At 39.9% G+C, this 72,089-nt stretch overlaps 1 protein-coding gene, 2 non-coding genes and 1 pseudogene across 3 annotated transcripts; 3 read left to right on the plus strand and 1 right to left on the minus strand.

Moving 5' to 3' along the window:
* Window positions 1-10,557: 10,557 nt before the first annotated feature.
* RAD51C (RAD51 paralog C) lies at window positions 10,558-41,852 on the minus strand. The gene is made up of 9 exons (XM_040244205.1): window positions 41,559-41,852; window positions 39,330-39,588; window positions 38,052-38,218; window positions 35,772-35,905; window positions 28,174-28,305; window positions 22,413-22,479; window positions 21,638-21,698; window positions 12,792-12,852; window positions 10,558-12,183 (listed from the first exon to the last, which is right to left on the minus strand). Exons 1-9 carry the CDS (start codon window positions 41,674-41,676, stop codon window positions 12,067-12,069), a joined length of 1,116 nt encoding a protein of 371 aa, XP_040100139.1. The 5' UTR covers window positions 41,677-41,852; the 3' UTR covers window positions 10,558-12,066.
* Window positions 41,853-53,503: 11,651 nt separating this feature from the next.
* On the plus strand, window positions 53,504-53,666 carry LOC120867491. The gene has a single exon (XR_005721919.1). It is a non-coding gene; the product is annotated as a U1 spliceosomal RNA (small nuclear RNA).
* A 1,202-nt stretch (window positions 53,667-54,868) lies between these two features.
* Window positions 54,869-55,032, plus strand: LOC120867471. Its single transcript, XR_005721900.1, has one exon. It is a non-coding gene; the product is annotated as a U1 spliceosomal RNA (small nuclear RNA).
* Window positions 55,033-70,291: 15,259 nt separating this feature from the next.
* On the plus strand, window positions 70,292-70,469 carry LOC120867494 (annotated as a pseudogene).
* The last annotated feature ends 1,620 nt before the right edge of the window (window positions 70,470-72,089 follow it).

Raw genomic sequence — 72,089 nt, forward strand, 5'->3', positions numbered from 1 at the left:
AAAACATTATTAGAAACAACCCAAATGTCCATCAAACAGATGAACAGATAAGCTAAATACACTATATACATACATACAATGGGATATTATTCAGCCTCATAAAAATAACTGAAGTTCTTCTACATGCTCCAACATGGATGAACCAAGAAAACATTAAGCCAGAGACAAAAGGAAAAATATTGTAGGATTTCATTTATATGAAATACGTATGATAAGGAAATCACAGAAATGGAAAGTAGATTAAAGATTAAAAGGAGCTTGCTGCTGCTGCTGCTGTTGCTGCTGCTAAGTCGCTTTGGTAGTGTCCGACTCTGTGTGACCCCATAGACGGCAGCCCACCAGGCTCCTCCGTCCCTGGGATTACAAGGAGCTTAGGGGAGGAAATAATGAAGAGCTATTGCTTAATGGGTAATCTGTTAGGGGTGATGAAAAATGTTTTAAAAATAGTGGAGATGTTCCTACAATTATTAAAAATGCCACTGAATTGTACACTTAAAAATGGTTAAAATGGCAAAATTTTAAGTACTATCTATTTTATTCCAGTTTTTAAGAGTAAAAAAAAATTTAACAGATGACTATTACACATATTTATTTTATAATTAAAAAATATTTAGAAACACCATCCTATGTATGACCAAAGACTCTAAATCTTGTTTGAGGGACTTCCCTGCTGGTCCGGTGGCTAAGACCACACTCCCAGTGGCAGTGGCCCAGGTTTGATCCCTACTCAGAGAATTAGATCCCTGCATGCCACAACTAAGATATCGGGTGCTACAACTAAGATTTCAGGTGCTACAACTAAGATTTCAAGTGCTACAACTAAGTGCCACAAAGACCTTTGTTGTTGTTCAGTTGCTCAATCACGTCTGACTCTTGGCAACCCCATGCACTGCAGCACGCCAGGCTTCCCTGTCCACATCTCCTTGGAGTTTGCTCAGACTCACGTCTGTTGATGATGCCATCAACTATCTTATCCTCTGTTGCCCTCTTCTCCTCACACCCTTAATCTTTTCCAGCGTCAAGGTCTTTTCCAATGAGTCAGCTCTTTACATCAGGGGGCCAAAGTATTGGAGATTCAGCTTCAGCATCAGTCTAAGACCTGGCACACCCAAATAAATATTTTATTTGAAATATTTATTCATGCAACAAGTCATTGTGAAACATGTGTTATGCAATAAATGGATGGCTGGATTGATGGATGAAAGGAAAATAAGTACACAGGCCAGCTTATCACACCTACTTGGAGTTGACAAAAAGATCAAATTAAATGACGTAAGTGTTTCAAAAATCATAAGGCACTATATAAGTATGCTTTAAGTTATATATTGGGCCCCCAGTGTGGACGGCAGAGCCTGGCGGGCTGCTGTCTATGGGGTCGCACAGAGTCGGACACGACTGAAGTGACTTAGCAGCAGCAGCAGCAGTGGCTCAGTGGCAAAGAATCTGCCTGTCAGTGCAGGACATGCTGGAGATATGGTTTCAATCCGTAGGTTAGAAAGATCCGCTGGAGGAGGAAATGGCAGCCTGCTTTCTTACCTGGAAAATTCCATGGACAGTGAGGCCTGGTGGGCTATGTCCATGGGGTTGCAAAGAGTCAGACACCACTGAATAAGCACACGCACACAAGTTATAAATCTCCAAATTGAAGCTAAAAGTCATCAGTTCAGCTCAGTCACTCAGTCACGTCCGACTCCACGACCACATGAACCACAGTACGCCAGGCTTCTCTGTCCATCACCAACTCCCAGAATTTACCCAAACTGATGTGCATTGAGTCAGTGATGCCATCTAACCATCTCATCCTCTGTTGTCCCCTTCTTCTCCTGCCCTCAATCTTTCCCAGCATCAGGGTCTTTTCAAACAAGTCAACTCTTCGCATGAGGTGGCCAAAGCTGAAACTTTAGCATCATTCCCTCCAAAGAAATCCCAGGACTGATCTCCTTTAGGATGGACTGGTTGGATCTCCTCGCAGTCCAAGGGACTCTCAAGAATCTTCTCCAACACCACAGTTGAAAACGGTCAATTCTTCAGCACTCAGCTTTCTTTACAGTCCAACTCTCACATCCATACATGACCACTGATGAAACCATAGTCTTGACTAGATGGACCTTTGTTGACAAAGTAATGTCTCTGCTTTTTAATATGCTGTCTAGGTTGGTCAGAACTTTCCTTCCAAGGAGTAAGCATCTTTTAATTGCATGCCTGCAATCACCATCTGCAGTGATTTTGGAGCCCAAATAAATAAAGTCAGCCACTGTTTCCCCATCTATCTGCCATGAAGTGATAGGAACAGATGCCATGATCTTCGTTTTCTGAATGTTGAGCTTTAAGCCAACTTTTTCACTCTCCTCTTTCACTTTCATCAAGAGACTCTAGTTCTTCTTCACTTTCTGCCATAAGAGTGGTGTCATCTGCATATCTGAGGTTATTGATATTTCCACTGGCAATCTTGATTCCAGCTTGTGCTTCATCCAGCCCAGCGTTTCTCATGATGTACTCTGCATATAAGTTAAATAAGTGGGGTGACCATAAGCAGCCTTGATGTACTCCTTTTCCTACTTGGAACCAGTCTATTGTTCCATGTCCAGTTCTAACTGTTGCTTCCTGGCCTGCATACAGATTTCTCAAGGCTCAGGTCAGGTGCTCTGGTATTCCCAACTCTTCCAGAATTTCCACAGTTTATTGTGATCCACACAGTCAAAGGCTTTGGCATAGTCAATAAAGCAGAAATAGATGCTTTTCTGGAACTCTCTTGCTTTTTCCATGATCCAGCAGATGTTGGCCATTTGACCTCTGGTTCCTCTGCCTTTTCTAAGACCAGCTTGAAAATTTGGAAGTTCATGATTCACGTATTGCTGAAGCCTGGCTTGGAGAATTTTGAGCATTACTTTACTAGCGTGTGAGATGAGGGCAATTGTGCGGTAGTTTGAGCATTCTTTGGCATTGCCTTTCTTTGGAATTGGAATGAAAACTGACCTTTTCCAGTCCTGTGGCCACTGCTGAGTTTTCCAAATTTGCTGACATATTCAGTGCAGCACTTTCACAGCATCATCTTTTAGGATTTGAAATAGCTCAACTGGAATTCCATCACCTCTACTAGCTTTGTTCGTAGTGATACTTCCTAAGACCCACTTGACTTCACATTCCAAGATGTCTGGCTCTAGGTGAGTGATCACACCATCGTGATTATCTGGGTCGTGAAGATCTTTTTTGTACAGTTCTTCTGTGTACTCTTGCTACCTCTTTTACTATCTTCTGCTTCTGTTAGGTCCAGACCATTTCTGTCCTTTATCGAGCCCATCTTTGCATGAAACGTTCCCTTGGTATCTCTAATTTTCTTGAATAAATCTCTAGTCTTTCCCATTCTATTGTTTTCCTCTATTTCTTTGCACTGACTGCTGAGGAAGGCTTTCTTATCTCTACTTGCTATTCTTTGGAACTCTGCATTGAAATGGGTACATCTTTCCTTTTCTCCTTTGCTTTTCACTTCTCTTCTTTTCACAGCTATTTGTAAGGTCTCCCCAGACAGCCATTTTGCTTTTTTGCATTTCTTTTTCTTGGGGATGGTCTTGATCCCTGTCTCCTGTAGTGTCATGAACCTCCATCCATAGTTCATCAGGCACTCTGTCTATCAGATCTAGTCCCTTAAATCTATTTCTCACTTCCACTGTATATTCAAAAGGGATTTGATTTAGGTCATACCTGAATGGTCTAGTGGTTTTCCCTACTTTCTTCAATTTAAGTCTGAATTTGGCAATAAGGAGTTCATGATCTGAGCCACAATCAGCTCAGATAATATTCTGCAAAGCCATAATATTCTGCCAGAAAAAAAAATTTCAATAAAGGATGTTTGTAAAACCAAGAAAGAGTTACTTTTAAAAAGTGTTTGCATATTTGAACAATTACAGGCATATCTCATTTTATTTCATCTCAAAGATACTGTTTTTTCACAAACTGAAGGTTTGCAACAACCCTTCATTGAGCAAGTCTATTGCAACATTTTCCGAACAGCATTTGTTCACCTTCTATCTCTGTGCCACATTTTGGCAATTCTTATAATAGCTCAAACTTCCTTATTATTGTATTCGTTATGTTATGCTCAGTGATCTTTGTTAACTCTTGCGATATTATGACTTGCTCAAAGCTGAGTTTTTAGTAACACAGGTTTCTTTTAGCAATAAAGTATTTGTGTGTGTGTGTCTTTTTAAGGCATACATTTCCCATTTATTTTTGAGTTTTGAACATAATTGTTTTCCGAAATATTTTTTATGTCAGTTACAGAACTTCTCCACTTGAAGCCCCAGTTCCTGACCCTGAAGTGCTACTCTTTTCTGTGAGAATGAATGTGCCCCACAGGGACCCGGCGCATCATGCGCTTTTCACAAGTCTGTGCAAGCACGAATAAATCAGTCCTTGTGGGACGGGATATGCATTTGGAATGCACTTTAATTCTCAAGATATATATGAATACGCTTTCGACTCTGTCCTTTAATACTAAAGGAAAGAAGAAAACCTATACATGAGCACTAAAAAATCTGCTCTTCTCCAGAAATCAAAACAAGCAAGTTATCCTTCAGAACCAAATATGTGACTGTTAGCTGGTGATACTTTTTTTTTGTTTCTCATTCTTTCTTTTGAAAGTTAGTCACTCAGTCCAGTCTGACTCTTGCAATCCCATGGACTGTAGCCCACCAGACTCTCTGTCCATGGAATTTTCCCAACAAAAATATTGGAGTGGCTTGCCATTTCCTACTCCAAGCAATAAATTATTTTTAATTAAGGTATATACATTGTATTTTTAGACACATGCTTCCGCACACTTAATAAAGTGTAAAGAAAACTTTTTATGTACTGGGAAACTATAAAAATTTGTGTGATTTATTTGCTTTATTGCAGTGGTCTGGTACCAAATAGGAAAAGGAGTACGTCAAGGCTGTATATTGTCACTCTGCTTATTTAACTTATATGCAGAGTAAATCATGAGAAACGCTGGGCTGGATGAAGCACAAGCTGGAATCAAAGTTGCCAGGAGAAATATCAATAACCTCAGATATGCAAATAACACCACCCTTATGGCAGAAAGTGAAGAGGAACTCAAAAGCCTCTCGATGAAAGTGAAAGAGGAGAGTGAAAAAGTTGGCTTAAAGCTCAACATTCAGAAAACTAAGATCATGGCATCTGGTCCCATCACTTCATGGAAATAGATAGGGAAACAGTGGAAACAGGGTCAGACTTTATTTTGGGGAGCTCCCAAATCACTGCAGATGGTGGCTGCAGCCATGAAATTAAAAGACGCTTACTCCTTGGAAGGAGTTATGACCAACCTAGACAGCATATTAAAAAGCAGAGACATTACTTTGCCAACAAAGGTCCATCTAGTCAAGGCTATGGTTTTTCTAGTAGTCATGTATGGATGTGAGAGTTGGACTGTGAAGAAAGCTGAGCGTCAAAGAATTGATGCTTTTGAACTGTGGTGTTGGAGAAGACTCTTGAGAGTCCCTTGGACTGCAAGGAGATCCAACCAGTCCATTCTAAAGGAGATCAGTCCTGGGTGTTCTTTGGAAGGAGTGATGCTAAAGCTGAAACTTCAGTACTTTGGCCACCTCATGCAAAGAGTTGACTCATTGGAAAAGACTCTGATGCTGGGAGGGATTGGGGGCAGGAGGAGAAGGGGACGACAGAAGATGAGACGGCTGGATGGCATCACCGACTCAATGGATGTGAGTTTGAGTGAACTCCAGGAGTTGGTGATGGACAGGGAGGCTGGCATGCTGCAATTCATGGGGTTGCAAAGAGTCAGACACAACTGAGTGACTGAACTGAACTAGTACCAAACTGCACGTTTTTTGTTTTTTTTTTCTTCAAACTGCACTATTTTAGAAGTATGCCTGTACTACATATTTTACAATTAAGAAAAAGTAATACTCTTCAAAAAAAAAATAAATAAAGCTTTCAAAAACCTAAGAAAACATCCTCTCTTTTCTTTCAGTTTCATACATGGGAATAATCATCTGTGAAAAGTTAAGAAAAGAGTAAAATATCCCAGTGCTTTTGAAATATTATGCATTACCCAAGGATCATGATTTCCTGAATCATGTTGCCACATAATTTAAAAGGGCTGAATAGTGGCTTCCCCCAAAATGTTTACAATCTAATCCTTGAAATTTGTAAATGCTAATTTACATGCCAAAAGAGACTTTGCAGATGTGATTAAGGACCTGGAGATGGGGATATTATCCTGAATTATCTAACTGGGCCCTAAATTTAATCACAGGTGTCCTTTTAAGGGGGAGGCAGGAAGAGACAGTGTGAGAAAGACAATAGAAACCCAGAAATAGAGACTGGAAGATGCTATGCCGAAGTCTTTGAAGATGGACTATGAGTCAACGAATGCAGGCAGCTTCTAGAAGCTGGAAAAGGCAGGAAAACAGATTTTTCCATAGACCCTCCCATGGGAATGCAGGCCTGCTGACACCTTGATTTTAGCCCTTTGTGATGACCAACTTAGACAGTATATTAAAAAGCAGAGACATTACTTTGCCAACAAACATCCGTCTAGTCAAAGCTATGGTTTTTCCAGTAGTCATGTATGGATGTGAGAGTTGGACTATAAAGAAAGCTGAGTGCTGAAGAATTGATGCTTTTGAACTGTGGTGTTGGAGAAGACTCTTGAGAGTCCCTTAGACTGCAAGGAGATCCAACCAGTCCATCCTAAAGGAGATCAGTCCTGGGTGTTCATTGGAAGGACTGATGCTGAAGCTAAAACTCCAATACTTTGACCACCTGATGTGAAGAACTGACTCATTGGAAAATACTCTGACGCTGGGAAAGATTGAAGGCAGAAGGGGATGACAGAGGATGAAATGGTTGGATAGCATCACTGACTCAATGGACATGAGTTTGAGTAAACTCCAGGGGTTGAACAAATGATTTCAGACTCGTGTTCTTTTGAGCCACTAATCGACAGTAATTTATGACAGCAGAAAAAGGAAATTAATACAAATCATAATTTCAATTTCTTAAAAAAATTTTTTTCATCATGTTTATTTTGGCTGTGCTGGGTCTTTGTTGCTGTATAGGCTTTCTCTAATTGTGGTGCGTAGACTTCTGATTTCAGTGGCTTCTGTTGTTGCAGCCTCTGGAACAGAGCCTTAAAAGTTGTGGCACATGGGCTTATTTGCTACATGTGGGATCTTCCCAGCCCAGGGACTGAACCTGTGTCTCCTGCCTTGGCAAACAGATTCTTCACCACTGAGCCACCGGGGAAGCCCTAATTTCAATTTCTGTTAAAAGGAATATATATGCTTATTAGAAGTGTTGTTTATAACAGTAAAAATACAGTAATAACTAAAACTCCAAAAGAAAATTTAAAAGTACATGTGTTAGTTGCTCAGCTGTGTCTGACTCTTTGCGACCTTTCAGAGAGTAGCCCACCAGGCTCCTCAGTCCATGGAATTCTCCAGGCAAGAATATTGGAGTAGGTAGCCATTCCCTTAGGTACAACCATTGAGAAATATTATAGAAAAATTTAATTATGTGGAACATATGAGAATATATTAAGATTTACAAAAAAGCAGATTACAATACTATTTAAAAATATATTTATATATGTATTTTGTTTAGTACAGATTCAACTGTATCTCCCCCAAATTCTTGTTATTCTCTAACCTCCAATGTGACTATTTTTGGTGACAAGGTTTTTAGGAGGTAATTAAGGTTAACTGAGCTCTGGGATTCAGTTTGAACTGTGGTGTTGGAGAAGACTCTTGAGAGTCCCTTGGACTGCAAGGAGATCCAACCATTCCATTCTAAAGGAGATCAGTCCTAAATATTCATTGGAAGGACTGATGTTGAAGCTGAAACTCCAATGCTTTGGCCACCTGATGCAAAGAACTGACTCATTGGAAAAGACCCTGATGCTGGGGAAGATTGAAGGCAGGAGGAGAAGGGGACGACAGAGGATGAAATGGTTGGATGGAATCACTGACTCGATGATGAGTTTGAGCAAGCTCCAGGAGTTGGTGATGGACAGGGAAGCCTGGCATGCTGCAGTCCATGGGGTCTCAAAGAGTCAAGACACAACTGAGCAACTGAACTGAACTGAACTGAGGTCCTAAGGGGTCTTCCCTGGTGGCTCATTCCATGAAGAATTTGCCTGCAATGCAGGAGACCTGGTTGGGGCTTCCCAGGTGGCACTAGGGGTAAGGAACCCACCTGCCAATGCAGGAGACATAAGAGACACGGGTTCGCGGGTTGGGAAGATCCCCTGGAGGAGGCCATGGCAACCCACTCCAGTATTCTTGCCTGGAGAACGCCACAGACAGAAGAGCCTGGCAGGCTACAGTCCATAGGGTTGCAAAGAGTCAGACATGACTGAAGCGACTTAGCACGCACACACGAGGTCGTAAGAGCAATGTCCTCATGATAGGATTGGTACCCTTACAAGGACAACTGAAAGCTTGCTCATGTGTGCTCTCAACCTCTAACCATCACGTGAGAATGTAGTGAGAACAGGCAGTGGAAGAGATCTCTCACCACATCAGAAACAATGCAAGCCCCATGATCTGGGACTTCTAGCCTCTAGAACTGTGCGAAAATAAACTTGTTTTAAGCCACCCAATATATGGGGTTTTGCCATGGCAGCACAAACTATCACTACAGATTTTAGTATTGAGAAGCAGAGCCTAGCTTTAAGGAATACCTAAAATGGGCAAGAAGCTTTGGGAAGTAATGGAGGCTGGAAGAGTTTGGAGGTGGCAAGCTAGAAATATGGATATTAAAGGTGATTCTGGTAAGATTTCAAACAAAAATAAGGAATGTGTTATCAGGAACTGGAGAAAAGATGACCCTTGTTATAACATGGCAGGACACAGGCTTCATGGAATTTAGAACTTGCAGGTAATGAAACTGGCTGTTTAGCTGGGGAGTCTAAGCAAAGTACTGAAGAAGTGGCTTGATTCCTTACTTAATAATAAAACTCAAAATAATGATACACATGAATTGAAGAAGAAATTGCTAAGCAAAAAGGAACCAGAACCTAAAGATTTGGAAAATTCTCAGCCTATCCATATTGCAAAAAACTGGACATGTTCTGAAGAGGACATCGGGGTGTGGCTGGACCATCACTCCATAAAAAGCTTATGGGATTATAAGAGCACAAACATTGCTAGTTTGAACTGTCAGGGGCAAAGATAGGACAAAATGAAGGCTGACTTCTTGGATTTGACAGAACTTGAGAGCTGTTTCGCTGCAAACATCAGGTATTCTTTAAGAAGGAAAACTAAATGTGAGGGCCATTCAGAGGCCATGAAGACTAGTGCCTCATTTTCAACAGGTCAGATGGCCTCTGGCCAGAGTTCAGGGGCAAAGCTCCCACACAGCTGTGGGGTGATACTGCCATGCCAGCAGGGCTGGAAGGCAGAGTATCAAAGCAAAAAGGATTAATGTCGACCCTTAAGATCTAATGGAATTTACCTTGCTAGGCTTTGGACTTCCTTGGGACCCATCACTCTGCTTTTCCTCCTGTACTTCTCTCTTTAGAATGTCTATTCGATCATTGTCCTGTCACTGTATTTTGGAAACGTGTCAGGTTTCACATGTTCACAGCCGGAGAAGCATTTTGCCTCGTAAAGAATTATACCTGGGGACTTCCCTGGTGGTCCAGTGGTTAAGAATCTGCCTTGCAGTGCAGGAAACAGGGGTCGACCCCTGGTCAGGGAACTAAGATCCTACACGCTGCAGAGCTACTGAGCCTGCACGCTACAACTAGAGTTCATTCGCTCAGTGAAGATCCCACGTGCCACAACTAAGACCCAATGCAGCCAAATAAATAAATTTTTAAAATTGTACTTGGAATCTCACATATGTCTAATTTAGACGGTATCTTTTAAAATATTTATTTATTTAGCCATGCTGGGTCTTAGTTGCAACACATGGGCTTACTTGCTCCATGGCATGTGGTACCTTAGTTCCCCAACCAGGGACTGAACCCACATATACTGCATTGGAAGGCAGGTTCTTAACCAATGGACCACCAGGGAAGCCCCAAAAGGATATTTTAATGAGACTTTGTACTTTACAGTTGATGCTGGAATGAATTGGGGCTACTGGGATGACATGTATGTATTCTGTGTGAGAAAGACATGAATTTGGGGGGACCAGGGGCAGAATGCTATGGACTGATTGTGTCCTCTCAAAATTCATATGCTGAAGCCCTACCTCCAATCTATTTGAGGACAGGACTTTAGGAAGTAATTAATGTTAAATGAGGTTATAAGAGTGGATTTCTCATTAAGAATGGTGGCCATATAAGACAAGGAAGAGAGAATGATCTTTCTCCACACACATCCACCTAGGAAAATCTTTGTGAGCACACTCTATGAAGGCAGCTGTCTGCAAGCAAGGGAGACAGCCCTCACCAGAACCAAACCATGCTAGGACACCGTGAAAAACCATGAGAAAATTCTGTTGTGTAATTCAGTGGTATTTTGTTATTATACCCCAGGCAGACTGAGTTTATAACTAGAAAAATAAATATCTTTTAAGCAATAGCAACAATTTTGAAAAGCTATGATATGTAAATTTTATTTTAAAAGTTGCAAACAAAAGAAATACACTTCGCTTTGTCTATATTCAGAGTCCTACAGTTCTTTTAAAGTACAGTGTTATAATGCTTTATAAAATGAGCTCTTAACAGTATCTGATGCCTGGTAACACTGATATTTATCACTTAAAAACCCCCTTACTCTCCTAATGTTATGATTTGAGTAGACAGAATATAAAATGACAAGTAAATTTTTACAATGACTGCATTAATTATAATAAAAATATATGCCTTAAAGTGCTCAAAAATAAGATAGCTACACTTGGTTATCCTAAAGTAATCAATTGAAATTTGTCTTAGATAATTAGGATGCCCATAAACCTGATTTTCCTGGGATAGTCCTGATTTATGTCCTGGTATAATGGCTAGCAGTGCCTTCTTTTGCTTCTTAAAAAGTCTTTGCAAACTATAGTTAAGATTGTGTATAATCAATTACAGAATAATTACTTGTTTAAAATTTTATGAATTTAGTGTTCAGTCTGGGACAGGAAATACCAACTGTCACTAAAATCTGGAAAATATGGTTGTCACATTATATAATATTCAGTCACTTAAATAATTTTCTTCTCTAGGAGTCAAAGTAAATCTTGTAAATGAATTAAGAAGTACTAAGACGAACCAGGTACCAAAACATTTTTAGACTTTGAAATCACTCAAGAATTCAGATTTTTAATTTATTCAAGCAGTGTTAAGATTATTCAGAGGAAAATGTCAATACACCTAGAACTGGATCACATCATGTTTCAAAAATACAGAAATAAATGACTGTGAGCTTATCAACTTGAATATTCTGAAGATGTATGTTCCAGTCAATGTTCTAGATGGGATAACAACTTCTAAGTCTTTCCTTTAACATTATAAAATAACATTAAAAAATAAACCAATGACTTCAATTTTAGGATTGAGGTAACTAAAATCAGAGTGGTCATCTAAAATTTGTATCCTACCCATCAACTGAATGTAATAATATGCTGACTCATCGTGCTGGCTTTTCTTTATAATAGAAATAGGTCATTTTTAAGAGTTATCAAAGCTACATTTAAAGAGGAGAGCACAACGGTGATGTGAAAAAAAAAATCTTTTCTTCCTAGAAATGTCTAGGCAACTGGCAAAGAAACAAGGGAAAAAAAACAGTATGAATAATAAATTCAGATTAGCCACACAAGATCACCTTTCCACATTTGCAAAACACAATACCTGTAACATCTCTACTCATTGTTATTAACAAGGAAAACAGGGTCACATATAACTATAGAACAATGCTTAATTTAGAAGAACTCTTTCAGAGAATCATATTTGTTAAGTAGTTTCACTTAGTATAGACCTGATTTGTTCATTCACCATTCACTTAATATATAGACCTAATTCATTCACACCATAGCGTGTTTATACTCTAAAGTAAGAGTCTACTACTTGTAAACATTGCATTTCTCATAGCCTCAATACATCTGTATACTTTGAGACTACTCTTTGGATTCCTGTTCTTCCTCTGAGTCCCGCGATCGCTTCCGGGAATTCAATGAACCTTCTGTTTGCAATGAATATGCAGTAGCAACAACAGCATCTCTAAATCCCTGAGGCTGCAAGATGCAAAAGTATACAAGTATGCTTTAAGAACATCTAAAATAACAATTGGTCTTCCAAATACTTTAAAGTAATAAGAGACCTACTTTATTCTTGGGATAGAAGTTATCAACCACAGTGAGTGAAGAGGATAAACCTCAAAGACAGGTGTCCAAGCCAGGACTATACTATTTTTATTTAGAGTCTCTTATGTATTTACTTATACATACACATATGTAGAAATAATAGTGCATTATAAAAATAATCTCTAAAGGGCAATCCTAACAAACTTTATGGTAGCTTTACTGGAAGAAGTGAAAGGAAGTATCCCACAGGCCACAAGGCACGGCTTAAAAAAAATCTTTAATATCCTGACATTACCCAGGACATGGAACACACTACCCTACAAATAAGTATTTCCTCTGTTCTTAAGAATAAATTTCACTTCAATTTTGACTATTCTTTATATATACTACTATTTTGGGGATAATGTTCTAAACATCAAAATCTGTCCTCAAATATGTTCACTGCCTACAGAAGTTAATAGAAGCAATTTGTAAATGCTTTCTTCAAATAATTACTGCCCACTAACACCAAAATCCCACTCTAATCAAGTAATACTGACTGTGATCTGAAATGGTACTGTAGATTCCTTCTGGCTTGGTGATTTGTACAATGTCGCCAACCTGCTTAGAGAAAAATAAATACAAACACATGTCTTAATTAATTAGTTCAGATGACTGAGTTCATAATTTATAGTTTTTCATTATAATTCTATTATTTTGTTGCTAAGAACACACAAAGAAATATAAAAAACACTTCCTTAAAACAATAACTATATATAATATATATAACTATTACATATAATAACAATAGAATTGTTTGCATAACTGAAATTTTAAAACAACCTAAAAAGACAATGACTAATTCAAATAAATTATTTTATGCACGACAAGATACTGTTACACGTAAAATAAGGTGGGAGAAAATATTTAATGAGATGGGAAAATATTAATAATATACAAAGTATAAGTTATACTGTATGATCCCACATTTTATAGAGAAAAATTACTAGAAGACTACAACCAAAGTTAAGTTGCTATTACAAGGTAAAGGTTATTTTTTTGTTTGATTATCTATATCTTTCAAACTTTCTGCAGTAATTGTGTATTTTTTATATATGAGAAGCATTAAGAATTTCTTGGTATACAACTGAGGAACACATACTCATTATACTAATACAATCAATCTAGGAAAACACATTCTTTCAAAATGAGTATGTTCATAAAAATCATTGTCATAACAGGACAAGGTCTGATTAGGCACAATTTTATTGTGTACTCTAAAACTGAAAGCTCAAAGTGGTTGAGAAATAAAATTCTAAATTCTTATTAACTATGCTCAAATACCATAACAGCAACAAATACAGCTGACCCTTGAACAACACAGGGTTAGGCATACCAATCCCTCTGCAATCAAAACCCTGAATGTGCATGCACGCTAAGTTGCTTCAGTGGTGTCCAGCTCTTTGCGACCCTATGGACCACAGCCTGCCAGGCTCCTCTGTCCATGGGATTCTCCAGGGAAGAATACTAGAGTAGGTTACCATGCCCACCTCTAGAGGATCTTCCCAACCCAAGGATCAAACTGGAGTCTCTTATGTTTCCTGCTTTAGCAGGCAGATTCTTTACCACTAGTGCCACCTGGGAAACCCCAAAATCCAAATACTCTGCTACAAAAATGAATTAAGAGCTATCCAAGAGCAGGAAGGTGACAGACTTAGGACTCAACTCCAGTTCTTTTAATTCCACAGATTGTGATCTCGCTGGCTTCTCTCATAGCTCAGTTGCTAAAGAATTGGCCTGCAAAGCAGCAGACCCAGGTTCAATCCCTGGGTCAGGAAGATCCACGGTAACCCACTGCAGTATTGCTGCCTGGAGAATCCCATGGACTGAGGAGCCTGGCGGGCTACAGTCCATGGGGTCACAAGAGGCGGACACAACTTAGTGACTAAACCACCACGACCAAAATGAAAATACAGAAATTATATTTATTGAAAAAAAGACATCTATAAGTGGACCCATGCAATTCAAATTCCTGTTCATGGGTAAACTTTACAAGCAAAAACTTTTAAACTGCCTTTTAAAAATTACTTTAGAACTGATATAACTTATTCACAAAAGCTCAAGGTAGAAGCTACAGCATAAGTGTCTGACAGATGACTGGATAAACAAAATGAAGTATATACAAACTATGGAATATTAGTCTTAAAAAAGGAAAGAAATTCTAACATCTACTGAAATGAACCTTTAAGACATTCAGTTCAGTTCAGTCGCTCAGTCATGTCCGACTCTCTGTGACCCCATGAATCGCAGCACGCCAGGCCTCCCTGTCCATCACCATCTCCCAGAGTTCACTCAGACTCATGTCCATCGAGTCCGTGATGCCATCCAGCCATCTCATCCTGGGTTGTCCTCTTCTCCTCCTGCCCCCAATCTCTCCCAGCATCAGAGTCTTTGCCAATGAGTCAACTCTTGGCATGAGGTGGCCAAAGTACTGGAGCTTCAGCTTTAGCATCATTCCTTTCAAAGAAATCCCAGGGCTGATCTCCTTCAGAATGGACTGCTTGGATCTCCTTTGCAGTCCAAGGGGCCCGCAAGAGTCTTCTCCAACACCACAGCTCAAAAGCATCAATTCTTCGGCGCTCAGCCTTCTTCACAGTCCAACTCTCACATCCATACATGACCACAGGAAAAACCAGAGCCTTGACTAGGCGGACCTTAGTCAGCAAAGTAATGTCTCTGCTTTTGAATATACTATCTAGGTTGGTCATAACTTTTCTTCCAAGGAGTAAGCATCTTTTAATTTCATGGCTGCAGTCACCATCTGCAGTGATTTTGGAGCCCCCAAAAATAAAGTCTGACACTGTTTCTACTGTTTCCCCATCTATTTCCCATGAAGTGATGGGACCGGATGCCATGATCTTCGTTTTCTGAATGTGAGCTTTAAGCCAACTTGTTCACTCTCCTCTTTCACTTTCATCAAGAGGCTTTTTAGCACCTCTTCACTTTCTGCCATAAGGGTGGTGTCATCTGCATATCTGAGGTTATTGACATTTCTCCCGGCAATCTTGATTCCAGCTTGTGTTTCTTCCAGCCCAGCATTTCTCATGATGTACTCTGCATATAAGTTAAATAAGCAGGGTGACAATATACAGCCTTGACGCACTCCTTTTCCTATTTGGAACCAGTCTGGTGTTCCATGTCCAGTTCTAACTGTTGTTTCCTGACCTGCATACAGATTTCTCAAGAGGCAAGTTACGTGGTCTGGTATTCTCATCTCTTTCAGAATTTTCCACACTTTCTTGTGATCCACACAGTCAAAGGCTTTGGCATAGTCAATAAAGCAGAAATAGATGCTTTTCTGGAACTCTCTTGCTTTTTCCATGATCCAGCGGATGTTGGCAACTTGATCTCTGGTTCCTCTGCCTTTTCTAAAACAGGCTTGAACATCAGGGAGTTCACGGTTCACATATTGCTGAAGCCTGGCTTGGAGAATTTTCAGCATTACTTGACTAGCATGTGAGATGAGTGCAATTGTGCGGTAATTTGAGCATTCTTTGGCATTGCCTTTCTTTGGGATTGGAATGAAAACTGACCTTTTCCAGTCCTGTGGCCACTGCTGAGTTTTCCAAGCTTGCTGGCATACTGAGTGCAGCACTTTCACAGCATCATCTTTCAGGATTTGAAATAGCTCCACTGGAATTCCATCACCTCCACTAGCTTTGTTTGTAGTGATGCTTTCTAAGGCCCACTTGACTTCATATTCCAAGATGTCTGGCTCTAGATTAGTGATCACATCATCATGATTATCGGGGTCGTGAAGATCTTTTGTACAGTTCTTCCGTGTATTCTTGCCACCTCTTCTTAATATCTTCTGCTTCTGTTAGGTCCAGACCGTTTCTGTCCTTTATCGAGCCCATCTTTGCATGAAATGTTCCCTTGGTATCTCTAATTTTCTTGAAGAGATCTCTAGTCTTTCCCATTCTGTTGTTTTCCTCTATTTCTTTGCATTGATCACTGAAGAAGGCTTTCTTATCTCTTCTTGCTATTCTTTGGAACTCTGCATTCAGATGCTTATATCTTTCCTTTTCTCCTTTGCTTTTCTCCTCTCTTCTTTTCACAGCTATTTGTAAGGCTTCCCCAGACAGCCATTTTGCTTTTTTGCATTTCTTTTCCATGGGGATGGTCTTGATCCCTGTCTCCTGTACAATGTCACGAACCTCAGTCCATAGTTCATCAGGCACTCTATCCATCAGATCTAGGCCCTTAAATCTATTTCTCACTTCCACTGTATAATCATAAGGGATTTGATTTAGGTCATACCTGAATGGTCTGGTGGTTTTCCCTACTTTCTTCAATTTGAGTCTGAATTTGGCAATAAGGATTTCATGATGTGAGCCATAGTCAGCTGCTGGTCTTGTTTTTGTTGACTGTATAGAGCTTCTCCATCTTTGGCTGCAAAGAATATAATCAATCTGATTTCAGTGTTGACCATCTGGTGATGTCCATGTGTAGAGTCTTCTCTTGTGTTGTTGGAAGAGGGTGTTTGCTATGACCAGTGCATTTTCTTGGCAAAACTCTATTAGTCTTTGCCCTGCTTCATTCCGCATTCCAAGGCCAAATTTGCCTGTTACTCCAGGTGTTTCTTGACTTCCTACTTTTGCATTCCAGTCCCCTATAATGAAAAGGACATCTTTTTTGGGTGTTAGTTCTAAAAGATCTTGTAAGTCTTCATAAAACTGTTCAACTTCAGTTTCTTCAGCGTTACTGGTTGGGGCATAGACTTGGATAACTGTAATATTGAATGGTTTGCCTTGGAGACGAACAGAGATCATTCTGTCGTTTTTGAGATTGCATCCAAGTACTGCATTTCGGACTCTTTTGTTGACCATGATAGCTACTCCATTTCTTCTGAGGGATTCCTGCCCGCAGTAGTAGATGTAATGGTCATCTGAGTTAAATTCACCCATTCCAGTCCATTTTAGTTCACTGATTTCTAGAATGTCGACATTCACCCTTGCCATCTCTTGTCTGACCACTTCCAATATGCCTTGATTCATGGACCTGACATTCCAGGTTCCTATGCAATATTGCTCTTTCCAGCATCGGATCTTGCTTCTATCACCAGTCACATCCACAACTGGGTATTGTTTTTGCATTGGCTCCATCCCTTCATTCTTTCTGGAGTTTTCTCCACTGATCTCCAGTAGCATATTGAAGACATTACACCAAGTCAAATAAAGCCAGTCACAACAGGAACAATACTGTATGCTTCCACTTATATTAATGAGTGCCTAGACTAGTCAGATTCACAGAGACAGAAGGTAGGATGGTGGTTGCCAAAGGCTGGTGCTGGGGGAGAACAGGTAGTTACTATTTAATAGGCATGGAGTTTTAGTATGGAAAGATGAAAAAGTTCTGGAGATGGATGGTGGTGATAGTTGTACAATAATATGAATATACTTCATGCCACTGAATTGTACACTTACACGGTTAAAATGGTAAATTTTATGTTATGAATACTTTCACACAATTTTTAAAAACTGATATAACTGTACACAATGAAGATTCTAAGTTAAAAGAAAAATCAGACTCTCTTAAAAGATTATTTGTTTACATATAATATAATGTTGATTTGTTTTCAAAGATAATTTACGAAGGCCATTTTTGTTTATCATCTGTTATTCTCTCAGTTTTGAAACTGCCCTGGTCCTCGGGCATAATTCAAAAAAGAAGCAATTAGAGACCATCATCCACTCACTAGTTTTTAGGTTTGTTCTTTCAGGATGAAAACAGAAGAATTAAAAATGTCATCTTTGTAATTGCAATTGTATGCATAAATAAAATAACTGCAAAGTAATATGTAACATAAGAACGTTATGTTAAGGAGTTATGTTCTGTTAGTTGTGTTAGGGAGTGAAATCATGAACTTTTATGATGCTTTAGGGTTGACTGTCTATCTTTAATGCAAAACAAAACAGGAAAAATTGAGGCACCTCCTTAAAATTAAAAAATCCCACATTTTGATCCAATAAAACAAAAATTAGCTAATCTTCTGAAAAATGAGTATCTAAATCACCTCATATCACCATATGTCCAAAAAGGTACCCAGTATATCCGACTTTCCTGAGAAAATCATTAAAAAGGAAATAAGTTTTTAAGAAGCATTTACAAGTTTTTAAGAATACTAAAGTCAAAGGGACATTACGTATTCAGGTGGAAAAATCTTCCTCGAATTTCTAGGTAAAAACAAAATTTATTTCATGTCTGCATCTCAAGATATCTTTTTAAACAACAAACTGAACTGAAGAATCACTTGGCTCATGGCCCCAGCTGAGATGAAGCTTAACATATGGCTGAACTGCATAGTTTAGGTCAGGAAGAAACAAGACAGAAGCACAGTTTGTGCTCTAAAGCTGAGACACATATGAAACAGTGTGTGGGGGTGTTGATGTATTACTCCACTCTACCACCAGCTCTTCTTGGCAAAGCACAGTACAATTCTGAACAATCTTGGCCTCATATTATCATGAATATGCAAATTGGAGGAAAACCCACACAATATACAGGACAAAGACAAAAGTATTTCTTTTAATAACTGCTGAAATGTTATTCTGTTACTAGTCAAACGGTAAAAATCCTGGGGAAGAACAGGAACTGGGGCATGAGATGGGACACTGAAGTTCAATCTCAATATAAATCTGGCTAGTCATGGTTTTCATTTTTCTGCTCAGACTAGAAGTGTTCATTTTTATAAACTATTTTCCCCCAGCATGAATTTATATTTCCATCCTTTCAAGACACTATATTTTAAAAAGTATACAAGATTTCATGCAACTTTAATAACTTAAAGATATCTAATTTCAAACAATGAATAAAACAATGTTGATTTTATTAAATGAAGTCAACTACTTCTGATTATAACAAAGTATGCATACTACTTATCATATATCTACAGCCTAGGACAAAAAGCAGTTTGGAAAAAAAGGTTTTTACCTAAAAAGGAAGGTAAGATATACCTTCAGATTCACTAGCAATCAATGCAGTAATATAATTACTTTCAAGAAACAGCAATTATAGGAGAAAAGGAATGGCCTCTTATAAAGCCAGCTATAAAATGTGGGTACTGTACCTGTGTCATAGTTATTTGTAAAATAAAATGAAATTTTATGTATATATACACACAGAGTACTTAGTACAATAAAGAACAGTTAATATTCAAAAAATGGTAGCTGCTATTTTTTAATCTTCCTGGGCCTTGATCTTCTCACTGTTAATGATAATAGGTATAGAGCCTTCAAAGAGTTACTGAAGGACTCACAGACAGAGAAAAACTGAGTGGTTACCAGTGGGGAGGGGGAGAACAGCAGTATAGGAGTAGGGGATTAAGAGTACAAACTATTATGTATAAAATAAGCTACAAGGATATACTGTACAATACAACAAATATAGCCAGTATTTTATAATAACTTTAAATGGAGCATAACCTTAAAATTTTTTGAATCATTATATTGTATATCTGTAACATATAATATTGTATATCAACTATAGTTAAATTTGGTTAAAAAGAGATATTGAATGGATTATATGCAATGTTGTATATAAGGTACACAGGTAAATACCTCGCACAAGCAAGCCACTCATTAAAATAGTATGAGATACAGGAAAAACATTCCTAGAGCAGATTTCCCCTAAATCTATCTATTCAATGTCAGCGTTCTACACCACTAATTTCTTGGGAAGGATTCGTAAGAGGCTGAGGTCATAAAATGGTTAACTCTGAAGAAAGTAAGCATGATTTTCCGACCATGCTCAGTTGTGTCTGACTCTTTGTGACCCCATGGACTGTAGCCTACCAGGCTCCTCCCTCCATGGGATTCTCCAGGCAAGAGTACTGGAGTGGGTTGCCATTTCCTTCTCCAGGGGATCTTCCCGACCCAGGGATTGAACCCGGCCGGGTCTCCCACATTCCAGGCAGACGCTTTAACCTCTGAGCCACCAGGGAAGCCCATGCTAACTTCTAGGGTTTGACAAAGGAAAACTCCTTCTGATGAGTGCATAAACAGATGAAAGAAACAAAGAAAAAGATGGAAGAAGTATCTTTCTTTACTCCTATTTTTCTCTCTTCTTAGATGTATTCTGTTATTGAGTATTTAATACTAGAACAATAGAAGACCACTATAGTACACTTGCTCGGGGAATTTCTAAAAACATTTAAATAGTGAGATGTACTTTACAGAAAACCTCAATCTGGAAAAATATAAACAATACATTCAAAAGACTCTCATCTGGAGAACTGTTGCCAAATCTTTACAATAGGGTTTGTCGCTGAGGAAAGAACTGCTTTTGTGAATTCAGTATACAATGACCTATTTATAGAGTTGGGGGATGGGAGTCAATGGCAAAGCACTATGCATTATGGAGGGAAAAAAGTTACCTGAAGTCTTTGGAAATGCCATCTTTAAAAGCAACAAACTGCATGAACTAGTTACAAAAGATGTACAGAGATGTAAACAGTTCTGCTATGAGCTCAGGGTCAGTAAGACCTAACTTGGTCAGGCTTGATTTTTTTCACTTTGTTCAAGAATGAGGAAATGCAGATAAAGAGATAGTATATCTGACCAAACCCAGTATGTGTTAAAGCAATTCTTTTTTTCTTTATCCACATGCTGTCTCAATTTCTCCATTTTATTGGAGTATTCCCAAACCAAGTTTTCTTGGTTATACTAATTAATTTCAAAGTAGAGAGGCTGGCATAAATCTGACATTTCTAGGCTCCACGGCTTTCAATTGCCTATTTTGAAGAAAATGAAAAGTGGTTTGTTCACTTGCTTAGTAGCTTTAAAAACAAACACAAAGGTTTCATGCTGCCATAGTTTTATTTTCAAGAACAATACCTGTGAAAGGCAAGTAAGTAACTGGATAACAAAAGTAAGGTAGGGAAATATAAAAGAAAACAAAAATAGACATAATTTCATACAAGAAATATATTAAAAAACTAAGAAAAACCATCCTATTTTCCACATAAATTAAAGTCCTAAAGCTAACCTCAAAAGTTTTCCTTTTGTCCTGATTTTACTCTTCTTTCAATCCATTCCAGGAACACAGAGTACTCACTTCCCTCTGCATGGTTAATAAATGGTACTTGATTTCAAAGAGCTTTAGAAGGTGGCATTCTTTGGCCACCTACTCATTTCAGGTGCACCCCATCATTTAAATATTCCAAAGAACTTCCTATGTAGCTAACTGTGCAGTATAACAACATGTTTTTATGCCTGCTTTGGGTGATGAAGGCAACAGAAGCTTTAGTTCATGGGGCACTGTAGAGAGCATCTAGCTCTAAGGAACCGATAAATGTTCAGTGTAATTTACCCAATATTTAGAATCACTAACCTGTTTCTATACTGACCTTTGCTTTTGGTCCCAATGAAAGATAAGCCGTATTGTAGCAGCATGTCCCCAACTTTCCCCTGAGGGAAAAAGAACAGGATAACTGACTGGATTGTAAGTCTCTCAGAACGCCTCTGACCAAAAACAATTTTCCTTTACTCAATTTAACATAATGAAAGTATATTTGATTTCAAAAAACCAGGTACATGGCTAACATCCTGAAATTAATAGATTTTTACCTATCCGTGGAAATACTGCAGAGCATTATCACTACCCTCGACCTGCTTTCAGAAAACTCATTCTATTCGTCAGTCTTCCTTATCAACAGGCTTAGTGACATATTTTGACCACCAGAAGAAAAGCAAAACCTCTGACAGAATATTCTTAAAGATTTTAGTAGAAATAAATCTTGAAGCATTGTGTCCTAATAAAACCATGAGTAAGGTTAGAAACAGTCATAACCTGAGTTATTCATTATAGTGTGATTTGTATTTAAATGGATTCACCCCTTCTCCTGCTTAACAGTGTGTGATTTCTGAGAACAAGAATCATCTTATGAATACTTATACACTATGGACCTGATACAAGAGTTGCCAGAGAGTAGATGCTCAATAAATGTTAAACAATTGAAAGGATGAGTCAGTATCTCAGGGCACTGTGTTCCATGCTAAGATTTATCAGCAAATAAGAGAGAGTCTTCTTTGCTTTCATGGAACTTACAATACTCAATAAGCATCATACCAAAGAGGTAGAAAGAAATGTATTTAACTACAAATGTGGGATTAATTGCCTACCCAGTGCAGGAACCAGCAAGGCCTGATTTCTATCAAACTTTGTTGTCATCTGATTGGTTAAAATTACCTACAAAAGCAAAATATGAGAAAATTAGGTGAGTCTCCCCCCAAAATTACAAGGTCTAAAGACACCATGTGGAAAAACTTAATAACTAGGACGGTGGAAACAAGGGAATCTGTATTCTTTATCACTATTGCCTCTCTAGAATATATTTATTCAAAGGAATATAAAATCCTTAATAAATCTCTGGCAGTCCAGTAGTTAAGACTCCATGCTTTCAATGCAGCTTGGCCATGGGTTTGATCCTTGGTTGGGGAACTAAGATCCCACATGCTGCGTGGTATGGCCAAATTAAAAAAGAAACCAAGGCAAAGAATGAGAAGAGATCTAAAATCATATAGAGAGCACAGTACAATTAAAAGAACTAGGAAAGAATAAAATCCAGTAACAGATCAAATGACCCCAAATTATAACTATACTAGACTGCTCAGAAATGGAGACACAGGTATTGTCTTACTCATAGATGGCCTCAAGGCTAACGATATTGCTAATTCTTTTACATATAGTGGCCTACAGAAAAGATAATATATTTTAAAAGATATAAATTTTATTTTTTTGGTTTATTTTTTGGCTGCACCATGTAGCCTGTAGGATCTTAGTTCCTCAACCAGGAATCAAATCTGTGCCCCCTGAAGTGGAATCTCAATTCTTAACCAATGGACCACCAGGGAAGTTCCACAAGATAGCAATTTGAAAGCAGAGACAAAAAGTGTTTAAGGCTAACTGAACACAGTTAAAAGTCAGATTATCTGGCACCTTCTCATCCAAAATTCTCCAGAAACGGTTATTTTAAATATTGTTCCAATATAGATCTTCTCTCCAGAAATATGACAGATACTACTGCAAGCTGAAACTGGTAAGAACTTCTAAAAAAGCAACGAGAAAAGATCCAAAAAAGTCACCAATTCTTTAAGAAAACTGAGAAAGAAAAGGCTATTTGGCTGTTCCCACCATAGTGATCAACACCCTAAAATTTTTATCTACAAAGGAGAAATCTGTGATCTAGATTTCAGTCAGGTACAAACGGGATGACAGCATCTTCCTCTAGTCTCTCTCCTCTGAATGGCATAGTGGTCTTCCCATGTGTTACCTTACTCCAGGTATTTTAGAACAAGCTAAGTAGGAACTTAAATTGGTAATTAACTGAAATATATGTCTGACTGGCATCTACAACACGTTGCATAATACTCTTCACATACTACCAAGTGTTTAATCTTTAGCAAGTGGGATATTTACTTACACCAATATGCCGGGAGCCAGCATGGGAGATCCCACCCATGACAAGGTCATGCAGGACTCGAGGGACTCCCTGGGCCATCCCACCCATGACAAGGTCATGCAGAAGAGTCCTGATTAAGCAAGGCCTCAGGACTCGACAGACCCCCTGGACCTGCTCGAGCATCTACCCCCAAACCAGAATCTGTCTGTTTTACTCTTTTATGTCTTTCACCAGCTCTTCTGACATTAGCAGGGGGCTGTCCCCCACCACCTTTCTCTGGTAAGAGTTAACTTAGGGCTTTAGTTAATAAATCTCCTGGGCATGAAAGGAGTGTTTCAGATATCCTGTTAGCATTCTAGCTTACTTGGCAGGTTTATCCAGACTCTTGCAACATTGTTGAGCCTATGCTTGCTGCCAAGTTCTCACATCCCTTATCCACTGTGTTCCTGGGAGTGCATATAGTCGAGATGTAGAAATAACAAGCAGTAGCTTTAGCGTTAGCAACATTAGACTTTGAGTTAATAAGTTCTTTCTTTGCTGTAACCTGCTGAATCTTTGCTCCATAAAAATGTAACTCTGTACTTTAAGGGCGACGCAGGCTAAGAATTTAAGAAGAAACACTTTAAGGGAACATTATTGTTCTGGCTGACCAACATTTATCAAAAAGAGGTCATGGAATATCAACAGGCCTCCGGGACAGAAGATGATGTACAAAAAATAAGACTCTTACAAGAAGGAACCTAATATTGATAAAAGGTATTACTGATGGAATATTGAGTTGATTCTGCATTTTTCACCTTGCTGTATGTACAATTTGGGGTATAAAAGCCCCGAGGAAAATAAAGTAAAACAGGCCTCGCTCACTGAAGCTTGGTCACCCCATGTTGTTCTCTCCTTATCTCTTTCTCTATCTTTCTTCATTTGCCGACGTTGTCCATCCTGAGGATATCCCTGGACTCTGCTGAGGCTGGACCTCAGCACCAATACCTTTTGATTAAAGGTGCACTATTCAATTCTGCAACCATTAGCCATATAGCTTTTAAAAACTAAATTAATTAAAACTAGAAATTCAGTTCTTCCACAGCATTAGTCACATTTGAAGTGCTCAACAACCATGCAACTATTATATCAGACTGAGCGTATTCATCTTTACAGAAAGTTCTATCAGACAACATTGCTTTACAGACTATTACTCATCTTACACATTATCCACTACACACCTTGAGGCAAATGTAAATAGATATACTGGCTTACCAGTTGTTCAACATCCCAAAATCAGAATTTGCATCACTAGAAAATATTTATAAAATAATTAATACTCCTTCTGCAAAAATGTTGGGTTTACCATGATATAAATGAAAGTTATTGTGTAATTACTCCAAGCTCTTAAAGAATGAGTCCTGGGACCTCCCTGGTAGACTAGTGGTCAGGATTCTAGGCTTTCCCGAAAACTTGATGGATGATGCCAAAAAAAAAAAAAAAAAAAAGGCATCTTAAAGTAGTGAAGTAATAATCACTTTGAAATTATGAACTTCAGTGCTTTAAGAATACTTCTGCTGTCCAAATGTCCTTAAATGAATGAACAGATAAACAAAATGTGGTATACAAATAAAATCCAAAATTATGCAGTCATAAAAAGCATACTGATACATGCTACAACATGGATGAACCTTGAAAATATTATGCTAAGTGAAAGAAGCCAGACATAAAAGATCACATATTGTATGAATTTATATAAAATATCCAAAGAAGACAAATCCATAGATACAGCAGACTAGTGGTTGTTAGTGGCTATAGAGAGGGTGCAATGGGGAATGATGGTGAACAGGTATGAAAGTTCTTTTTGAGGTAGTGGAAATGTTCTAAAATTAGATAGCTGTGATGGTTGCACAGTTCTGAATACATCCAAATGCACTGAGCTACACTTTAAAAGGGTGAATTTTATGGTATATTAACTATATCTAACAGGGCTGTTAAAATTTTTTCTGCTAAAAAATAAGTGTATCTCTAAAAGGTAAACTATACCTCAAGAAAAAAAGTCTGTCTTCTATTTTAGCCACACACACAAAAAAAGGTATAACTGGAATCTAATCAGGAGGAAACATCACAGAAACCCAAACTGCAGAGATATTCTCTAAAAGCACTGGCTTGTATTCTTAAAACACAGCAATAGCACAAAAGTAAAGACAGGCAACTAAAGAGATATGACAAGTTAAAAGCAATATGTGATTCCAGCTGGCAAAATGAACTGGGGGAAAAACTGTTATGAAGGACATCACTGAGATAAGTGACAGAACTAAAATATGGATTAAATGTTAAAGTTGCATAATATTAAATGTCCTAAATTTGATAACTATACTCTGGATACCATACGAGACTATTCTCATTCTTAGGAAATATATACTGAAGTATTATTAGACAAGTGGGTATGATGTGTGCATATATTTTAAACAGTTTAGAAAAATATACACATAAACTCTGTGTGTGTGTGTGTCTGTGTCTGTGTGTGTGTACAGAAAGAGAGTGGGGAGAGAGAATAAGAATGAAAAAGCAACTCTTGGGAAATGTTATATGGGAATTCTTTATACTATCCAAATCAGCAAAATGAATTGTATCTTTTCCCCAGTGAACTATAAACAACAACAACAAAAAAGAATTCCCATTCATTGATGTACAAAACATACTTTGGAATACACTTTCTGGGAACAATTTGCTAATACCTAACAAAATGAAAGAGAGATATCCCTTTTGGCTTAATATTTTCAGAAGTAATTGGACACATGGACAAAGAAGCATATATTAAGTTGTTGACTCTAAACAATGGGTGACATTTCATGTTGTTTAGACTACTCTTTTTTTTGCAGTGGTGGCAGGGAGGAGCTGCACTTCATAGCTGGCGGCACCTCAGCAACCTGAGAAAGGAACGAACCTGCGCCACGGCAATGAAAGCCTGGAATCCTAACCACTAAGCCACCAGGGAACTCCCTAGATTACTTTTTTAATCAGAAAAGATGAAGCTCTCTCTTAAAAAACAAAAGCAAAAACCTAAGGAACTATACAACCCATTATCCTTGAGTGCCCCCTACTGGGGACTCTTCACTAACACAACGCTAAATTACAAATCGGGCTTCCCAGGTAGCTCAAGGGGTGAAGGACCCGCCTGCCAGTGCAGGAGAACGGTTTGATCCCCTGGAGGCGGAAATGGCAACCTTCTTCAGTATTCTTGCCTAAAAAAAAACCCCTTGAAAAGAGGAATCTGCCTGATGGGCTACAATGGGATCACAAAGAGTTGGACACGACTGAACATGCAAGAAATTACAAATTAATGACAAGAAATAATTCAAAACAGGACACCATGTTTTGAGCATATGCAAAGAAAAAAAAATTAGAAATTCAAAAGAAAAAATGTACGTTTTGAAGTGTGTGTGTGTGTGTGTGTGTGTATCAGTGGTGGGATGAAGCTGCAGAGAGGGAAGTGCAAACAGGCAGTTAAAAAAAAAGTTTTTTACCTCACTCCTTTTTTATCTCTTTACTTCTGAGCTCATCTTTACCTCTCTCCTGACATTACATATCTGGAAGAGTCAGCTCCTCCTCTAAATATCTAGGCTGTTTACACAATTTTTCTACCCAACTGAGTGTGTGATTCTACATTATGTATTAATCAAAGACTCAAGAATAAAAGAAAAATGGCAATGTTGGAAGAGCTTACCTGAGAAACATCAAGTATATTACAAAGAAAACAATGTAATTATCAAAGGTGGCATTTCTTTATCAAACAAAGTCCATTTTTATAATTCAGCATCTTAATTATGCTTTTTACTTCCCAGGAAAACTGATACACAACACTCCAACTGGATTTAATTTGTTTTATAGAAACCAAACTGAAACAAAACTACATTCACAATTGTACACTGGGGCTTCCCTGGCTGTCCAGTGATTAAGAATCCACCTGCCAATGCAGAGGACATGCATTCAACCCCTGGTTTGGGAAGATTCTACATGCTATATGGTTAAGTTAGCCAAAATTACTGAGCCAGCACTCTAGAGCCTGAAAGCCACAGGTACTGAAGCTACGCATTTAGAGCCTGCGCTCTGCAACAAGAGAAGACACCACAATGACAAGCCCTCACACTACAATGAAAAATACCCCTGCTTGCTGCAACTAGAAAAAGCCCATGTGCAGCAACAAAGATAGCCAAAAATATATATAAATATTTTAAAAAAGAACTGTATGTCCATACTATTTGCTTTCAGTCAGACAAATTTTATATTTTGCTATTTCTAGATTTTAATTTAAATTTTTTTTTTTGTCATATTGCACAACATGCAGGATCCTAGTTCCCTGACCAGGGATCAAACCTGTGCTCCCTGCACCAGAAAAGTAGAATCCTAACCACTGAACCACCAGGGAACTCCCTACATTTGAACATTTTATATAATCGTGACTTTATAACAAAACTTCCTTTATTAATAATACTTACAGCTAATCTGTGGTTGTTTGCAAGGCTGATCATCTGTTGGGCTAGGCCATTTAATAATCGAGTACGAAGGGACAGGTCATCTAGGTCATGACGAAATGGAAAAGCAATACCATCCACTATCACTAATCGAACCTAATTACAAGAGATAATGATATTAAGTTTGGTATTTAAAATAAAATAACAAATGGCAACCACAAAGCAGAGTGCATTACAGAAAAAAAGAAACAAAATTTTAAAATTCAGCGTTCTATTTCCTACTTTCCAAAGACTTTATTTTGGTCAGGTAGAAAGCTATTCAGTGCTTTCTGCACTAGTCACCAGAAGTTAGAATAAACTCTAGTTTGATAATTTATCATCTTAAAAAAATAATTCAATAAAAAAAAGCAATTACAATTTTCTCATAATTTGCCACTATACCCAGTCTTCACAGAGGTGGACCAATAAGAAACACTTTTAAAATCTTAGTAAAATCAATTTTTCAATTAAATGTCAATTTTATCTTCAGGATTCCTTTTATGTTAAAAAAAAACCCTCTCAAATATTAAATTATAAAAGATTTTTCAAACACTTAATTTTTGGTATATTTTTCTTTAATTTAAAAAATACTATAGGGCAACTAACCATTACAGAATTCAGCAAGAGGCAAGTTTGTTTTGAATTCTAATCAACAAAGTTTACTTATAGATGATAAATAAACATTTTCATGACAGTTTCATTTCTAATAATGGCTCCTATGGTGAAGTTAGAATAATATATAACCTAAGATCCAAGAACAAACAGAATCTGGAAACTAATCCCCTTGTAAACAAAATATAACAAAATTATATATTTTTTATAAGGACTAGGCAAAAGGAGAAGCTTTTGTGAAGCACTGTCTTAGTAAGCTGTTTTTATATCTTTCATTCATTACTTCATTCAACAAATATTTGATACCTACTATATGCTAGTCACTGTTCCATGGACTGGGGAACGAGAGACAAGATCCTTGATCTTTTGGAGCTTATGTTCCAATGGAGTAAGGGACAATTTGTATGCAAACAAATATATGAATAATTTCTTTTTTTAAACTCAAAAGATTACAAAGGATATAACTCAGCACCATATGATCCAGCAATCCCACTCCTGGGCATGTATCTGGAGAAAACTGTAATTCAAAAGACACATGCATCCCAGTGTTCATAGCAGCACTATTCAAATAGCCAGGACAGGAAAACAACATAAATGTCCATCAATAGATGAGTGGATAAAGAAACTGTGGAGTATATATCCGTGTATAATGTGTAAACATATACATTCAATGGAATACTACTCAGCCAATAAATAATGCCATGTGCAACAATACAGATGGAACTAGAGATTATCATACTAAGTGAAGTAAGTCAGAAAAAGACAAATATCATATGATATCACTTATATGTATAATCTAAAACATGACACAAATCAACTTATTTACAAAATAGAAACAGACTCACGACATAGAAAAAAACATGGTTACTAAGGGGGAAAGTAGTGGAGGGATAAATTAAGAGTATGGGATTAGCAGATACAAACTACTATACATAAAAATATTTAAACAACAAAGTCCTACTGTATAGCACAGGGAATTATACTTACTATCCTGTAATAAACCATAAACAATAAACTATGGAAAATTCTGAAAGAGATGGGAATACCAGACCACCTGACTTGCCTCTTGAGAAACCTGTATGCAGGTCAGAAGGCAAGAGTTAGAACTGGACATGAACAACAGACTGGTTCCAAATAGGAAAAGGGGAACGTCAAGGCTGTATACTGTTACCCTCCTTATTTAACTTATATTGCAGAGTACATCATGAGAAACGCTGGGCTGGAAGAAGCACAAGCTGGAATCAAGATTGCCGGGAGAAATATCAATAACTTCAGATATGCAGATGACACCACCCTTATGGCAGAAAAGTGAAGAACTAAAAAGCCTCTTGATGAAAGTGAAAGAAGAAAGGGAAAAAGTTGGCTTAAAGCTCAACATTCAGAAAACGAAGATCATGGCATCCGGTCCCATCACTTCATGGGAAATAGATGGGGAAACAGTAGAAACAGTGGCTGACTTTGTATTTTGGGCTCCAAAATCACTGCAGATGGTGACTGCAGCCATGAAATTGAAAGACACTTACTCCTTGGAAGGAAAGTTATGACCAACCTAGATAGCATATTCAAAAGCAGAGACATTACTTTGCCAACAAAGGTCTGTCTAGTCAAGACTATGGTTTTTCCAGTAGTCATGTACTGATGTGAGAGTTGGACTGTGAAGAAAGCTGAGCGCTGAAGAACTGATTCTTTTGAACTGTGGTGTTGGAGAAAACTCTTGCAAGTCCCTTGGACTGCAAGGAGATCCAACCAGTCCAACCTAAAGGAGATCAGTCCTGGGTGTTCACTGGAAGGACTGATGTTGAAGCTGAAGCTCCAGGACTTTGGCCACCTGATGCGAAGAACTGACTCATTTGAAAAGACCTTGATGCTGGGAAAGATTGAGGGCAGGAGGAGAACGGGACGACAGAGGACGAGATGGTTGGATGGCATCACCGACTCAATGGACATCAGTTTGGGTAAACTCCAGGAGTTGGTGATGGACAGGGAGGCCTGGCATGCTGCGGTTCATGTGGTCACAAAGAGTTGGACATGGCTGAGCGACTGAACTGAACTGAATAAACCATAATGGTAAAGAATATGAGAGTATGTATATATACGTATAACTGAATTACTTTGCTCTACACCAGAAACTAACACAAGGTTGTAAATCAACGTGTCAGTTAGAAAAAATGTAAAGGACATAATTCAGGAATAGTCAGATGGAACAGATGCATAGAGAAGGTATGGGGAAGGGACACAGAGCTTCCAAGTTCTTTCCCAGAGCCATTCTCCTAGCACTTCCACAGGTTCACCAACTCAGAAGTTCTGAATAAGATAATTTATGATAATGACAGGGGCTATAAAGAAACTCAAACCAGGTGGAATGACAAATAAGTAGGTGGTGGGTTGAGGCAAACTTAAGACTAGATATGAGGAGACATCAATAAAAAGGCAGGCAACAGAACTGACTCCTGGTGGAGAAGGAAATGGCAACCCACTCCAGTACTCTTGCCTGGAGAATCCCTTGGACAGAGGAGTCCATGGGGTCGCAGAGTCGGACACGACTGAGCAACTGACACACTAAATTGAGGAGATACTGGATGGTGCAAGGGTACACTGTATCTACTCTCCCATCTCCTGCAGGAAGCAAGATGGGGCAGGTAGCACCTAGAAGGCAGGATGGCGCCCCCCACCCCCATCCCTTCTAGAAGTCTTGGGGCCTCAGTGCCTGCAACAGCTGGCTTTGGGCAAATAAAAGACTAAGTTGTTTAAAAAATAATAATAAATTAATTATTAAAACAAACAAAAAAAAAAGAACTGACTCCAGGCTAAGAACTTCTAGGAGAGAAAGACAACTCACATATATTACGAACAGGAAGGTCAAAGGCTCTAAGACACAAACAGGTTTGGTATGTTTAAAGGGTCAGAAAAAAAGTAGTGAGGAGGAGTGACAGGAAATGACAGAAAGGAATAGTGGTGTGCTGAGGCCAAATGCTACAGCTCTTGAGCCAAGAGCTAAGTTTTTAGAAGTTTTACAAATCCATCATCAAATATGGTCATCTGTAACAAACTATACAAATTTATGAGTAAATGAATTATATTAAAATATGGATGATAAATACTGAAAACCCACCCCTCCTACATTTGACTATCATCTATGCTCTTCAGGTTACTTACATCCATTTTGCCTTTATAGTGGGAACACTACTTAATGAGGCACACGGTTTCTTCTCTACTCCATGTCCAGTGACAGACTTGAAATCAGCTATGATAGGAGCATTTTCTACATGGAAACCAGCAAGCAAATGAGCTACAGATCAAGATTTGATTTGTTTTGCTGTCTAGACTTCTAATAAAGTGCTGGAAAAAAATGTCATAATCAGATTGATCTTAAAAATGTGTCCGTAGGGAACAGACTAGTGGTTGCCAAGAGGGAGCAGGATGAGGGAGGGGTGGTCTGGAAGTCTGAGACTGGCAGATGCAAACTATCAACATTATATGTAAGATGGATAAACAACAAGGTCTTATTGTATAGCACAGGGAACTATATTCAATATGCTTTGATAAATCATAATGGAGAAGAATATGAGAATATGTATAAGTGAATCACTGCAGTACAGCAGAAATTAACACATTATAAATCAACTATATGTCACTAAAACTTTTTCTAAATTATTGTGCCTACATCTATTACATTGTGAACTACACCAAAAAATTGAGCAAATATGCTACTACTTCTGGAAAATGAATTCAATAACTAGGAGTGATCATTAAATCAAAAGAAGGAAAATGCTGCACAGGAAATTACTATATAATTACATGTTTGTGTTCTGGGGTATCTGTAAGGAGTCCCAAATACCAAGGGCATCCAAGGACCTCTCTGCTCAAATCAGAGCGGGTACATATCCTAATCTATAATGGAAGAATGGAAATAAGTCTATTTCCCTCTCCACAGTACAGATTTTATTGAAACTGGCTGAATTACAAACATCTGGACCTTCTGCTAAGTAGTAACTGTCACACTGATGACTTTTCTCCTCCAAGTTTAGACAGCAAGTTCCTGAATATACTCTGGTGAGTTTCCGTGATCTATCAATACGGAGATTATACTGAATAATGGAAAGTCAATGAATGACAGAGTTTGAGAGGGTAGGATAAAACAAGCATTGTCAAAAAACAAAAAAAAAACCCAAGCATTGTCATTCAACTCAAGCTGTCATTCAACAGCTGAAATTAAAAAGTTACCAATGTGAATTTCTTTTCTTTTTGGCCTCACCCTGTAGCTTGCGGAATCTTAGCTTCCAAACCAGGGATTGAATGTTAGCTTTCTTAGCAGTGGAAGGGCAGAGCCCTGACCACTGAACTGCCAGGGAATTCCCCAGAAAATAATTTATAACCAGAAATAAATGGTAACTAGAGCTTATCAATGAATGTGGTTAAGCTGCAAGATAAGAGATTAATACACAGAAATCTGCTGCATTTCCATACACTAACAACAAAAGATCAGAAAGAGAAACTATGGAAACAATCCCATTTGCTGTCTCATCAAAAGAATAAAATACATAATAATAAACCTACCAAAAAATAAAAATAAACCTACCTAAGGAGGCAAAAGATGTATACTCCAAAAACTATAAAATGGTAATGAAAGAAACTGAAGATGACACAGATGGAAAGATATATCATGTTCTTACACTGGAAGAATCAATATTGTCAAAATAACTACACTATCCAAGGTAATCTACAGATTTAATGTAATTCCTATCACATTACCAAAGGCATTTTTCACAGATCTAGAAGAGAAAAAATTTTAATGTGTAAGGAAACAAAAAAGGCCTCAAATAACCATAGCAATCTTAAGGAAAACAGAGCTGGAGGAATCAGGCTCCATAACTTCTGACTCTACTATAATGATATGGTAATCAAAAACGTGTGGTGCTAACACAAAGACAGACTTATAGATCAATGGAACAGGACAGAAAGCTCAGAAATAAACCCATGCACCTACAACCCATTAATATACCATAGAGGAGGCAAGAGTATTCATTGAAGGAGACAGTCTCGTCAATAAGTGGTGCTGGGAAAAGTTGGACAGCCAGGTGTAAAAGAATGAAATTAGAACATTCTCTAACACCACACACATAAATAAACTCAAAGTGGATTAAAGATCTAAATGTAAGACCAGATGCTATAAAACCCTTAGAGGAAAGTACAGGCAGAACACTCTTTGCCATAAATTGCAGCAATGTCTTTTTGGATCATTATACCTCCTGCTGCTGCTGCTGCTGCTAAGTCACTTCAGTCGTGTCCGACTGTGTGTGACCCCATAGACGGCAGCACACCAGGCTCCGCCGTCCCTGGGATTCTCCAGGCAAGAACACTGGAGTGGGTTGCCAATTATACCTCCTAGAGCAATGAAAATAAAAATAAACAAATGGGACCTAATTAAACTTAAAAGTTTTTGCATACCAAAAGAAACCATAAACAAAATGAAAAGACAACCCACAGAATGGGAGGAAATATTTGCAAACGATGTGACCAAAATATATTTATCTTCAAAATATACTAACAGCTCATGCAGCTCAATATCAAAAAAACAAACAAACCAATCAAAAAATGGGCAGAAGATATAAGTAGAAATTTCTCCAAAGAGGACATAAAGATGGCCAAAAAGCACATGAAAATATGCCCATTACTAGAGAAATGTATATCAAAACTTCAATGAGGTAATCAGCTCACACTGGTCAGAATGGTCATTATCAAAGTCTAGGAAAAATAAATGTTGCGGAAGATGCAGAGAAAAAGGAATCCTCCTACATCGTTGATGTGAATGTAAATTCCCATCGTAAACCACTATCCTAAACTTGTACTCTAAAGAACTAGAAAAAGAACAGCAAACTAACCCCAAAGAAAGCAGAAGAAAGTAATACACATTAAAGTGGAAATAATCAAAACAGACAAAAGAGAAACAATTGGAAAATCAATGAAATCAAAAATTGATTCTTTGAAAAGATCAACAAAATTGACAAGCCTTTAACTAAAATGACTAAGAAAAACAGAGACGATGCAAACCACTCCAATCAGGAATGAAAATAGGGACTTACTACCAACCTTATAAAAATAACAATTGAAGAGAATATAGTGAACAACTGTATGCCAAAAAATTAGATAACCTAGATGAAATGGACAAATTCACTGAAAGAAACAAACTACTAAAACCTGCTAAAGAAACACAGAAAATCTGAATAGATTTGCAATAAGTAAACAGACTGGGAAGTGACAGTCACTCAGTGGTGTCCAGCTCTTTACAACCCTATGGAGTCTAGCCCATGAGGCTCCTCTGTCCATGGAATTCTCCAGGCAAGAATACTGGAGTGGGTAGTCACTCCCTTCTCTGGGGGATCTTCCCAACCCAAGGCTCAAACCTGGGTCTTCTCCATTGCAGGCAGATTCTTTACCATCTGAGTCACCTGGGTAGCCCAAAAGAGACTGAATCAGTGATCAAAAGCCTTTCAATAAAGAAAAGAGCAGGAACAGATAGCTTCATCAGTGAATTCTATAAAATGTTTAAAGAATTTATACCAATCCTTTTCAAACTACTCTGAAAAGTAGAGAAGGAAACTTTCTAACTCATTTTATGAATCCAGTATTATACTGATACCAAAGCCACAAAAAGACATCCCTAGCAAAGAAAACCAGAGACTGGTGACAGACACAAAATTCTCGATAAAATACTAGCAAACGCAGTCCTTTAGTATACTGAAAGGATTACATACCATGATCAAGCGAGATTTATCCTTAGGAGTACAAAGGTAGTTTAATATGAAAATCAATCAATGAAACACGCCAGATTGACAGAGCGATGGGGGGGGAACCCACATGATAGTCTCAACTGACTCAGAAAAAGCATTTGATAAACTCTAACACCTTTCATGATAAAAGTAATCAACAAATTGGGGATAAAAAACAGCCTGATGAAGATGGAGCCATACCTTTGAATGTTCTGAAAGGAAGTCTGAAAGCAGATAAACTTGTGCCAGTAGTTCTGTGTAGTCACGACAACGAAAATAATAAATATGGGAAAGAATATTTTCAAGAGTGAAGTCCTGCAAAGCCTTTGGGTGCTCTGAAATAAGTAACAAAACAATCTTAAAATAATTAGTTTTACCTGTCATCTCACAAACTATCATTTCAAAATTCCTGACCTCTTATTTTCACCTTTTCCACTGTCTCCTTATATATTATGCTATCCAGAAATTGTTTGTACATATAAAGACTAGAGTTTTAACATCTATGTCTCCGTATTTGTTACTGCCTTCCATTGAACAGAAGTATCATAATGGAATTTCTTTCTGTTTTTTTTCATAAGACTCAAATTAAGAGTTAAAAGGAAAAATGTTCAAAGGAAGCATATTTTTCCCTTAAAAGCCATATCATAATTTTATATTTAAGTAGAAACAATGATATAAAATTCCCTTAGATTGGATTTTTAAAAATAACCAGATTGGTTCTGTACAGAGAGAAACTAGCTAAAAATCACTGCATTTTAAAATGTACTTAAGTTTTAACACTGAAATAAAAAACAATTAATTAAATTTCAGAGAACACTGCCTATTACAAATATATATTTAAGAAATTAATTTTTAACCAAAAAGTTAAAAACTTAATCACATACCAGTCGTTAAGAACTATATTCCAGTGCTACATCCACAATATTTACAATAAGATCCTAAGACACTATTACAAATTATATCTGTGACATGGATAGCTTGACCGACTTTCAGTAGACATATTGGTCACTGGTTAAAAAGGACACCTAGTACTCCAGTGCAAATAAAAATATCCAGCTGATTATATTCACTTAAAGGGAATACAAGCATTTTATGAAAAACATTATGTTTTTTAACATTTCTAGAGAAAATAATAAGCACCACACATCCAAAAAACAAAATACAATAAACCGAAAGAAAACAGTCAAACCAGAAACCATGTAGTTTTATGAGTAACTTCTTGGACTGCAAGGAGATCAAACCAGTCAATCCTAAAGGAAATCAGTCCTGAATATTCATTGGAATGACTGACGTTGAAGCTGAAACTCCCAATAGTTTGGCCACCTGATTCGAAGAACTGACTCATTGGAAAAGACCCTGATGCTGGGAAAGATTGAAGGCAGGAGGAGAAGGGGACGAGAGAGGATGAGATGGTTGGATGGCATCACCGACTCCTTGCACGTGAGTTTGGGCAAGCTCTGGGAGGTGGTGATGGACAGGGAAGCCTGATGTGCTGCAGTCCATGGTGTTGCAGAGTTGGACACAACTGAGCAACTGAACTGAACTGAATACAAGAACTCGAATACAAATTACCTTTAAAAAAACTTTTAAGCAAAACACTATATTTCCACATAATAAGGACAAAAAATCTTCTCAACACTTTAACAGTACAATTAATACAGTCGAAAGTCAATTACATACTACGCAGAGCCATATAAGGTCAATTGGCTTAATGTTCCAAACATTTCCAGACATGATTTTTCAAGGTCACCCTTGGTTTTCGGAAAAACCAGTACAAAAGTCAACATACACTGAATACATTCAGACAACCTTTACTTATACTAAGGTGTCCAACAACACTAGCTTACACCTGGCAGGCCAGAGCATGATGATTTGAAGTCATACACTGACATACACACAGATTTTCTCCCAGAGCTCCTGCAGTAAAAAGTGAGGGCCATATAAGGTGAAGAAGAGGCAACTCCAGGTGCAGCATTTTCAATTTGTAAGAGAAGTATGAGTTTTTTACTAGTACACAGTCAAGTTATTAAGCTTCATGTTCTAAAGTGAAAGTGAAGTCGCTCAATTGTAAGACTCTTTGCGACCCCATGGACTGCAGCCTACCAGGCTCCTCAGTCCATGGAATTTTCCAGGCAAGAGTACTAGAGTGGGCTGCCATTGCCTTCTCCATGTTCTCCTTCTCCATGTTCTCCTTCTTCATGTTCTAAGTGGTCTCTTATTAAGGCTTAAAAGTAAAAGCCCCTCAATCCTGCCGGACTCTTTGCAACCCCACGGACTATACAGTCCATGGAATTTTCCAGGCCAGAATATTGCAGTAGGTAGTCTTTTCCTTCTCCAGGGGATCTTCCCAACCTAGGTCTCCCGCATTGCAGGCAAATTCTTTACCAGCTGAGCCACAAGGGAAGCCCTATTAAGGCTTGAGATGGATACAAATGCAAATTACTTTCATTATACTGAAAAAAGAGCACTTGGCTAACTTACCTTCTCCCATATGTGTTCCTGCTATAAGCTGCAGGTGCTGAATGCAGGCAGTAGCAAGGTCTACCACTCTATCAACCATAAAACTCCCCTCTGTATCGATAAAAACTGCTTCACCTTCCACTCCTCCAAAACATTCTGGTATCTGCACATCTACTGCCAGCTGCATACTGTCAAGAGAAAGAACTGAAATGACCAAATCATTATCATAATCATCAAAGCAGTGCTGTTCAAACTCCAGATCACTAACCTTTAAATACCAGTAAATATTTTATAGGCATAAATATACTCTGCAAGGCAACAGAGATGGTTGACTCTCCATAGTTCCAAACATATGTCAATCAGTTGACGCAAGGATTAGGGGGAGGGTATACCTATAAAACCACAATTAAGGATTCTTTAGTCGGTTTTCTTAGGCTTCTGGGTACAGACTTTTTTCTTATTATAAGAAGTCTACTTTCAAACACTTGGCTTTCAAATATATTCTCAGGAGTTAATTCTATAATAAAGTAGAAGACTGCCTGTTTACCCCACTGACCACACTATCCTGTTCCAAAAAGAAACCCTTTTTAATATCAAAATAATTGTATCAATTTATCAAGATGGGGTGAAGTAAGGCAAATACTGGTTTGTTTGATGCACACATACATAAAATTAAGAGCACATATATGCTGGGCTTCCCTGGTGGCTCAGTGTTAAAGAATCCGGTTGCCAATGCACGAGACGCAGGTTCGATCCCTGGTCGGGGAAGATCCCACATGCCGCTGAGCAACTAAGCCCGTGCACCACACTATCCAGTCTGTGCTCTACAGCCCGGGAAGCACAACTACTGAGCTCTCGAGCCACAACTAGTGAAGCCCACACACCCAGAACCTGTGCCGCTCAATAAGAGAAGCCACTGCAAATGAGAAGCCCACGCACTGCAACTAGACAGTAGCCCCTGCTTGCCACAGCTAGAGAAAAGTCCGAGCAGCAATGAAGACTCAGTTCAGTTCAGTTCAGTAGCTCAGTCGTGTCCGACTCTTTGTGACCCCACGAATCGCAGCACGCCAGGCCTCCCTGTCTATCACCAACTCCTGGAGTTCACTCAGACTCACGTCCATCGAGTCAGTGATGCCATCCCAAAAATAAAATAATTTCTTTAAAACAGAATTTACCATAAAAAAAAAAAAAGAGCACATACATGCCTTTTCTGGTCTCCTAACTGTATACCTGCCATACAATACTCTGCTATTTTCATAAAATGTTAGTAAGCCCACCCTTAAGGGGAGAACATTTTACCATAGTTGTGTTTTTCCAACACCTGGTGCGCCACAAATTTCTGTTGTTTTGGTTAAGGGTATTCCACCCCCAAGAATATTATCCAGTGCTGAACAGAAGGTAATTATGAAGTTCTGGGTATGCTCCTGTTCAAGAAGTTCCAGTGCTGTACACTTCCTGCCTGACTCAGCTGTAACAGAATAACTTGTTTTATTTGTAAGACATTCTCTTCTTATAATTTGCAGAGTTTCTAAAGCTTCTTCTTTAGATATCCCAACTTCTGAAAGAAACAGAAACAAAAACACTTGATTTTAGAGATTTAAAACAGTCTAATATATCATTGTCTTTATTAATTTTAATTTTTAAATAACAAGAGTGATGCCAAGAGTAGAGAAACATAAAAACGTAACATTTGATTATTTAATTTTTCAAGTTAATAAAGGCACTTATCTTTGTTTTCTTAGTCTTCACCTACTTAAAAGAGTTATCTATTACCTCAGAAACAGAATTCAGAAACCTAAACCCCTAAAGCATTTCTGAGTACCTACAAGAGTATCTCAAAGGTAGAAATAAAAATGTCCTTTTTCCCCTTTTGGTTCTTTTACATCTCTTTGGTCTTTTGCTATTTCTTTGGGTTTTATGAAGAAATAATAAACTTGTTCTCATAAGGTATACAAATTATTTTTTAGGAAATAATGAAAATTGCCTTTTTGCCTAAAACTAGATGCATATTTAAGAAGTGCATGTGTGTGTATTATTCATAGTGAAAATTTTTCATGAAAAATTCATGGATCACTGCAAACTGTTTAATAAGGAAAGTTATCTGATGCACAAATAGTTCAAACAATAATACACTTATGCTTCCTCAACTATACAACTTCATTCCTGACAACATGGCCTGAAAATGCAAAGTACAAAACAAGCTGCTTATAGAAGAAATAATTGTGAGGATGGTATCACTCATGAGTGTGGTATATCAGTGCTTAACTGGGTAAGGCTATGAACTATCAATCTGATGCTAACAGAAGACAAAAATGGTGGCCATTCTGGAGCGGTAAGGACTCTGCGCTCTCACTGCCAAGGGCGGGATTGAATCCCTGGTGGGGAAACTAAGATCCCACAAGCCCTGTGACCAAAAGAAGAAAAACAAAAGACAATAATGGTGCTAAAGAAGTGAACGTTCTATACAATCTAAGAGCCTTAACTCTGGATTTCTTAGGTCTGTCAATCCTGACTGCACCACAATGTAGTCATTATGCATAGGCAAGTTACTTTTTTATGCCTCACACTTTTCTTCTATAAAACGGGAATGAAATACACATAAAACCTTGGTAGAATGCGGAGGCCATCCAAAATGCTCAGTAATTGTTAGCTATTACTATGGTTTAGATTTGCTCAGATAAAAACCAACCTGTTGAGAGAAAATTAGCCCATCAAAGGTTGAGGGATACAGTCTTCGGTGTAATATTTAAGACAAACAGTAACACTGGATATAACATTTGTTTTCGAGTGGAGAGTTGAAACCTTATTTTCCACTGTTAAGGGTAATGACTGTTCCATTCAGGAACAGCTCTGCGCATACTGTAGTGGAAGGCGCAGAGAGAGAGCAGAGTGACAGCAGCTTCACTTCTGTTTACCTCACGGGGCAGTGGTTCCCACCAATTTATAATCTACAGGGTTCCGTAATATGAGGTTTGGGGTTTTCTCAGTGAATTACATGAACAAAAGTGATGTCTTTTTTCTACTGCTTTCTCCAGGTTCTGGTGATTCTACTCCCTTTCTCTTAATTTATCTCATCCTATCACGAATCGTGCATTCCTTAAATTGAATCCCTGCCCCTTGGATTTTGGAACAGTGAAAACAGCCGTTTGAATTCCAATCCTGGCTGCACAACTTCCTAGCCCGCTCATAATGAAAAGTTACTTAGCTTCCCCTAGCATCAGTTCCTTTCCATACATATTGGATATAATAAACCACGTTAAATGGGTTCTTTTGAGTGTAAATGAGAGATTCCTCGGAAATTTCAGCAGGCGCTGGTAGAGAAAGCAATTGGTGAATATTTCCAAGACCACAGTTCTAACCATTCAAATCACTCTGTAGCGAAATCGAGGCGCTGTTTCGTGCTGTAAACGCGGCGGGAGGCGGCAGAAGACTCTGACCGAGATAGCGCTTAAGCCAGAAGACCGAACAGAGATGGAGGCGGCACCGACGGCGGCCAGCGTGCCTCAGCTTGTCGTCAGGAGTCGTTACCTTTGCTGAGCTCGGAGGGTTTCACCTCTAGGAGTTCCTCAGCAGTCTGGAATCCTGCAGACGCCAGCTTCACTCGCACGGCCGGGGACAGCGGCAAACTCACTAAATCCCGCTGCATTTCAAAGTCAAACCACCTCCGCGCGCACTCGCGCGCTCCCAGAGCTCGGCCAGCCCGGACACCCGCGTCGGCCGCGCCCTGTGACGTCAGACGGAAGACGGAAGGGGAGGCGTCCGCGGCCTGGCTGCACGCGGCCTCGGGCTCTGGGGCCTTGAGGAACTCGGATACACTTTGACTCACTTGTCCCGCTTCTTCCGTGATTCTTTCAACTTTCATTTAAAGTTTGCACATCAAGCGTGTATCCTGACAGTAAAAAAAAAAAAAAGATGGATGGATGGAGCCCGCAGGATGCAAAAAGCCCAGGCTCAGTGGGTCTTACCACATTTCTTCACCTCTGCCCTGACCCTCTGGGTGGAGGCCTCAGCGTTGTTAGTAGGAATGATCTCTCCAATGGATATTACACACACACACACAGGTGTGTTACATATTACACACACACACACACACACAGGCGTGTTACCGGTTTGGGGTCTCGAACAGTCGAATAAAGATTAGCCCTAGTCTGGGGTGCCAGTGTTTCGGTTCTTCTTGCGTTGGTCCCCCTTCGCTAGGCCCCCTGACCTTTCCCGCCCTCGCGAGGGATTGTGGGCCAGCCCCCCACAGCCGCGGGGCGCGCTCGCCGCGCGATCCTCGCGCCCACCTACGGCTTCCCGCGAGTCAAGTCTGGAGCGTGGTGCTTTCTGAGACCGTTAGTTCTTCACAGCCTCCCCAGAAGTAACTGGAAAAGTAAGCAAGTCTTGTCCCCCGAGTGGGCTGGACATGGGCTCCCCTGGTCGTCGAGAGGGAGGCGTCGGGTTACGCAAGAGCTCCAGTTCGGGTACAGGGTGTCTAAGGGACCGCTTACTAAAATAGAGAAGTTTGAGGAAATTGAGAGGCGGTTTGGAAGCTTAGGAAGTCTTCCCTTGCCTGCTGCTGCTGCTCCTAAGTCGCTTCAGTCGTGTCCGACTCTTAGCGACCCCATGGACTGCAGCCCACCAGGCTCCTCCGTCCATGAGATGTTCCAGGCAAGAGTACTGGAGTGGGGTGCCATTGCTTTCTTCGCTTCCCTTGCCTAGGAGAGTATAATTTATTTAAGGGAGTAACTCATTCCTTACTTTTAGGGAGAAATTCTTAGCCTTGACTTTTCTTCCTAACTTAAAGGAATACCCTAAATGTTGCGAATCGGAGCCCTTTAAGTACCGAAGATCTAAGGAAGGAAACGTGCTGACCACTTTAGCAAATCCTACGCATTTCCAGCGCTCACAGCCATGCCGCGAGGAAAATAGGACTGAGACGGACTCATACAGCATAGTTTTCTTCAAGCTAAAGTTAAGACCTAGTACCTTTTTTTCTTACCCGAGCTACCTTCAGACAGTGAGGTAGCTCTTGGAGTGGGGTGGGGGGAAAATTCGAGAAGTATTTGTTCCCCGTTTGGTAGGGCAGGGAAAGTCTGGTAGGACTAATCAAGATGCAGTTTATTTGCCACTCTACGTTGCTTACCTTCTAGTATGATCCACATGTGGACGCGCAGGGGGCATTACATAACTGTTGTCCCCTGGGAGAATTCGGGCTTATGCTTATCAAGTAACCAGAGTCCTGGGTGAAGAAGAGATGGTGTTAACATATTCAGGGATAGCACTTAAGGTAGTTTGGTCAAATTCAGTGGAATCGGATTGTGTTTAGAATTTTCGTTAACAGAATAGAGTTAAGAAACCAGTCCACTCTGTGGCCATTCTGTTATTTATTATTATTACCTTATTCGGAACATTGAGTTGCTACAGTAGTTACTGTTTTCATCCTCATTCTTAAGATTTCTTTAATGCAGCTTTCTTTATAGTCAGACTTTCAAACTGGTATACTAAATTTTCCTGGGAGTATGTTATTATTTTCCATTGCGACGTGGGGTTACTTGGTCTTGAGAATACTGTTACAGCGGGATTTCCCTGGAGGTCCAGTCGTTGGGAATCCGGGATTCCACTGGGGTTAGGGAATAGAGGGTGGCGGGGGTATGGGTTGGTTCCCCCATCAGAGGGGGGGAAAAAAGCAGTATTTTTATGAAAAATCAAACTTGAGCTTTGGAGTCATACAAATTTGGGTTTGTATCACATCTCGGGAAATTACCAACTGAGACTTTAAGCAAGTTAGTTTCCTCACCTGCAAATGCAAATTAATATTTCACGGGGTTGTAGGAACGATTAAATTAACATATACAAACTAACCCAGAAAAGGTGCATAATCTTGTTTTTTTCTCCATTTAAAAATATTCTAACTTGTATACAGTTGAATAAAGCCTTATTGAACACCTAGCTCAGCAGAGTACTAATGGTGTGAGCCTCAAAAAAAAAAAAAATTTCCTACAGTTGTGCCAAAGAAAAGTGCTTTTACGTATTTTATTTTATTTTACTTGATCCTTATAGTAATCTTGTGAACAGTTTACCAAGGTCTCCATTTAAAATTTACACGTTGAAGATTTGAATACTTAAGCAACATTAAATATATTTAACCACTAGTTTTGTACAGAATAACATGGCAAATAAAAGAATCTATGCCTTCCTGGAGCCTGTGTTTTATTCCCTAAGTCGTGTTCCACTCTTGCAACCTCATGGACTGTAGTCCATCAGGCTCCTCTGTTCATGGGGTTTCCCAGGGAAGAATACTGCAGTGGGTTGCCATTTCCTTCTCCAGGGGATAGTCCCAACCCAGGATTGAACCAGCATCTGTGTTGGTTCAATGTTGGCAGGCAGGTTCTTTACCACTGAGCCACCAGGGAAGCACCATGGAGCCTTAGTCAATCATTATTACTGAGTTGTGTTGCATTTCGGTACAACTAAGGGTAGGAATGAGCTACCAAAATGCTGTCAATATTTATAATTGATCTAAGTAATCAAATACAGACACATTTTCATGCAGAACGGGGCTGTTTTCTAAAGATGTGGGAGAGGAATAATAAGAATATTTGTTATAGCTGAGCAGTTTACTTTCTTTTAGCCTAAAAACAGAACTTTTAAAACTGGTGACTTTGTGTGTTCAAATGAATGAGAATAGGAAAGATAAATGAGTGCTGGTTGGACTAAGAAAAAACTCTGAATCAAAGTTCAGCTTTAGAGATGGTTGTGGTAAAGCTTTGCACAGGCTTTGCACACAATGGGAGCTCAAAATATTTGTTATCCACAAACTCTTGAGACATTATTCTCACTTGACTTCTGTGATCCCACACTGATTTCCTTCCTAGGCATCTGGCTTTTCTGTCTCCCTTACATTTTTATCCTTTGTAACTAGGGCAGGAAATGTTCCCATTCTTTTAAGGCCCCATAACTGACCTTTCACCCACTACGCTGTTCTGTTCTCCCCTCTCTGGTTCTCTCCTCTCTCTGCTATCTTATTCACGTTCACAGTTCAGTGACTATTTATATGCCAATAATTTGTAAATTTATTTTTCTAGCTCTAACCTGTTCTCTGACCTCCTGATGGAAATACTAACTGCATACAGCACTGTGCTAAATCTCCAACTCAGCCTATTTTAAACCTAACTCATTTTCTTCAGCACACCAAAAAATCTTTGTCCTCTTCCTGCATTCCTTGCCTCTGTGAATTGAATATCCATCCTTCCATCTACACAAACCAGAAACCTAGGAATCTTCTACACCTCCTCCCCTTTAACTCTCCACGTTCAATATAACCACAAACTCTCTCAATTTTCTCTCTAAAATATCTTATGTTCGTGTCTCTTTTTTTTTAAGCCAAGCTGTCACTATTTCTCTTAGAGGTATTGCAATAGCCTTTTCTGTGGTCTCCCTGCATCTTGTCTTTCCCTCCTCTCTAGTCTGTCCTTCCATGCTGCAGACAGGGTCCTTTCTTGAGTGCATTTCATTTTATGTAACTCCCTATTTTGCTCTTAGGATAAAGATCAAATTTCTTAATAAGACAAAAAGTCTTGCATGTTCTGGCTCCTGTTTACATCTTTGCTGCTAAGTCGCTTCAGTCGTGTCCGACTCTGTGCGACCCCATGGACTGTAGCCTACCAGGCTCCTCTGTCCATGGGATTTACATCTTTAGCTGTATCTTTTTCCTATCTCTCTTTTAGTCTTTAGACTCCAGCCATTCTGGTGTTAATTTCTTGTGGGTGCCACAACAGAACCTTTGTGCATACCTCTCTGCTATACCCAGGTAACTACAATTTATCCTTCAAATCTTAGCATACATTGACCCCTCACCTGGCTTTGAACCTCTACTTCCAACAAACCCCCTCAAAACTAGATCAGATCCCCCTGCTAAAGCTCTCATAGCACCAGATGTCTTTGTGTGATCGTTTATTTAGCATATGTCCCCCCAGCTAGAATGAGATTCAGTCAAATGGGGACCATGTGGATTTTACTCGTTCTCCTGGAACCCCTAGCACCGTATATGGCTTATAGGAGGTGTTCAGTATATATTTGTTAAAAGAATGGATGATTAGATGACTGACCCCCTCTCTCCCATTTTGTTTTGCACTCTAAAATAGGTGGAAAATATCTATGTATCGGAAGTAGAAAACAAAATACAAAAAAATACAGACTGTAAAAAAACTTATTCATAGACCTTTTTAATTTTATTATTTAAATATTTTAATTAAAGTATCATTGATTTACAGAATATAGCAAAGTGATTCAATTATACATATTTTTTTCAGATTCTTTTCCATTATACACTATTACAAGATAACTGAATATAGTTCCCTGTTGTTTAACTATTTTATATTTAGTAGTGTGTATCTGTTAATCCCAGTTTCCTAATTTATCCCTCCCCACCACTTTTCTGCTTTGGTAACCATTAGCTTGTTTTCTCGGAGAAGGCTATGGCACCCCACTCCAGTACTCTTGCCTGGCAAATGCCATGGATGGAGGAGCCTGGAAGGCTGCAGTCCTTGGGGTCACTAGGAGTTGGACATGACTGACTCACTTCATTTTCACTTTTCACTTTCATGCATTGGAGAAGGAAATGGCAACCCGCTCCAGTGTTCTTGCCTGGAGAATCCTGGGGATGGGGGAGCCTGGTGAGCTGCCGCCTATGGGGTCACATAGAGTCGGACACGACTGAAGCTACTTAGCAGCAGCAGCAGCAGCAGCTTGTTTTCTATGTCTGTGACCCCATTTCTGTTTCATAAATAAGTTTGTTTGTATCCAGTTTTTTAGATTCCACATATAAGTGATATTGTATGATATTCATCTTTATCTGACTTACTTCACTTAGTATGATAACCATAGGTCCATCCATGTTGTGCAAATGGCATTATTTCATTCTTTGTTACGGCTTTGTAATATTCCATTGTGTGAGTGTGCGTGTGTGTACACCAAATCTTCCATTCATCTGTCAGTGGACATTTAGGGTACTTCCATGTTCCTAGATCTTTTCTTCAGTTCTTGTTACTGAGTCAAACCTGGGTCAACTCACCATGCACAGTAAAGCAAGTCTACTGACACTGGGTTGTGCTGAAGGAAAGTACGGCATTTATTGCAAGGTCAAGCAAGGACTATGGGCGGCTAATTCTCAGAAGACCCAGACTTCCCTATGGGTTAATGACAGGGTGAGGGAGAGAGTTGTGTGGTATTTGATCAGCTCATGGATTTTATTCTCATTGGTTGGTGCTGAGGTAATCGGGAGTCAACATCATCAACCTTCTGGTTCCAACCTGTGTGGAGTCTCTGTACTTGTGGTCAGAGGGCTGTTAATGTCTTCCACCTAGTGGGGGTTTCAGTATCTGCAAAACAACCCAAGGATATGGCTCGGAATATTATCTATAGCTCTTATGGAGGAACTAACTTAACTTTGTTTAATGGCTAACCTATTACTATTTTGTTTTGCCTGTTTTCCTTTCTTTCTGTGTTTTCTCACTTCTCTGATTAAATTTGCTCTTTGGAACTTAAAGAAGCCCTAGGAGGCTAAAGTTTTTCTACAGACAGAAGACAGGTGGGCTCTGTCCTGGGAAGGCCCCGTAGGGTCCTGCTCAGTTACAGTTTCCCTCTTTTCTTGATATTCCTGTCTTGAGTGGGAACAGGTACAGGAAAAGAAAGGGAACAAAGTTCTGGACTGAGAGGTTAATCATAAACTCAGCAGAGGAACTTGGTTTTAAGGGGGCTCAATTTCATTCAAAGATAATAATGTTAACATTTCAGTTTATTTTAATATCCCTACAACTTCATATACATTTATTTGAGTTATGATGAAATTGTGAAGAAATGTATATATCTTATGTATCTTTTGTTTTTCACTTAATATTTTGTCAAAATTTTTCTCTATATGATTAAAAACTATTTTAAAATTAAGTTTGGGACTTCCATGGAGGTCCAGTGGTTAAGACTGTGCTTCCACTGCAGGGGGCATGGATTTGATCCCTGGTCAGAAGCTAAGATCCCACATGCCACATGGCAGTGCCCCCCCCCCAAAATTAAGTTGAATGGTTGGATACTATTCTGTCTTGAGGCCCATCTTTCTAATCAGTGGCCTATAATTGGACAGTTATTAATAACTGAAATTATGTCCAGTTTTTTCACTGTGATGAGGTGGTGTGTGCTTTGGACCTCACTTGTTCAAGCATGCCTATCTGGGCTCTTGAGCTTGCTTGTGCCTTTCCTTTCTCTCAATACATTTCTGGTAGTAGAATTCCTAGGTCAAAAGCACACACATTTTCATTTTGAATCTTCTTTTTTTTTTGAACCCCAAGCCACATGAGTGGAAGCCCTAAGTCCTGACGATTGGATGGCCAGGAAATTCCCCATTTTGAAACTTCTAGAGTCCTACTGACAGTATATGGGAACTGGTTTCCCAGCCCCCACCCTGGCACTGGCCTTTGTATGTAGTGTGTATATGTGCTCAATCGTGTCCCAGTTTTTGAGGCTCCAAAGACTAGCCAGACAGGCTCCTCTGTCCATGGAATTTTCAAGGCAAGAACAATGGAGTGGGTTGCCATTTCCTACTCCAGGGGAATCTTCCCAGCCCAGGGATTGAACCCTCAACTCTTGTGTCTCCTGCACTGGTAGACGGGTTCTTTACCATTAGCGCCACCTGGGAAGCCCAGCGCTAGCCTTTAGCAGTCTTTAAATGGTTGGTGGTTGTTTTTCTTAATTGAGGTATAATTGACTTTAAATGGTTATTATCATTTATTATGACTAAGAGAGGTTAAAAATCTTTTCATATAACTTTATTGGCCAAGTGTATTTTATTATTGTAATTATCCCATTATATCCTTCGCCCACTTTTTATTTTTAATGGTGGTGAAATACACATAGTAAAATTTACCATCTTTGGGAATTCCCTGGCAGTTCAGCGGTTAGGACTTGGTGCTTTCATTGCAGTTGCCTGGGTTCAATCCCTGGCCAGGGAACTAAGATCCCGAAAGCTGTGTGACACGGTCAAAAGAAATTTACCATCTTTAAGTGTAAGTTTCAGTAGCATTAATTATGTTCACAGCGTTCTGCAACTTAGGTCCACAACTTTTTTATCTTGCACACCTGACACTCTGTACCCTTTGAACAACGCACCATTTTTCATTTCCTTATACAAATGGAATCATATAGAGTTTATCTTTTTGTGCCTGATTTATTTCACTTAACATAATGTTTTCAAGGTATAATACACTCATGTTATAGCATCTATCAGAATTTTTTTCCTTCTTAAGGTTGAACAACATTCCATTGTATGTATCTACATTCATCTGTAGATAGACACTTGAGTTGCTACTACCGCTTGGCTGTTGTAATACTGCTACGAACATGGGTGCATGTTCCTTTCTCACTTTTTAACTAGGCTTTTAATTTAAACTATGTATTTGTTTTTATGATCAGAAATGATAATTAACATTTATTATGGTAGGCCCAGCATTCTGCTCAGTTTTGTCTGGCATTAAAACCCAAAATTCTTAAGCTGCCAACTCTCTCATATGCATATTCTATTATACAGGCTATTTACCTAATCACTAGATTGCAGATATCTTCCCACTTTGTCACATGTGTTTAGACTTTATGAGGTTTTCTACTTTATTGATGTTATGTATATGCAAACTTTATATTTAATTCTTAAATTGGTAACATGCTTAGAAAGTCTTTTCTTGTTAATTCCCTAGTGGCTCAGTGGTTAGGACCCCACTGCAGGGGGCACTGGGAACTGAGATCCCCCAAGCCCTTTGGCAAAGCCAAAAAGATGTCTTTATTTTCTTCAAAATTGTTATAAACATAATCATCTGTATTTTTTACATATGGTTTATGATTTAATTTGAATATTTTAATCTATCTGATTTTTTTTTAATGTAGGAGAAAGAAAGCATTTTTTCCCCTTCTCTCCAGTGGTAAGACAGTTTTCTAAATAGTCTTTATAAGGCAATTGATCTTTTCCTCCACCTATATAAAATGTTATCTTTATCATATGCTTTTTTTTTTGGTTGAGCCAAGCAGTTTGTGGGATTTGAGTTTCTCAAACCCTTGCCCCCTGCAGTGGAAGGGTGGGTTCTTAAACACTGGACTGCAAAGGAAGTCCCTAACATACTTTTACATATGTAGGTCCTATATACCTGGTATAAAACCTATGTGGTTATTGCATACTGTTCTTTTATTTACTTATTTTTGGCTGCACTGAGTCTTCGTTGCTGTGTGGGCTTTCTCTAGTTGCTGCCAGTGGGGGCATTTATTTTTGTTCATAAATGAGATTAATCTGTGAGATGATTACATCTACTTTGGTTTTGGGAACAAAGTTTTGAAACATTTGTAAAATGAACTAAAGCTTCTTTACTTTTTCTGGCTAACTTATGTTTGTATTTAATATAAACTTATGTAAGTATTTCCTTGTACTTTTCTAAGGAATGTGTGGCTTTCCTCAAAGGATGTTAAACTTCGCAGGGCTTCTGTGAGGTAATAGCATTAATGTTTTAACCTGCTTGAGCTATAAGAGCATGAAGGACAGTCATGCTTTTGCCCTAAGGCAGATTACCTTGGACATATATTTTGATAACTGGGCCCAAAACAATGAAGTTCCCATGAAATAGTGAAACTAACCTTGTGAAGGGCTCTGTGTTATTTAAGCACGCACCACTAGGAAACTCCCTGATGGTCCAGTGGTTAGAACTTGGCGCTTTCACTGTTGAGGGTTTAGGTTTGATCTAGGGAGGTAAGATCCAACAAGCCTCATGGTCAAAAAAGAAAAGATAAAAAGAAAACACTGTTAGTACTATTTACAGTAGCAAACACCTGGAAACAATCCAAGTGTCCAATGATTGGTTTAAGATGTGGTGTGTGTATATACACACACCATGGAATATCACTGTCATAAAAAAGAATGAAATATTACCTTTTATAGTAATGTGGACAGACCTAGAGAATATCATACTGTGTGAAGTAAAAGACAAATACTGTGAAGTAAAAGACAAATATGATATCACATATATGAAATCTAAAAAATAATAAAAATGAATCTATATAAAAAAACAGAAGCAGAGTCGGCCAGAAAACAAACTTATGGTTACCAAAGGGGAAATAGAGGTGGGAAGGGATAAATTAGTAGTATGGGTTAACAGATATAAACTACTATACATAAAACAGATAAGCATTAAGGACTTAGTATGTAACACACAGAACTAAATTCAATATCTTGTAACAACCTATAGTGGAAAAAAGTCTGAAAAAAATGTAACTGAATCACTTTGCTGTACACCCACAAGTGATACAATATTATAAATCAACTATATCTTACAAATAAAAAGAAGGCACTGCTAGTCACAAATCTTCTGAAAATGGCATTTTGAATTTAAGAGTTGTTTGGTGATAATAGTAGTCTAGTTCACAGATACCATTTTCCCCTTACAAGTGTGGTTCCCAGCCAGATTTCAAGATCTCTAACTTTAGAAAAAAAATTATCAATCTTTTGGCTTTGCTGGGTTTCTGTTGATGTGTGTGCGCTTTCTCTGGTTTCCGTGAGCGGAGGCTGCTCGTTGTGGCGTCGCCTCTTGTTGTGGAGCACAGGTTGTGGGGCGTGTGGGGTTCAGTAGCTGTCCCTAGCTGCCCCTCGGCCTGTGGGCTCATCCCAGACCTGGGATCAGACCTGCGTCTCCTGAATTGGCAGGAGGGTCCTTAAACACCAGACTACCAGGGAGTCCCAAGGTATCTACTTTCATTTCACAGACACACAGAATGTTTCCAGATTACACATGCAGGCATGTATGTGTATGTGAGTATATGTTTTATATATGTATTACATAGAATAGGTCTTTCTTTTGGGGGAGAGAGTTTATAACAAACTGGTAGGGTGTCAAAGGTCAGACTTCAGACTTCATGATCTCCCTCTTCCACCCCAGTATTTTTTTCCTCTCTCTCCATCTCAGTTACCTCTGTTCTCAGTTATTGCTTGTTAATTTTTAATATGATTTTTACAAATAGCAGTACTTCTTCCTGTTTTAAAGATATAAAGCTTGGGAATTCCCTGGTAGTCCAGTGGTTAGGACTCCATGCTTTCACTGCTGTGGGCCCATGTTCAATCTGTAGTGGAGGAACTAAGATCCTGCAAGCAGCCCAATGTGGCCAGAAAAAAAAAAAAAAAAAGATATAAAAGCTGGCTGATTTATGTTGGTGGAGGAGACAATATTAGAAGAGTCCTTCTGTAAGATAAAACTGTGAGAAATAGGTTGGTTCTAGTGTGATCTTGGGCAACTGAAGAATAGTTAAACATGGGAACTCCAGTTCTAACATACACTGAGGCAGAAAGGAGAGGACTGAGAAGTCTGATGATAATTATGTGAATATGTAATACATGAAGTACTAACCGCTGCCTAAAATGGGATTTGCTCTTTTCAAAGGATCTGAGATAGTCTTGGAGAGGTCAGGAATTTCTTGTAGGATGGGTTGAAACTCTAGTAGTCTTGTGGATTTCAGACACCCATGAAAAAGCAAAAGAATGACCCTGTGCTTATAGTGTTGAGCACAAGAGAGTTTAAGGATAAGTCAAAACACAACTTAGTCTCGATGAAGAGAGGAGAAACTCTTGATCACAAAAGTGATTTCCAACGGTGAGGATCATCACGTTCCAGCTAATGGACCCCTACAACTTATCCAAATATCTGCTGTAGGAGGGGTTGCTGCAAGAGCTTTCCACTAACTCAGTTCAAAATTAGAATTAGTTATTTGTGCAGCTGTTCTTGTAAGGGTGATCATTTGCTCCACATTTGAAAAAGAGCTTATTTTGTACTTGTGCTCGAAGCTTTGAACGCTCAAGTTATTTGCAGCTCTAACTACATCGACTGAATTTTCAAACGTACTTTTACCAAATTTCATCTTTTCAGACTTGCTATTTATGTTGTGTAGATACTGGCTTGCTGAACTACACCAGAATCACAGCGAGGCCATTAGCTCCAAGCCCTTGAAGGAAGGAACGAATTTCTTACTTTTATATCTGTAGAGTCTTTGCCTTTAAGTTTCATTCCAGTAACTATACCAGGAAAGTGAAAGTGAAGTCGCTCAGTCGTGTCTGACTCTTTGCGACCCGTGGACTGTAGCCCACCAAGCCTCTCCGTCCATGGCATTCTCTAGGCAAGAATACTGGAGTGGGTTGCCATTTCCTTCTCCAGGAAAAGGACACGCTAAATGAGATCAGCAAAAGGGGTGTGGAACATGTAGATGAGAGCAGTGAAGGCCATAATTCTTACACTAGGCATTTATTTCCTATGATTTGGCAATATTGAGATCTACAAAGTATTTCTTCTTTGTAATTATAGTTTGAAGGCTTAATTCCAGTAGCGGGGGGAGAGTTCTGTAAAATGCAGGAGAAAAGTGACCCTCTCGTTAGAGTGATTAGAATATGTGGGTGACATGGCAGAGGCCAATCACAACTCATACTTACTGGCAGGGGAGATACCGTGGTCATGAGGGTGGTCTTCCCAGGGCGAGGCTCATCCATTGCACTCCGGATGTGCTGACCCCTGCGATTTCCCCAAATGTGGGAAACTCGGCTGCATAATTTGTGGAAGTGAGGTGCTGCGTTCGCGCTTTCCCCTGATGTGGCTTGTCTAAGAGAAGGCAGTAGATTGACATTTTCTTTTGTTTGTTACTAGTGGTGGCTGTTGTGAGTTGGTGGTGTAGATCCCAGTTTTAAAATATGGGAATTAGTTCGGCTCCATAAGAGGATGTGAAGACATACAAATTATCTTTTTCTGTTATGGTTGCTTACAGGGTTTTTGGTATTTCGGTTTTCCAGCAGGGGTTATGCCTGGGCATCTTCGTTTTCCTTTTTTTGCGGAAAAAATATTGGTCTCTTTCATCGCTGTTGTAGACTTGAAAGAAATTTCTTGACTACTGTGGAAATAGTAAGTAATCTATAGGGTGGTCTCTTTCTTCTAGGTGAAGTGAAGTCGCTCAGTCGTGTCCGAATCTTTGCGACCCTGTGGGCTGGAGTGGGGTGCCATTTCCTTCTCCAGGGGATCTTCCTGACCAGGGATCGAACCCAGGTCTCCTTCATTGCAGGCAGACGCTTTAACCTCTGAGCCAGAGGATCCTTTTATGACCTTGTCTGCCCGTAATGCGGGAGACCCGGCTTCGATCCTTGGGTCGGGAAGATCCCCTGGAGAAGGAAATGGCAACCCACTCGAGTCAGTACTCTTGCCTGGAAAATTCCATGGGCAGAGGAGCCTTGTAAGCTACAGTCCACGGGGTCGCAAAGAGTCGGACACTACTGAGCCACTTCACTTCACCTCTCCGTTTCCAAAGCCACCAGTTTAGTGTCTTCGGTCAGTTGATAATGTAACTCCTCTCCATAAGAGCCTTTGATTGCATTAGGCGCACCTGGACAATTCGGACTATTCCCGCCCCACCCAGTCTCAAAGCTCATCGCCTCCCTACAATCTCTTCTGTCACAAAGGTGGGTCACATTCCCGGCCCCGGGGATTAGGCCCCGAGCGCCTCCGTGGCCGTCAGTCAGCCTATCACGAGGCCCCGGTACAGTCGGCGCTGCGGGGTGACGTCACTAAGGTGCGCGGAGTATGTAAATGAGCTCGGCGTCGGCCGGCCCTGTTCAAATGTACTATGAAGCGTTTGTATTATTTTGCAAATATTGCGGTACTGGCAATGTGCTCGTGAGGCCTTTATAGGTGGGAGAAGCCGTTATTTCGTAAGTGAGGGTGTAGAGTTGCGGTGAAGAGAGTGACCGTAAGTGCGAAGTGTTTGGAACGTGAGGCTGAGGCGGCAGGCAGGGCCAGCAACTCATACTTACCTGGCAGGGGAGATACCATGATCACGAAGGTGGTTTTCCCAGGGCGAGGCTTATCCATTGCACTCCGGATGTGCTGACCCCTGCGATTTCCCCAAATGTGGGAAACTCGACTGCATAATTTGTGGTAGTGGGGGACTGCGTTCGCGCTCTCCCCTGTTTCCTTTTTGTTAAAGAGAAGATACATGTAGTAGTGTTGTTTAGTTTATGACTGAATGACATTTAAAGAAAGCCTTAAAATGAAGTGTTGAGGCGTATGGGTGGATAGTGCAGATCTAAGTATATTCTCGGGTAAAACATTGGACCTCTGGAATAATCTTGTGGATGAAAGAGCCTGGGGGGTCGCTGAGAGTTGGACACGACTTGAGCGACTTCACTTTCACTTTTCACTTCCATGTAAAATGGCAATCTATTCCAGTGTTCTTGCCTGGAGAATCCTAGGGACTGGGGGCTTCGGGGGCTGCCATCTATGGGGTCGCACAGAGTCGGACACGATTGAAGCGACTTAGCAGCAGCAGCAGGTATATTTTATGCTTTATGGCTTGAACTTTGAGTTTGCCTTTATTTTCAGAATATCATGCTTAGTCGCTCAGTCTGTTTGACGCTGTGATCCTGTCAGGCTCTTTTGTCCATGGGATTTTCCAGCTGAGAATACAGGAAGCGTTGCCATTTTTTTCCCCCAGGGGATCTTGCCCACCCAGGAATCAAACAGGGGTCTCCTGCATTGCAGGTGGATTCTTTACCAGCTGAGCTAAGTGGCTTAATGTATGTGGTATCAAGTGGCAGTGAAGTGAACGTTAATCTTGCTCCTTTTCTGATTTTTACCTCTGGTAGAAAAAGAGGATTAATGTTTATTTCTGACTGCTCTGTTCTCTTAGGTCAGTTTGAAATCTGGATTTTTGAGGCTGTTGAAATATCCTCATAAGTAGCCATTTTTCCCTCCAGCACAGTCAAAATTTGTGACTTCTGTACTGTTTTAGGGGGCTCTTCTGTTAATCCTTTCTACTTCAGAAAGTTAAATTGAACAGATTCATTTCTTCTTTATTACCTAAGGAATGCTACATCTGGATTGAATGTGGGTATTTCTAAAGGTCCCCAACCAGTGTCTTTGAGAACCTGTCCTGTTGCTGAAAACTAGAATGTGTCTGCAGGCAACCGATTCTTGTATATGCTGCTGATTCACTGTATTTCATTTTCAGGATATGGTATATTCTGGTTCTGCCTAGTTTCCCAATGTAGCTATTTAGATTTCTAGTGACCTTCACACTCGTGCTTACCTGTCTTGCAGAAGCAGTTCCTGCTGCTTCTTTCCTAGAACAGATCTTGTCCATCTGTATTTAGTCCCTTCCTGACCCTTAGCAATGGGACAGGGTAATTTACAGTGTCTCCAGGGGCCTGATACATAAAAATATGATTTCTCACTTGGCTTCTAAGTTTAAGTACTCACCTGGTAATTAACAATAGTCACCTGAGTTCTGGAGCCTTTGTTTGAAAGGGAACATGAGAGACACAAAGTACATATATTTTGCAGCATGTTTTAAAAATTTGTATCAAAATAACACATATATTTCAAATAGTTCTTTTAGGCTTCTTATTTTTAAATTTATTTTTATTATTAAAAATTTTTATTTATTTGTTTTTGGTTGTGGTGGGTCTTCATTGCTGCACTGGGGCTTTCTCTAGTTCTTGCCAGACGGGCTACTCTTCACTGTGGTGCGAGGGCTTCCCATTGGCGGATTCTTAGCCTCTGTACCACCAGGAAATCCAGTCCTTTTAGGTTTCTAAACTGAGTTCTTCTGCTTCTTCCCGTTCTCCAGGTCCCCTTCAAAGGGAGATACTTTCCACTCTAAAAACAACTAAAATTTTATTCTTGTGACATTTATGAACCTCTTTGTTTCTAAACTAGTGCGCAGGATATTATTCTTTAATGCAGGGGTCTCCCCTTCCCTGGACCTACAGAAGGAGGTGATTGGTGAGCAAGCAAAGCTTCATTTGCCCGCTCCCTATTGCTCTCATTACTCCCTGAACCATCCCCACACAACCCTGCAATCTCCCCAGCCCCGGTCTGTGTAAAACTTTTCTTCCATGAAACCAGTCCCTGGTATCAAAAAGGTTGGGGGCCTCTGCTTTAATGCATCCATTCTTTTTTTTTTTTCCAACTAGTACCGAGTGGCCAAAATGTGTTCTGATGTTATTATTACTTAATGTAATGCATTGTAACTGTGCAGTTGGGAAAATGATTTCTTTTTTTTTTAATTAAACTTTTTATTTTGTATTATAGTATGGCCAGGTAACAATTTTTTTTAATTTATTTTAATTGGAGGCTAATTACTTTACAGTATAGTAATGAGTTTTGCCATACATTGACAGGAATCAGCCATGGGTGTACATGGTGTGTCCCCTATCCTGAACCTCCCTCCCACCTCCCTCCCCATCCCATCCCTCAGGGTCATCCCAGTGCACCAGCCCTGAGCACCCTGTCTCATGCATCGAACCTGGACTGGCGATCTGTTTCACATGTAATATACATGCTTCAATGCTATTTTTGACGTTGTCTATGTTTGATAATGGTAAATAAAGATTTAGATCTCTTGCACCACCATTTCTTCTCTATTTTTCCTAATATAGTTTAAAAACCATTTGGGAAAAAAATAAAGTAAAAACCATTTGGTTAAATCAGTATTCAGTTTATATTATTCTTAGGCAACCATTATTCTCAGCAGGGCATTGTCATTGAATATCATTGTTTCCTTTAATTTTATTGTTCTTCTGGTTAGGTTTTTTTTTTTTTTTCCTTCCTTTTCTTTTCTGTTTTTGGCCGTGCATCAAGGCATGCAGGATCTTAGTTCTGCCACCTGGGATTGAACCCGTGTCCCCTGCCGTGGAAGCACAGAATCCTAACCCCTGGACTGCAGTGGTGGTGGTAGATTAGTCACTACATTGTGTCCAACTTTTGTGACCTCGTGGACTATAGCCTGCCAGGCTTCTCTGTCCATGGGATTTTCCAGACGAGAATACTGGAGTGGGTTGCTATTATAGCCTCTTGTTTTCCACAAGGCCAATCGTATCAAGTAATCTTATTAGTTTAAATATTGTTTTGTTTTGTTTTTCCTGGAGGTCTATAAAACTTCTGTTTTTCCTCTACCTAAACCCATTGTTCTTTCAGACTGCTGCATAGGTGAAATAGTTTAAATGGGTATCAAATTCTACTGGTTGGAGTTAAAATTTTCTTCATGATTTCAAAGGCATCACTTTTTGACTTAAAACCTCTGGAAGCTGTTAAGAAGAATTTCTGATTCTTTACACTATTTTTTTTTTCTTTACACTATTTATGTGATACATGTGACTGATCTTTTCATTCTTAGAAAAAATGAATTATCTCTTTATTTTCATTTTTCTGTAATTTCCTAATTTTGTGCCTTAGTTATCTTACAGCCATTCATTGTATGGGGCACTTAATGAAAGCCTTTTCGACCTTTAGAGAGCCTTTCTGTGTTGGGAAGTTGTCTTGAATTTTTTCATTGGTGATTTCCTCCCCTTGGTTTTTAATTTTTCAAAAACTTTCCATATTGGATATTAGAACTCCTACAGTGGTCCTCTGATTAGGGAAAAAAACATATATCTGTTTTATATACATATATGTATATATATTCATCTTTTTTGCTGAACCTGTGTATTCAGTTTTTTATTTCTACAATCATATCTTTAGGACCTCTTTTTTCTTTTGTTCTAAGTTACTGCTTTGTATAGCTTCTTTTTTCTATGTTTTTTTCCTCTGGCTGTGCTGGGTCTTTGTTGCTTTGCACGGGCTTTCTCTAGTTGTGGTGAGCCGGGGCTGCTCTGCCTTGTGGCTCTCCGGTTTCTCATTGCAGCAGCTTCTCTCGTGGACCACGGGCTCTAGGGCACTCAGGCTCAGTGGTTGCAGCCCATGGACTATAGTTGCTCCAAGGCGTGTGAGATCTTGCCGGGCCAGGGACTGAACCTGTGTCCCCTGCACTGGCAGGTGGATTGGTATCCACTGGGCCACTAGGGAAGTCCAGCATAGCTTCTGATACTTGTTTTTCTGATGCAAAATCTTCTTTTATATCTCTGAAGATTTTAATGATTATTTTTTATTTTCTTTTTAAATTTTCTTCTTTTTGCATAGCCTGTCTCCACAATATTGTCTTCCTTTGGTTGGTTGGCTGAGCTGCTGTTACAATTGTCTCCTCATGTTAACAAATAGGGGGCTGGTTGGAAGCTCTGAGTGCCAAGGTGAGGTTGTATGGTCTCTCTGCTTCCCTGTAGAGTGATCTCCCTACACCTTTGTAGGGGACGCCCATGTCGACATCTTTGGGACTTTCTTCTAGGGTGTTTACATTTCTCAGAGGAACCTTTTAGTATCCTGGAAGGTAAAGGCTTAGTTACCAGTGTTCTGGAAACCAAATGAAGGATGAGAGGGAGGAGGTGTCAGCATTCTGCCTTTGGAATGCATATGTACATCCTCTTTTCAGTAACTGTTTGAACTTCTACCTGAGTTTCAAGACTTCTCCAGAGAGCCTCAGGTGTACCTTCTTCCATTATCACCACTCTGAATAATGCCAATGTGGGCTGGTTATCCAGCAGCATGTGAGAGAGAAGTCTGGCCATCTCTTCTGAAACAGCTTTCCATCAGCTTGGTTTATCTCCATTTCACCTAGCTCTAGAGGCTCTGATACTGTTAAATCTGGAGTGTTTTGAGTATTGAGTATTTTGCAGTCTCAACTGGGTATTCTGCAGTATCCGTTGAGTATTCTGCAGTATCAATTGGGTTAGTTTTCAGCTTTATCCAGAACTGGCTTAAAAGTTGGGGGTTCCTGGTCTCGTTCAGTTATTTCTCATTTGTAACTGTCAAAAATATGTCGCTGTTGTCCCTTCTGTCCTCTCCATTCTTGAAAACTGTTGCCTTTTAAAAATTGCTTTTTTGCAGTTTCCATAGGATTTTGAGAGAGAGTGAAATTTATAGATACTCAATATATCATCTCTTCCTAGAACCCAGAATTATTTACAGTAGAAAAACTGAACCAACTTAAATGTCCAGCAACAGAGGAATGATTGTATGCGTTATAATGCACTCATAAGATGGACTGTTATGAAGAAATTTTATGTTTTCTATAAGCTTTTAATGACTGTTTGAAGTTAATGGGTAAAGTAGTACACACAGTAGTTACATGTTGTATTATTTCGCTGTTTTTTTTCTTTTTATTTGGCTGAGTGGCTTGTTTAGTTCCCCAACCAGCGATGGAACCCAGGCCCTCTAAAGTGGAAGCACAGAGTCTGAACCACCAGGGAATTCCCTTATTTCAACTATTTTAAAAGAAACAAACAAGAAAAACCCTGATCTGGAGGCATGTAGTCTATAGTCGGTGAAGTAGCTCTGAATGCCAGGCAGAGAAAAAGTGAGGCAGTAATATAGGTACAGGGCTTCCCTCGTGGTTCAGTGGTAAAGAACCCACCTTCAATGCAGGAGACGTGAGTTCAATCCTGGGTTGGAGTAGGAACTGGCAGCCCAGTCCAGTATTCTTGCCTGGAAAATCCCATGGACAAAGGAGCCTGGCAGACTATAGTTCATAGGGTTGCAAAAGAGCTGGACATGACTGAGTGACTGAACAACAATATAGGCACGGACTAGACTATGCTCAAGGTCACAAAGAGGTATTATCGTGTCCTAAAATTGACTGACAGAAACCAGGCCAACCTCTGTTTCACTTCTCAAGTGATTTTACCAGGGTTATATTGCTGTTTAGTAGTTTTGGTAGCTGCTTTGCACCCTATTTATGTCAGTCTCGTTAGCTCCATGGATGAGCGAGGATAAAGAAGTAGGCTCTGGTGACTGAGGCAGTGTTGGCCCATAGCCTAATGTAAAAAACTTCACACAGGCACAAAATAGAGAGATGGAAGTCTGAAGAGACATTTTCTCTGAGTTGTGGTGGAGTTGTTTGTCCTACTGGGGATAGATGTTTTCCTTTGTTCATGGGATCTCCCAGGCAAGAATACTGGAGTGGGTAGCCATTTCCTTCTCCAGGGGATCTTCCCAACCCAGGGATCAAACCCCCATCTGCTGCATTGCAGATGGATTCTTTACCATCTGAGCCACCAGGGGAGCCCCTTAACTTTGCCAGAGTGTGAAAACAATCTGTGTGCTTTTATAATTCCCCTTAAAAAAAAAAAGAAAACATATCAGAACCTAAGCTGATCCGTTGGGTTGCAAAGAACGACTGAGTGACTGAACTGAACTGAGGGCTGATCCATTCAAAATTGTCATTTCAGACCTGAAACCAAAAAGCTCTTAGAAAAAAACATAGGCAGAACACCCTTTGGCATAAATCATAGTGATGTTTTTAAGATCTGACTCCTAAGGCAAAAGAAACAAAAGCAAGAATAAATAAATGGGACCTAACTAAGCTTACAGACTTCTGCACAGCAAAGGAAACCATCAACTATTAAAACAAAAAGACAACCTAATGAATAGGAGAAAGTATTTACAAATAATGTGACTGATAAGAGGTTAATATCCAAAATATATATAAGCATCTCATATAACTCATATCAAAAAACAAACCCAATTTAAAAATGAGCAGAAGACCTGAATAGATATTTTTCTGAGGAAGATAACACAGATAGCCAACAGGCAAATGAATGTTAGCTCAATGTTGCTAATCATCAGAGAAATGCAGATCAAAATCTCAATGATTTTCACAGTTGTCAGAATGGAGAACGTGGAGAAAAGGGAACCCTTGGACACCTTTAATGAGAATGTAAATTGGTGCATCCACTGTGAAAGATAGAGGGTCCTCAAAACATTAAAAATAGAACTACTGTATGATAGAGCAATTCCATTCCTCAGTATATATCCAAAGAAAATGAAAATGCTAATTCAAAAAGATAGCATGCACCCCAATATTCATAACAGCATTATTTACAGTAGCTAATATATAGAAGCAACTTAAGTGTCTATCAACAGATGATGGATAAAGATTTATATATTTGTGTCTCTATAGGTATAGATATATACACACACAATGGAATATTAATGAAACATAAAAAAGAATGAAATTCTGCAATTTGCAACAACATAGATAGACCTAGAGTATACAGTGCTAGTGAAGTAAATCAAATGGAGAAAGACAAATACTCTGTGTTATCACTTATATGTGGAATCTAAAAAAATAACTAGTGTATATAACAAAAAGGAAGCAGACTCACAGACACAGAAAAAACTAGTGGTTACTAGTGGGAGAGGGGAGGAGGGAGGGGCAAGATAGGTGTAGATGCAAGTACAAATTCATATGTATAAAATAAATAAGGATAAATTGTATGGCACAGGGGCAATATAGCCACTATTTTGTAATAATCTTTATTGTTGTTGGGCTTCCCTGATACCTCAGCTGGTAAAGAATCCACCTGCAATGCAGGAGACCCCAGTTCTATTCCTGGGTCGGGAAGATTGCCTGGAGAAGGCTTAGGCTACCCTCTCCGGTATTCTTGGGCTTCCTTTGTGGCTCAGCTGATAAAGAATCTGCCTCCAATGGGGGAGACCTGGGTTCAATGCCTGGTTGGGAAGATGCCATGGAGAAGGGAAAGGCTACCCACTCCAGTATTCTGGCCTTGAGAATTCCATGGACTATATACAGTCCATGGGTCACAAAAAGTCGGACACAGCGGAACGACTTTCACTTTCCTTTTTGTTGTTCAGTCACTCAGTCGTGTCTGACTCTTTATGACCCCATGGATTGCAGAACCACAGGCTTCCCTGTCCATCACCAACTCCTGGAGCCTGTTCAGACTCATGTCCATTGAGTCAGTGATGCCATCCAGCCAGCTCATCCTGTGTCATCTCCTTGTCCTCCTATCCTCAATCTTTCCCAGCATCAGGGTCTTTTCTAATGAGTCAGTTCTTTGCATCAGGTGGCCAAAGTATTGGAGTTTCAGCTTCAGCATCAGTCCTTCTAATGAATATTCAGGACTGATTTCCTTTAGGGTTCACTGGCTTGATCTCCTTGCTGTCCAAGGGACTCTCAAGAGTCTTCTCCAGCACCACAGTTCGAAGGCATCAATTCTTCGGTGCTCAGCCTTTTTTATTGTCCTGCTCCCACATCTGTACATGACTACTGGAAAAATCATAGCTTTGACTACATGGACCTTTGTAGGCAAAGTAATGTCTCTCTTTTCAATATGCTGTTTAGGTTTGTCATAACTTTTCTTCCAAGGAGCAAGCATCTTTTCATTTCATAGCTGCAGTCACCACCCACAGTGATTTTGAAGTCCAAGAAACTGGAAAATAATATATAAAAATATTGAATCACTGTGTTGTACACCTGAAATTAATATAATACTATAAAGCACCTATTTGTTGTTGTTCAGTCACTAAGTTCTGTCCAACTCTTTGCAACCCCATGGACAGTAGCATGCCAGGCCTCCCTGATCCTCACTATCTCCTGGAGTTTGCCCAAGTTCATGTCCACTGACTCCGTGGTGTTATCCAACCCTCTCAATCCTCTACTGGCCTCTTCTCCTTTTGTCTTCAATCTTTCCCAGCATCAGGGTCTTTTCCAGTGAGTTAGTTGCATGCATCAGGTGGCTAAAGTACTGGAGCTTCAGATTTAGCGTCAGTCCTTCCAATGAATCTTCAGGGTTGATCTCCTTCTTGCAGTCCAAGGGACCCTCAAGAGTCTTCTCCAACACCACAGTTCAAAAGCATCAATTCGTCAGCGCTCAGCCTTCTTTATAGTCCAACTCTCACAGCCGTACACGACCACTGGAAAAACCATAGCTCTGACTAGACAGACCTTTGACGGCAACGTGATGTCTCTGCTTTTTAATATGTTGTCTACTTTTCTTGCAAGGAGCAGGTGTCTTAATTTCATGACTGCAGTCACCATCCGTGTGATTTTGGAGCCCAAAAAAACAAACTCTGTTACTGTTTCCATTCCCCCACCCCCATCTATTTGCCATGAAGTGATGGGACCGGATGCCATGATCTTAGTTTTTTGAATGTAGAGTTTTAAGCCAGCTTTTTAACTTTATCACCTTCATCACCTTTAGTTCCTCTTTGCTTCCTGATGTTAGGATGGTGTCATCTGCATATCTGAGGTTGTTGATATTTCTCCTGGCAATCTTGATTCCAGATTGAGCTTCATTCAGCCTGGCATTTCAAATGATGTACTCTGCGTAGATGTACAGATGGTAAAGAATCTGCCTGCAATGTCGGAGACCCAGGTTCGATTCCGTTGGGAAGATCTCCCGGAGAAGGGAATGGCAACCCACTCCAGTATTCTTGCCTGGAGAATCCTTCTGGACAGAGAAGCCTAGCGAGTTACAGTCCATGGGATCGCAAAGAGTCAGACACGACTGAGTGACTAACACCACCACTCTGCATAGAAATTAAATAGGCACGGTGACAATATACAGTCTTGACATACTCCTCTCCCAGTTTACCACCAGTCTGTTGTTCCATGTCTGGTTCTAACTGTTGCATCTTGACCTGAATACAGGTTTCTCAGGAGGCAGGTAGGGTGGTCTGGTTCCCATCTCTTTAAGAATTTTCCACAGCTTGTGATCCACACAAAGGCTTTAGCATAGTCTATGAAAAAGAAGTTGATGGTTTTCTGGAATTCCCTCGCTTTTCCTATGATCCAACGGATGTTGCTAGTTTGATCTCTGGTTCCCTTGCCTTTTCTAAATTCAGCTTGTGCCTCTGGAAGTTCTTGGGTCATGTACTGTTAAGGCCTAGCTTGAAGGATTTTGAGCATTATCTTGCTAGCACGTGAAATGACTGCAATTGTGCAGTAGTTTGAATATTCTTTGGCATTGCCCTTCTTTGGGACTGGAATGAAAGCTGGCTTTTTCTTTCTTTGGGATTAGAATGAAAAACTGACCTTGTTCATTGTTGTCCAGTTGCTAAGTCCCACCTGACTCTGCAGCGTGCCAGGCTTCCCTGGCCCTATCTCCTGCAGTTTGCTGAGACTCATGACCCTTGAATCGATGATGTATCATGTGGTGTCTTCTCCAGCACCACAGTTCAAAAGCATCCATTTTTCAGCACTCAGCCTTCTTTCTGGGTCTTACTTCTGCTGCTGCTGCTGCTGCTGCTAAGTCACTTCAGTTGTGTCAGACTCCATGTTCCTGTATGTTAGTCCTTCTCCTCCACCCTGTGCTTTTCACTGGCTAGTCACCAGAATAAAGAGGGCAGGGATTTTCTTTTTGATTTTTTTTCCACTTTGGATTTTCTAGCTCCAAAGAAAATGCCTTGAAAACAGTAAATGAAGGCTCAATAAGAGGGCGTTGGAGGAGTGAATACTGTGATTATAGTGTAGGATGGATAGCCTAGTCTCATTTTTTTTCTTTAAAGTTAAAAATATATCATATGTTTGTGTCTAGACATTTATGACTATTAATTTTTAAAGCCTTCAGGATTTAACAACACATTGCAAATAAGCTATACTTCAATAAAATTTTTTACAGGGTGGGGGGGGATGAAATGGTAATAAATGAATAAACCACAGGGGTGGGGGAGGGGAAATTTTTTTAACACCATAAAATACATATTTACAATGATTTTTTTCCTTTGGACTCTTCAGTTTTCCCAAAGGCCGAATGGTAACTTTTAAAATCAAAACTTCTTTCCCCAAACATGTTTTTCTGTTTTGACTCTTGTTTTCCTGTCTTTTAAATTCAAGGTCAGATGGGAGCTTGCGATTTCATTATGTAAATGAAAGATTGTATGAGTTTAAAACTTACTTTTAGGATGACATCCCTACTTTAAAGGGCTTCCTGGGTGATTGGGGCTAGTGGTAAAGAACCTGCCTGCCAATGCAGGAGACATAAGAGACCCAGGTTCGATCCCTGGGTCGAGAAGATCTCCTGGAGAGGGCAGAGCAGCCTGGTGGTCCACAGGGTTGCAAAGACTTGGACACGGCTGACGTGACTGAACATGCACGTATGCATCCTACTTTGAAAATCAAATGTGCTACTGTTTAAAGGAGTGGTGCTACTTTACTTGGAGAAGTAAATGCAAGGACAAGTATTTTGAGAAGTGAGAAATAAACGCGGATGGAGTGGAAAGTAGGTCAGGTATGGTGATTACCGAGTTTATATAGTAAAAAATACCCAAGTCACGCAGCTGTGTCTGTGAAGAGATCACGAGTTGCTTTCCCAGTTTGCAGCTCATGGCCTGGCTCTTCCAAATGACAGTTTGTGGTAGCAGAGACTTCCCTTTGGTCATGGTCAATGGAAAGTCTAGTCCTGAAGATACTCTGCCATTCCCACTCCCAGCAGTGTTTAGTTACCAGTCACTCTCGTTTGTCTGGAGTCCGCTCTCGGCTGTTTATACTGGAGAGATGGCAGGCCATTCAGCTAACCAGCAGCCCAGGCCGTGGGTGTGGCTGCCCTGTCTCTGCTGGGGCTGAGACGTAAAGGTATGAAATGATGATGGGGAAGCAAGCTATAGAACGGGGCTCGTTGAATAGTTGTTATTTGCTGTTTTGTGGCTAAGTCATGTCTGACTGTTTTTGCCACCCCAGGGACTGTAGCCCGCCAGGCTCCCCTGTCCATGAGATTTGCCAGGCAGGAATACTGGCATGGGTTGCCTTTTCCCTCTCCAGGGGACCTTCCCAACCCAGGGATCGAACCCATTTTTCCTGCATTGGCAGGTGGATTCTTTACCACTGAGGCACCAGGGAGACATCTGGGAGGTGGGATCAGTTTTTGAAGAAAGAGCATGCAAGCTGAGAAATACAACAGTCAAGGACTGGGCTTTGCAGAATTGCCCCAATTAGGGAACAAGAGAGGAGAACAAACCTTCCTGAAAAAAAGCTGGAGAAAGAGCAGAGGTGAGCACTTTCAAAATCAGTAGGCAGTAGTGACCTTTGAAAAAAAGGCAGTCATTTTCTGCTTTTGATGGAGTAGGGGGAAATGGCAAGAAAACAAGTATAACATGTGTTGGCCACATTAATTCCTCATGGATGGAGTGAAGGCCAAGGTGATCAGTTTGAAGACTGCTTCAAATTAAACAATCAGTATATCTTGGAAACTCCCCTTGGTCCCAGGGCTTGAGAATACCTTCCTTTGTCTCACTGACCACATCACATTGCTGCTGCTGCTGCTAAGTCGCTTCAGTCGTGTCCGACTCTGTGCGACCCCAAAGACGGCAGCCCACCAGGCTCCCCCGTCCCTGGGATTCTCCAGGCAAGAACACTGGAGTGGGTTGCCATTGCCTTCTCCAATACATGAAAGTGAAAAGTGAAAGTGAAGTCGCTTAGTCGTGTCCGATTCTTAGTGACCCCATGGACTGCAGCCCACCAGGCTCCTGTGTCCATGGGATTTTCCAGGCAAGAGTGCTGGAGTGGGGTGCCATTGCCTTCTCTGCCACATCACATTGAGAGGATCCTAATCTTTTGTTCTCCTAGGTTCTCTGATGCCAACGAGACTGTAACTTTTGGAGGATTTTCCAGTTTTGCTCTGGGGAGATGAATACTCCCAGTTTTTCTAACCTGATGTTCTCTACAGGTTAGTAGACCCTAACTGTAATGAGGGTTTGACCCTTGAAAATGTGAGTGGCAGGGGCACCAACCCTCCATGCAGTCAAAAATCTGTGTATAATTTATAGTTGGCTCTCTGTATCTGCAGTTCTTCTGTATCCACACCCTCAGGTCCTGTAGTACTGTGGTACTTATTTATGGAAAAAAATCCACATATAAGTGAACCCCATGTTGATCAAGGGTCAACTGTGTATCAGTCTATAAACCACTGAGTGTAGAGGTTAAGAGCATGAACTCACTAGTTCTGCTACTGTTTAACTGGGTGGTTTTAGGTAAATTAGTTAACTGTCTTCTGCCTCATTTTCTTCATCTCTAAAGTGGACAATAATAGTGCCAACTGCCTATAGAAAGAAAAATGCACAGTGTAAGCACTGTGAGTTAAATTTGCACCAGGGTCTTACTGAGGGCTATAGCCAAGGAAGCGGCTTCTCAGTAGCTCTGAGAAACTGCTCTGAAGAGTCAAGAGAGAGGCTAGTTTATGTACAATGTTTTTTGGTGGGGAATGCAGTCAAGTAGGTATCTTGGTAAAGGATTACTGCTGGTTTACAAAGAACAGATATCACAGATTAATGACTTCAGGGCTTTTCTCTGTATGGGAAGACAGCAAGAAGCTGGGTTTATTAAAATTCTTCCTGAGATACACCTATCTCAGGGTTTGTTTGCCCAAAGCACAGAGCATCCTCTTACTGTCTTAATTTCCTTGGTCCTGAGCACAGAGTGCTTCATCCTTTTATCGCCTTAATCTCTTCTGATACACAGAGTGCACTGTTGGTCAGTGATTGCAGCAGGTTAATACATCCTTGTAGAATTCACTGATGAGCAAAACACCCTTTGCTCTTTTTTGTTTGTACAGCCTACACAGTAATTGTTGAGCAGTAAATTAAATAATATCTGTAAAGCCACAGAATAGTGTCTTAACAGGTAGGAGCTCCTCCATAAATGTGATGTTAAACCAATGAATTCTTTTTTGTTTGTTTGTTTTATTTTTTTATTTATTTATTTTAATTGGAGGTTAATTACTGAGTAAACCAATGAATTCTTAACTCTTAAGATCCAGGGAAGAAAAATAAGAGAATAGTACTGCAAGGGGACTGTGGAATTGAAAAAAAAGTTTATTTTCTCGATAAGGAACACTTGTATATGTTTGAAAGGAGAGGTGCTAAAGCCAGGTCAGCAGAAAGGGCTAAGATCCTAGAGGAGAGAATTGGGAGCGAACGTGGAATGAGGGGCTTCCAAGGTGGCACTAGGGATAAAGAACCCGCCTGCCAATGCAGGAGACATAAGAGATGCAGGTTTGATCCCTGGGTGGGGAAGATCCCTCTCGATCCCCTGGAGGAGGGCACGGCAACACTCAGATCTCATAGCCAAACATTGGTTCAGTAGATGACGTTGATGCTTTCACTTTGAGAAACACTGGTGGGAAAAGCATTCATTTGTACTTTTGAAATAAAGAAGAAGCTAGATTGTTCTCATTCCTATAAAAAGAATGGGTGTGATTGGATTAGGATTGTGGTTCTCAATTCTGTAAAACCTTAGGGTCCCTTTTTATAACAAATAGTAATATTTCCTTTACTGTTCATAGTATATTCATGGAAAATATGAATATTCAAGATGTTCCTAGAAATGTAATTTATGTAAGTTCCCCCATAATTGATATAAATGTTCTAACTGTAATAATAAAGGAGACATAAAATATTATAATAAGGTGTTTTAATATGCAAATGCTTGGCCTGGCTACCCAAGGAAACTGAAATGTCCCCACAAACTTTCCAAATCACCCCTTGAGAGCAGTGGCATAGTCACTGAGAAGCACTGATTTAGGTGGAGGTTTAAAACCTGAGGGTAGAGGGGACCGAAAAGATGTGTGTAAGAATGCCAAATAGCAGTGGAGATGTGACTGCAGTCCGCATGAATTGGGGGTAGGAGGATCACAGCGTCCTCCAGCAGTGCTGGGGAGGCCAGGAGTAGGGTCTGGGGCCACATGCAGTGAGGGGGATGAGATGGCTGGGGGCTAGTGGGCCACACGGCATCCAGAACCTGAAGACTCTAGAGGCCTGAAAGGTCACTAGGTAGTCAGGAGGCAAGAGAAACTTACTTTGGTTCAAAACATAAAATGCTGGGAGAATAGAATAGCAACAAAACAGGATATATATATATATATACACACATATATATAACTTAGCCAAACACAGAGATGAGGAGAAAGGAAAAATCCAGAGGGCAACAGTAGGAATGGACCCCGTCTATTCCTTGAGGATTCTGCCCATTCTCAGAGGCGGATGGGGGATGTGAACAGAGCAGGGGCAGGAGATAAAGCCTGGGTGAGGCCTGCGCTCAGTGAGTGATCTGACTAGCTGTTTCCTCTTCATTCTGCACAAACTGATTCTGAGAGGAACTTATCTCGAATCGTGCAGCTTGAACACCGGAGTCCAACCTCAAGCCAGTAGCCAAGATGTCGAGTCGGATGCCCGGCTCCTCTCCCTGATCTGGTCTGAAGCGTTGGGAGCCAGGCAAGGATGAAGTCGACTGACGACTGAACAACTCTTCCGCGTGGGTGTGCCCCATGGGACTGCACACTGGGAGATCCGAAGACCTTCAGTTAGCCTGCCTTGGGACGCGGTGGGTTTCTGTCGGGAAAGGATCCGGGCGCGGCGAGTTGTTGGAGGAAGCGGCCGGCAGGGGGCGCGGCGGTGTAGGTACAGGGATGGCTCAGGGCGTTTAGAACGACGTTCCCCGGAAATACGGGCTTATCTCTTAACAATACTAAAATATAGTTCGAAAATATGTTTATTTGGGTCGCTAAGATAAAGGTCAATTGGAGTCATTTCAGGAGTGACCCAGACCTTAATATGGTGGTATGCACAGCAGCGGGTAGTGCCAAGGTCAGCCTCGGGGAAGATAACCAGGGTCGGGTGGTTTTCCCGGGGCGAGGCTCATCCATTGCACCCTAGATGAGCTGACCCCAGCGATTTCCCCAGATGTGGATAACTCGGTTGCATAAGTTGTGGTAGCGGGGGACTGTGTTGGTGCTTTCCCCTGTCCTCTTTGTATCTTAAAGACAAATCGTTCAAGATGTTTTCTAAAAGGGTTCTAGTGGCTCATCTCTAATGCTGAAGGGGTTATCACATAAGGTGGGTGGGTAGTGGTGAGTATAATACACAGACGTAGTGAAGTAGAGATCTTAAATACTAAACCACTATGAAACGTTCTTCTGCCAGGTACAGGCTTTTTGGGTTTTGTCAGGATTATTTATTTAACTTCAGCTGTCTGAGCTTTAGGATCTGAGTTTGCCTGAATGGTTTTGAACGTTTTTAGTTTTGGAGTGTTACAATATCTCAATTTTTTTAGGCTGGTTATATTTTGCAGTTATATACCATTTTGGGTGTATGGGGATAAGAAAAGCATGTTATTAAAACTATTTTCAGTTCTTTTAGCCTTTTATATGTGGTTACCAAAACTTGTAAAATTACATGTTGTTCACATTATATTCTGTTGGCCATCATTTCTCCCTTATTTTGAAAAAGTCTCCAGGAGGTCTTGCTGTATTACTTCTATAACATGCTTCCCCTTCCTGGAATGCCCTGCCTTCCCTCATCAATCTTTGACATTCAGCTCTCACTTGTTGTAGTTGCGTGGGATCCACCCAAACTGCCACAGAATCTAAGATGGACTTAAACATTACTCTCGGTACTGAAGGCACAGTGCTGCATAAGGTGCTTCTTTTAAAATCAGAAGAAAAAAAGATGAATTTTTAGGTGGAAGAAAATGTATATAACAACGTCATCTTTTTATATTAATACATTTTTCATGGAGGAAGGGTCCACAAAGGCAAAGGTGTATAGGATCCTTCAGTCATAATGTGGTCCTTAACCCTTTGATTGGTGCTCATTACTTTCTTCCTCTAATTCTTGCAGGTCTATTTCCTCTACAGTTTGTGATCTTATTTATTACAGGGATCTTATTTATCTCCACATGATTACCCTTAGTATCTCCAATGCCTTAGGCTAGTTGCTGGCACCTTAAGTTTAGGTGGCTGTAAGTGACTAGTTTCATATGAGTAACAACTTGAGACTGAGAAGGCAGTGGCACCCCACTCCCATACTCTTGCCTGGAAAATCCCATGGACAGAGGAGCCTGGTAGGCTGCTGTCCATGGGGTCGCACAGAGTCGGAAACTACTGAAGCGACTTAGCAGCAGCAGCAGCAACTTGAGAACAGGTTTTTGTTTTTGTTTTTTTCATCATTAGTAGCACTCATAGAAACTCATGGATACTTTGTGAATGTTGAAAATACCAGAGTAGGCAATGTGGTCATCAGAAATAAAGTTCCCATGAGGATTTATTGTATAACACAGGGAACTCTACTCAATACTCTCTAACGGCCTATATGGGAAAATAATCTTAAAAAGAGTGGATCTATGTATATGTATTACTGATTCACTTTGCTGTACAGTAGAAGCTGATACAACATTATAAGTCAACTATACACCAATAAAATTTTTTTTAAAAGAAAAAGACTTCCTCAGCATAGCAAGAAGAGCCTTAGAATGTCTGTGAAATCATACCTTGGAGGGACATAGTCATAGAGGACGCAGCGCTGTGGCCAGCCTGGCATTCATGGAAACAGCGATATAATGGAAACAGCAAACCATCTGGAATGA

The sequence above is a fragment of the Oryx dammah genome, unplaced genomic scaffold, assembly GCF_014754425.2.
Source record: "Oryx dammah isolate SB20612 unplaced genomic scaffold, SCBI_Odam_1.1 HiC_scaffold_8, whole genome shotgun sequence".
In the NCBI taxonomy this organism is placed as follows: Eukaryota; Metazoa; Chordata; class Mammalia; order Artiodactyla; family Bovidae; genus Oryx; species Oryx dammah.

Excerpts from the sequence above, each read along its gene's own strand:
- RAD51C (XM_040244205.1), bottom strand. The coding sequence starts at position 41,676 with ATGCAGCGGGATTTAGTGAGTTTGCCGCTGTCCCCGGCCGTGCGAGTG. Across the intron at positions 35,906-38,051 it reads AGGAACACATATGGGAGAAG|AGCACCCAAAGGCTTTGCAG; the intron begins GTAAGTTAGCCA and ends TACTTATTTCAG. Across the intron at positions 22,480-28,173 it reads CAAACAACCACAGATTAGCT|GTAATTTTAACCAATCAGAT; the intron begins GTAAGTATTATT and ends TTGCTTTTGTAG.